General features: G+C 42.6%; 1 protein-coding gene across 1 annotated transcript; it reads right to left on the reverse strand.

The window, feature by feature from the left end:
• Positions 1-4,463: 4,463 nt before the first annotated feature.
• On the reverse strand, positions 4,464-34,251 carry EGLN3 (egl-9 family hypoxia inducible factor 3). The gene is made up of 5 exons (XM_068946429.1): positions 33,841-34,251; positions 12,018-12,137; positions 9,487-9,623; positions 8,699-8,772; positions 4,464-7,210 (listed from the first exon to the last, which is right to left on the reverse strand). The coding sequence occupies exons 1-5, from the start codon at positions 34,195-34,197 to the stop codon at positions 7,173-7,175; spliced, it is 726 nt and encodes a 241-aa protein (XP_068802530.1). The 5' UTR covers positions 34,198-34,251; the 3' UTR covers positions 4,464-7,172.
• Positions 34,252-72,089: the final 37,838 nt, after the last annotated feature.

Consider the following 72,089-nt stretch of genomic DNA (forward strand, 5'->3'; position numbering starts at 1 on the left):
GTTGTCATCTAGCACAACCAGTCCCAGGATTTGCCTGTGCTCATAGCAAACAGAGGCGTTTTGGCACTCTCCCGCCAGGCAGGAGGTGTGCAAATAGCTCCCCATGCTCAGGAGATGCCCTTGCTCCCAGCTCCAAGGCAAGAGATCCCGCTGCAAGGGGCCCCCACATGCACCACCACCTTTTTTTTTTTTTTTTTTTCTGTTTCCGTGTACTGGAGGAATGTGAATCTTTAAATTCTCACAAGGTGCAAGCATTACAGTGCTCAGTGCTGCAGTGCCCAGCAGTTACACCTTCACTTCCCACCACAGGTTTCATCCCTAAACACTGATGCATAAGAGCTGGGCACATCTGCCTGCTGTATCAGCTAGCAGGGTAAGCATGCAGACACCTAGACCGTGCAACAGGAACCATCAAAGACTGCGCCACCTCTAACATCAAAGACTGCGCCACCTCTTTGCACAATTCTTGTTCAGCTTGCAGTCCTAGGCCAGGTGCTTCTCTGAAACAGAGGTTCATGACTTCCCAGAGCAGGGTTTTTATTGCTATGCTGCTGGCTCGTCCCTCACAAGGCTTCATGCCTAGCTGCTTAATGGTCTCTTTTGCAAAAGCAGTGTTGCCCCTTCTGCCACTTATTTGCTAGCTGAGGTAGTGGCTGGATACCTTGGATGGTGGTTTCTCTGTTGAGATTTTTCTGTAGAGCAGACAGCATTAGTGTTTGAAAGATCATGCAGCAACAAGGTTTGATAGATCGCGAGGGGCATAAGGGACCAGGAAAATGCTTTAAGTCCACAGTTCTGGAAGTTATTAAACAGTAGCAGGTATACCAGAGAATATAAGTGGTAAGGCTTGTAAGGGAAGATAGTTTTTTTTATTAATCAAACCAATACAGCTGGGGGAAAAGGACATATTCAGGCACAGAAACCCTTCTGTTTAAATGCATTGGCTCTGCCATTCGGAAATGTTATAAGTTGAGCATGAGCCAGCAATGTACCCTTGAGGCAAAGGTCAATGGCATTCTGGGCTGTACTGAGAAGAGCATTGCCAGCAGGTCGAGGGCGGTGATCCTGCCCCTCTCCTCAGCCCTGGGGAGGCCTCACCTGGAGTACTGTGTCCAATTCCGGGCTCCCCAGTACAAGAGAGATTTGGCGCTACTGGATTGGTCCTGCAAAGGGCTACTAAGATGATGAAGGGGCTGGAGCATCTCTCCTGTGAGGAAAGGCTGAGAGAGCTGGGACTGTTCAGCCTGGAGAAGAGAAGACTTGGGGGGGGGGAGGGGCGCAGATCTGATCAATGTGCATTAGTATCTGAAGGGAGGGTGTCAAGAGGATGGGGCCAGCCTCTTCTCCGTGGTGCCCAGCGACAGGACAAGAGGCAACGGGCACAAACTGGAACACAGGAAGTTCCATCTGAACGTGAGGAAAAACTTCTTCACTGTGAGGGTGACAGAGCACTGGAACAGGTTGCCCAGAGAGGCAGTGGAGTCTCCTTCCCTGGAGATATTCAAAAGCCAGCTGGATGTGATCCTGGGCAACATGCTGTAGGTGCCCCTGCCTGAGCAGGGAGGTTGGACTAGATGATCTCCAGAGGTCCCTTCAAACCTCAATCATTCTGTGATTCTGTGATTTCCCTTAAGTGCTCTAGTTTCAAGACCAGTTCTGATTGATTTTGCTACTCTGTAGGTGTTTTAGCACAAGCATCTCAACAGTTACAAGCTGAGAACCTTTCAAAATTAAAGGATCTAAGAATACCTGCATACAGTCACAAGTGATGCTCAAATGCTCCTTTAGCTTGGACTAATCCCCTCAACAGGGATTTTCCTCTCCATGCACAATCACCCATAGAGCAGACTGCCAAGAGCCAGCCAGATCAACAGTTTGCCAAAGCCACGGGACAAGGCAGTCGCACTCTCATCTTACTCCCCCTCCTGCAAAAACAAGCCGCAGGGTGTTAGCTTGAGCAGGGACAATTAACTGCCTCCGCTCTTGCCCATAGCAGGAAGATTTACCACTGTGGATATCCAGCAGACAAACAGACCTGCGTGCTGGCATTGACTAGGTTTGACAGTATGTGAGAATTGCTTTTGATACTGTGGTTCCACTACCATAGAGTTTATTTGGGGTCTCCAGCCTTGTTTAAAGTAAGTACACATACAGATGAAATTATCCTTTTTCCACAAGACAGATTAAAAACTTTTTTTCTAACTCTGCTTTGTGAAAGAGGGTGGGAGTTTCTCTAGGTCCCAGATGTGGGAATATTCCAGAGAGATGAAATTATAAGGGGAAGGAAATCAATTTTACTAATATCTCTCCCACTGTCATTCTGCTTTTTAATTTTCACTTCAACTTCTGATATTAGATGCATTCTCAAGAGTCATGGGAATTCTCAGTGCGAGTATATTTAGTCATATTCCTTTGGGTAGGTGGGGGAGGGAAGAGACCCCTAAATAGCTGTAAGATAACAATTTACTATAAGCATATTTACTTGGAGAAACTTTAGTCAGAGTTCAGAGGAAAGACAACTATGTTTTTGGCAGCTGGATGGCCAATAGCCAGCTTCATTTGGAAGCTGCCTCTACAAGTTTTTACTCAATAAGGAACAAACTCAGAAGAGTGACCCTTTTGCTATCCAAAGGTCTTCTCTCCATGTGCTGAGGACTTCTCAGTGTAAATTAAATGTTTAAAGACAGTGGCAAATTAGCTAGATTTCTATATATATATGTTTATATATAATTTATATAAACAATATACATGTATATGTGTGTATATATAAAAAAATAAAAAAATTTCAAATACAAATCCTACACAATAGAAAGTCTGTTTTAATGAGAGGGGCAAGGGGAGGAGGCAAGGGAATTCCCACTATTCACAACACTGCAAAGAATAAAAAGAGCTCATAGTACTTTAAACAGATGAGGGAGAATGCTCTGGCTTTCATTCAACTTCAGTGGTAGTGGAAATGGGGAGAAGCCTTCCCCACTGCTGCGAGAGGAGACTGTGGGACTCAGTGTGGAAAAGTAGCAGTGGAGGATGTGAGCTCTGTTAAAAATAAAACTTATCAGATGACAATTGAATCCTGAGAATGTTATCTGGCTCCACAGGAGTGTGAAAACAAATAGGCATTTGAAGAAGAGGGTAGCTAGCAAGGTGAATAACTTCAAAATAGCAGGAAGGGACCAAGGAAGAGTGCCAAGCTGACGGAAACACACAGAGCTCCCCAGGGATGGCTCAGCACAGCGGAAGACGCCAATTACAGCATCACCGCTGCTCCATGCCACCATGTCTCAGGCAACGACGTGGCACCACACGCTCCCTCCGCAACCCCAGCCACAGAAAGACACAGGACTGAAAACATTTGCACAGGACAACGTTTAACATGACCCAGTGTTTATTGACTCCTGCGACATTTTTGCTTTTTTTTTTTTTTTTTTTTTTGAAGTAACAAGAACACAAACGTGATGGTAAAATACTATTACATGTTTCCATAACAATCCAATGCAAAGTGCCAGCATTGTTGACCAGCATACAACCTGACAAGATGTAGTTGTAACTCACTCTCAGATAGCTGCTGGGAGTACATCACAGTCAAAATAAAATTAGTTATTTGCCTGCAAATAGATACTTTTTCTTCTAGATGCAAGTGGTGTTAGAGCCAGCTATTTTGCAACAACAAAAAATGTATAATATATTCCAACATTTTAAAAACTTAACAGGAATGGACTAAAACTGTTTAAAGATATAAGGACAAAAAACAGACGAGATCTTCTCGAACACTACTTTGCAGAAGCCATTCCTCACAGAATCAAAAGGAGGTTACAGAAAATATTTATTAGAGACTACTTTACTCAAAAGGCCAGTAAGTCTGTGGTTATTGGTTTAGGAATACAAATAGTCTCTTGATTTTCAGTACTGCCTCCTGCCTTTATTCCTCCCCACACAACAAACACTCCTATTGGAAATTGGGGCTGGGTGGCTCTGTATATCTTCCAATACTCCCTACTTTGACATGCAACTGCATTTGCAAAGGCAACCTTGTTTCTTAAAGGGCCATGACAAACTTGCATGACTTGCACGTTTGGCATGTAACAGCTTCATAGATATGAATGAAGGCACATATAAGCAGTCTTTCACAACTGGGTGACAAATGCTGTTTAGCCATCGTTTCAAACAGTCGCTATGAAGACACAAAACCCAAAGCTGGAAGGAATTTCCTTGAAATGCCCCTGTACTGAAGCACTTTGCTGCCCACACAGTTCTTGAGATAACTTCAGCTTGCGGAGCAGTTTGCAATATTTCAAAGACAGGTAGGCAAAAATCTATGTAGAAAATATCAAGACTGTTGATTCCTACACGTCCAAACAACCCCCCCCAACTCCTCCCTCCCCCAATCAACCTACCATGTCTCCAAAGAGATCTTCCCATTGATTTGGAAATGAGGTAAAGGGCTAGAATGGAGGCAGAGAAACTGGTTTCAAAATTCTGTGATGTTTAATTATACATGTTAATAAAGAAAAAAATGCTCTCTGCCACAGAGTAATTGCTTTCAGTCCTCTATCTAGATCAGGAAGATATAGGCTAGAAATGGAAATATATACTTTATTTACAATAAATGCATCTATACTGTTCCACCCTCCACATACCAAATGCGTTGCTGACCAATTCTCATGCTAGAAGGCAGCAACAGTGGTAACCAAAGTACCTTTCTTTCCCAAACTTTATCTAAGTCCTTTCCTCTCCCACTCCATCATTTTTTCCATTGTTCGAGGCTCCAGTGAGATTTGTACTAACACGTCTTTCTAGTGCACTATTAAGTTTACAATTTCTAAAGACGAAGCAAGATTCGTTTTGCTTTAACTGTCTTTGCCCCTTTTAAAATCTTGTAGGAGTCTTTATAATGTACAAGTCATTACCAACTTGGCATAGCAATAAAACAGGTTGGGATTCTTTTTTCCCCTTTTAAACAACAATGCCGCAGCTGCCCTTCTCAGAGAATTCACAACCTACTACCTTTCCTGGGTTACTGCTTGCTCTTGGGTAAACACTTTTTTCTCCTTTTTCTCCTCCCACACAAACATTGAAGAATGAGAATTTCAAGTTATCGTTACATTTCCTTCAAGTCTATGTTGTGCTACTTAACTATATCCATAGTGGAACAATGTTTTTTTCTTTCTAACTTAAAAGGAGATTTAGCAGAGTATTGGTCGTCTTCTAGTCTTCAGTCATAAAAATAAATCTGTCACACATATTCCCTCATATTCCCCTGTTAAGGTGCTCAGTGGTGAGGCTAAAGTCTAATCCAAATGACTGCAGCTGGATCTCTGGAGGAAGTCAGAGTACTAGTGTATTTACATTCAGAATTCGAGAAAAAAAAGCAGTTTTGTCCCTCAAAATAAGAGGGACAAAAGAGGGTTTTGTCCCTCCTTTAGTTTAGGAGTCCTCCATTTCTCTTAGTATTTTTTATGTCAGGAAAGTTGCTTCTTTTCTGTCTTATATAGCTGTTACCCATCCGTTGCTGATGTTCAAGTTTGCCATTGCACATTACCTTTTCATCTCCTAGCTCAAATGCAACAGAGGTGGCTCTCAGGCCCATTACTGGCATGACAGCCCCACACAGTGTGATGAGCTGATTCAGGGACTAGCAGGTTAGACAGACCATTCAACTCAGCCACTGTGGGCAGGTGGCAGAGAAAAATACAGGACGCTGGAAAGGGCATATCTGAAATGGCTGGTAGGGTCTGGCATACGCTGACAACACGGGATAAAAACAAGTGCATGGGCATGCGTATACATTGGGAGTATTAGGTTGAGAATAATTAGTGTGAGTGATAAATACATCCACTGCTAGCTCTCAGCCTCATTAAGAGCTATTCTGAACTGCATAGTAAGTGCTGGCTGTAGAAGCTTAGGCAGATTGGCGATAACTCACAAGTTACTCATCGAGTCTAATAAGTTAAAAGAAAAAAAAAAAGGAAAAAACGTGCACTTGCATAACTGCCATTTGTGTCACAAAAACGTATCATATGACTAACTCTCATCCTTGGTATATCTCATTGCTCAAACACAACAGTAGTAGTTACCTGGTGTAACAGACCAATTGAAACGGAATCACTGTTTCATTCAAATTACATACACATGCTAATAAAGTTACAGAGTGTGTGAACTTAGGATAAGCAGCACAGAAATCAAGTCTAAGTCAATCATTGTTTATCATACATTTGTCAGGCTGCCAGAGATATCTCTTTCTCTCAGATTCACATTTGTCATACAAAATATAGTAGATGGAGAAGCTATTAAAATAACATTTTACTCCACATACTGTCAGCCTTCAGGACCAATGCATTTTGTGCCATCAGCTTTCCAAGTTTACCAAACCTTTGGGAGAAACCAAATGCTTTACCAAATAAACTGAAAACAGAAAAGAGACAATCAATCCAGCTCAGAACAGAAAGGAAGTGTTTTTACAAAATTGTGGACAGATGCATACCTACTTCCCCCTCAGTCTTGGGACTGAAAGGGTAGTGCAACTGCACAGTTACGACTTGACTTAAAGTGAATAAAATCCAGGAAATGCAATCACTATGTGGACAAAAGTCTGTTTGGAAAGTTATGCTACAGGAGAGCTAAGCCAATGTTCTGTGCAGCAAAGTGATGAACAGTCCACTGGGCCCACATGGGGCATAACAGAAGATGAGACTCTACAAAAAACCCAGTTTATTTTCACATTTCCAATATCTCTCCTTGCCCATCAGTCTGCCACAGATTTTAAACCTGTAGAGCTCCTTCCTATTTAGCTCCTCCCCCCCCCCATAAAGTGCAAATAAGACTCATGTTTTTCCCACTAGTTCTAATGATCGTTATCTAGGTTACCAGAGTGATCAAAAGCCAGTCGGCTGAGCTACTACCACCACTAGGCTTAGAGATACACTTTTTTTTTTTTTTTTTAAAGTTAAAACCCTGGTTACTTTTTCTAGCAGAAGGCAAACAGAAAATGAGGGTTCCTTCTGCCAGATGCAGACACGACAGGAGGCTGCCTTAAGTACCATCAAGGTAAGATGCACATGCTAGACAGACACAACCAGTGCATTCTTGTGCTTAACAAGAATGTGCCATGGTTCACTGGAAATGGAAGTCATCTTTGGGATCTTATTTCACATAAAGAGTTCAGAAACAGTTGATTAGTCTTCATGAAGAGCTGCTTCTCTCTTCCTTGCATCTATATTGAAAAGATAGGAAGAAAAAAAAACAAAAAAAACAACTTAAGCCAGAGAGTTCTGAAAGCCTAATTTGATGGCATTCATCTGAAAACCCAGAAACAGACTAAAATGAAGTTATTTTGTTTTCCATGGACAGCACTTTTCATCTGAGACTCAGTATTTGAGTTCATTACATGAACTGAAATACTACATGAGTTCACAACTTTTTAACAAGGTAGCCATAACTACTGTCTTCGTTTTCAGTTTCCACAGGGCCAGGATACAGTTCATGCAACATCCAAGTAACCCAATAAACTTTCACAGACTCCAGGTTTGTGATACTTCCCTTTCCTCCCTCACTTTTGGCTCCTTGCTTATGATCCCCTTCAAGGGTGAAGCTATTTTTTTTTCTGCTTTTCAGCTGTAGAAATGACAACAGTCCTTTCTGAAAAGCATTTGACCAATTATGACTTTGCCTGTCTCCAGCTGTGTAACATACATATTTAAAAGAGAATTCTGTCTACCCTGGATTTTAAGGAATTGCCTGAGGCAATCCTCCAGACCAGATCTTTAAGTTATCCAAACAGCAAACCTATGAGCATGGCCCCAGGAAGGGCTTTAGAGCACATCTGGACCCTCAGCCCATTATTAGTTTGTCATTTCTACAGTACCAGGCAATTTGGCTGCAATTAGGAAAGCTGGGGTCAGCTGTTCCTGGACTTCTGCAATGTCTTTGGGCTGACTTCAGGCTGCCTATGAAACCTAGCTCAAAGTAGGTAGCTCTTGAAGAGCACCATGATCCCAGCCACTCTAGCAACTGCCTGCCAACACATGCACTTATATATAGATTTTAAAACTTAGTTTCTTTCTAACTCATGATCTACACATTCCAAAGTCATTATGAACCTCTCCACTCAGAAATTACTTGTAATTAAAAGATAAATCCCTTTTGCATTAGTGTAGGTCATGACTGCCCTTAATTAATGGCAAAGACAGGCCCTATTTGGCCAGAACATTTGAAGAATGTAATTACGAAATTGTTTATGTAAGCCTCATGACTATGTGCTAAGCAAAGTTTGGAGGAGGCAAAAATATGCCTCCCAAGTAACAACAGAAGAGCTTAGAGAGGTAGCAAAATCAGAGGATTTTGCTCTACAGCTGCTACTGTAGCGCACAAACTGCAGTCAGGGACAGAGACTGCCAGTGACAGGAGCAGCTACCTGACATAACAGGGTGGGCAACCTACGCTCTAAGCTGCCGATTTGGGTCTTGAAGCTGAAATCATCTCTCCCATGTTCCCCATCAGGCTTATCAGAGATTGAGTTTTCTTTTGTCAAAATGTTTCGACTTTGTATAAAATAACTGACAAGTGATTAGAGAAAAATAAGTTTCTAAAAAATGAATGTCTTCACCACCTAACTACAGAGTTATTCCCATTCTCTCTCTGGCTTTGGAAATATCAAAACGCATTCACTTCTATTCTGTGAACATTTATAGAAGTGTCATACCAGTCAAGTTCCTGAACTTTTTTTTGGCTTCGGCTCTTTCTTCAGCATCAAAATACCACACAGTCATGGCATATCTGTAAAAGACAGAAATCATGTTATTTTCAACTTTTACTATAAAATAGAGTACTAGAGTTTTATTCTCATGGGGAAAGCAAATAAACAACTAATTGGATCAGCAGACAAAAAATTAGGATGCAAATGGCACATCTCTGTAGGCAAATACAGATACCATTTTAAATGTGCCTCTTATTAAATACGGCAGAAATAGAGGTGAGAATTTCTGCTTGGAAGCACAAAAGAGCGCACAGTCCCTGGTGACAGAAGGCAAGAGTAGCTTACAGTCACTGGAGCTTTCTTCTGTTCTGGAATGTCCTTAGGCAGCCTGGGGGCTGCTCTACATTACACCAGCTTTCCATAGGCTGCTGACAGATGGTAGCCCCTAAAACCCCTGTGATGTTAAAGGGAAAAGGTGCAACCCAGAATCTTCCTACTAAATAGGTCTGCCTGTTTGGGAAGTTTCTCCTGTCACCGGCAAAGGGGCATTTTTTCCATCACACAAGGAATCTTATTGTTCAAACCTGTTCCTCCTCATCTGATGACGGAATTCCCAATGACTCAAAGGTGCCATATAAAATCCATTCACAATCCAAATACCTGGGGTTTTTATGCCTATGTACATATAAGCAAAAACTTGAAAACCGCTATATGTGGTTATCGAATAATATGATAATGGTAGAAGAGACACTGTTTTTCCCTGGCTGAGTGTCAATAGCAAGTACGCCATTTACCTGGTTGCATAAGAAGGCTGGACTTCATGTGGGTTCCTTCGGTCTGACCAAAAAAAAAGTAGTCTGTCAAATATAGGCTCAACATCTGCTACATAGGACTTTCCTTCTGGGAATATCCGAAGAATTCCACCATGCAGCTGAAAGAAAAGGAAAGGTTACTTTTTCCACATATAAACACCCACATATTCATTTGAATAATGACTTGCTTTTCCCTCCTCAGTACCCAACAAACCCAGAGTAAACATTTAATGATAACCAAGGAAACTACAAGACAGTGCCAGAGAACTGTATACTGAATCTCTCGGCCACTGTGATTTTCCCCAATTTGTCATGTTTGAACACGGACATCTAGCTAAAGTAAATGATTTAAGATGAAGAAAACCCTGTCCCTGTCACAAATACTAGGCAACTTCTGAGCTCCCAGTCGCATCTCTAGAACTAGTCAGTATCCACAAGGGAGATAAGGATATTCCAGCTGAGCGTTTTGAGATCAGACTCTCTTCCCAGCACATGCAATAAATAACCTGTGTCTGATCAGACACAGGTTATCTTTTAAATGTTGGAAAGAGTGAATTCTGTTCTATTCTTTTATTTTTAATAAGTTTATGATGTCTCCCAGTCATTTTTTTCTCCTGCTTATGACATAGCCTGGTTTCTCTACTGCACCACCACATAATTTCTCTCCTTCTATTTGCCATTGGTTTCAGGGGAAAAAAAAAAACAAACAACCCAGCTCCCTGTGATGATGATCTGCATGCACTACAGAAACTTCAAGAGATACATGTGAACTTTGCCTCCTCTCCGTTGCTGTTAGAAGGCTCTTTGGAGACTTTTGTGCTGCACCACGCAGTGCAACGTAGAGGCTGTCAACCCAGCACTGATCTGACTTGGCGTCTCCACATGACAGGCAAACCTCAGAAAAAGTATTAGCTTGGGTTTAAAGCAACACAGTTGTTTTGACATGCCAACACAGTTATATTGCATCTCCTCTAGCACGCGTTTGCATAGAATTAGCACCATGCTTGTGTAATGCTCTCCACCAGTGTCCTGGTTTCAAGCTAGCCATCTCAGAGCCCGCTTGGGTAATTCCTCACTCACCTCAGAGTAAAAATCCAGTGAACATATTAAGTTGTATGTTTTCATGTTCTCTCTCATTTTTATGTCCCTTCTTTATTTTATTAGAACAAGATACTTCCCCATCATACTCTCAGTAAAGGAACGTGGTTTTCTCCAATATAGCATTTTTCAGTGGCCTCTAAACCTGAACTCACTTCTTAGGGTTCATAGTATTTCAGTTTGTCTGTAGAACATCAACCTAAGATGGCCAAGATAGGTTAGAGAGACAGGAACATTGGGCAGTTTGCAACCGATAATCTTGTCGTAATGCTTCTCAAAACATTCACAACAGAAGCATAAAGAGACATCCTGCAATTTCATAAACCCTTATTTTGTTTCTAATGTAAAGATATGGTAAATTCAAGGCTGACTTTATTGTCCAATAGTAACACAGACAGAAACGAAAGCCCTGTTCTGCCAGGAGACCTACTGGTAGAGTCAAAGATGGAGAGGTCAAAACAACCACCTGCTCATTCCTCTCATGAGGCACACAGAGAGCCTTTCCTCTCAGGAAAGGAGGTCAGGGATCTGAGGGAAATATATGGGAAGGTCTCCAGACCCTGTGAATCTAGGGCATCTCCAAAGAGCTCCTTGCACATCTGCAGTCACCACTGTCCCTTCAGTGCTGGGGGTCTGTGCAAGCCCAAGGATGGCTTCAGCAAAACCTCTTCCCAAATCCAACCTGTAACCTGTCAGGAAGCAGTTCCGAGAAGGCTGCTTGCATGCTATTAGGCTCCTTGTGAAGTGTCCTTCAGTACTCCTGGGGTTGCTTCAAAGTTATATGGCTTTGCAAAACCCACATCTTACAACAAAAAAACAACAGCACAACCTTCCCAAGAACATTCCACAAAAGGTGAAAGAAAACTCTAATTCTAATGACTCTCTAATTAAAATCATCTCTAATGTAAACTCTAGTGAAAAATGAAGCATGAACAGCTCTTTCCTAGCCTTCTTGCATATTATAAGGAGGAAGAAAACAACAGATAACTGTGTAAAGCTCTTTCACAGGTCAGCCTGAAGGACTAGTATCAAGAATGACAAGGTCTCAAATCTGGGCTGCCATATTATTCTGCTCCCAGAATCCACTTACTCCTTAGGGGATGTTTTTCTTTCCAGTGCTTCATTACTCCTTTATCTAAACAAAACATAAGTGCCAGCAGCCCAGTGCTTAGAAGCTTTACTCTATAACAACAAAATAGTATGTGTGTGGGACAGAAGAGAGAAAGATAAAGAAACAGTTCAGATTCTTACTTCCAAAGGGTTGCTATAGACAGCAAGAAAACAAATGAAAGTGATGAAGAATGGACCAGCTGTTCAAAAGTTCAATGTTTACAGAAGCAACTGACAGCTCCAAAAACTCTGCTTCTGAAGTCATTTTTCCTTTACATTCTGCCTCAACCCCACAGCTCACTCACCTTGGAGTCCCAGTTCTTATTCAGGTAATAAATACAGGTGATGCAGCGCCCGTCGCCATTCGGATTGTCCACATGACGAACATACCCAGTTCCATTTCCAGGATAGCAAGCGACCATAGCCTGAATGGAAGATAAAGATTCTGGAAAATGAATTCTCCAGGATGCCCACCCTCAGTTTTTCTTTTCCAGGTCTGGCTCATCCTCTTTTAGATGATCAATCCAAAAGCTGCAGCAGACACCCCCAGAAGGAATTTTCACACAAATTTCTTTCTCTAGGCGAGTTAGCCAGTGTGAGATTCCAAACAGGAAATAAATATCCTTCATATTTCACAATATATACACTAGAGCAGGGAGCAAAAAAACTGAATGAAACTAAAATACTTGTATGCATGGTGCAAGTTCATTGTTCTCTACAAGCTACGTGACTTTCACCTCATTATTTGAAGCAGTTTCAACTAAAGTTTGCTTGGGTTTCTAAAGCTGAGCAGCCATTGCAAAACTGATGCGTCAGTCATAATGAAAGCAGACAGCAATCCCAATAAGTCATGCTTTACCACTATCATCCTCCATATCTTCTAGTCCCTATCACATATATCCCTGTGGTCCAACAAAAATTGAGGTTCCCCAGGAGGTGTGGGTAAAAGTCCATAGAGCAAAGTCTGCAGAAATCTGCAACTCTTTTGTGCTGTGTTTGCACAGGGCAGTGCATGTTTGCTTTCATGGACTGAGCCACAGAACTAACCAAACAGCTTTCAGAAGTGTACTTCTCTTTGATCATCTCCAGACGTGCCGATACAATCGTTCACGGTGCGTTTAAATTTCACCTCGAATGATGAGACAAGCCTAATATGAATTACTCCAAACCACAAGATTGAACTGAAGACAACAGGTCTTAAAAGAGTTTTTACAGCAAAAACATGTTAAACTTGAGTTTACACCATCAGAGCTCTGAGCGGGATGTGGGGAAGAGCAGATGAGACTGTTGGTGGGGTGCCACATCTTTGTCCCGTGATCACTCCTTCACTACTAGTAGTGCTTGGTAGTGAGGTCAGCCACTTTCCATAGAATTTTGTCCACTGAAGCTATGGCAACAGAAGCCTTGCCCCATCGCTCCAACATTTCCTTTCATTGCTTATCAGAACAACAAGCACGGGAAAATTCAGGTTGAAATAGCAAACACCATACCCCGATGCAATCTCACCAGGATTGAGCAGAGGGGGATAAGCTCTCTCCTCACCCTACTACCTGTGCTCCTGTGAATACGGCCCAGGAGGCTGTTCTGCAGGGGTACACTACAGGCTCGTGTTCAGCTCACTGCCCCCCCCCAGGCCTTTCCAGCTGAGCTGTCCCCTGCCTGACACTCCCCAGCCTGTACTGCTGCAAAGGGCTCTTCCTTCCCAGATGCATTTGTCCTTGCTGAATTTCATAAGGTTCCTGTTGGCTCATTCCTCCATCCCATCCAGGTCCTTCTGGATGGCAGCCCTGCCCTCAAGTATATCAACAGAACATCCCAGTTTGTCAACATCTGCACATCTGACAAAAGTGCACTTTGCGACCTGCTTCAGGTCACTGACAGAGATGTTAAACAGGACAGGTCCCATGACAGACACCTACAGTATCCTATTTGTTACCAGCTTCCTTCCTGGTAGAGCATGACCCATTAATCACTACTCCCTGAGCCCAACCATCCAGTTTTTCACCCATCTAGCCTTCCATCTATCCAGACCACAAACATCCTAACTCGGATACAAGAACACTGTATAGCCTACCCCATAAAATGAGGATGTGATTGTGTAGCACTTGGATGACCTTCCCCTAATAATCTGTCAAGCACAGCTAATAATATGAAGTTGTGACACTACAGGCTTCACCAATGTAGCAATTTAAATTTATTACTACAGAATTTATTACTAGGAAGACCTAGAGGTCTTGTTTTCTGCTTCTTAGCACATGCTAAACTCATGTCATTTTCATGCTACTAGACACATGATCAGTCAGAGTATAGCATATGCCACTTTAATCACAACTTCCTTTTGCTGTGTTGACAAACACTGGGGCGAAATTTATTACCAGCCAGCATAACAGATCCCTTGGACCCTCTGCTACCAAGGACAAAAGTCTATTCACAGGAGGGAGTCAGTTAGGACAGGCACACACATACAGGTGCAAAAATACTGGTCTGTATTTTAAGTCATGTAAAAATTGACTTTCCTTGTTGTTGCCTGTCCTCTCCCATAAACACTGGCACAGGGATACCTGCAGGCAGCAGTAAGTCACCAGAATCCACTCCTCAGCCTGGATACCACAGGCCATGGCTGCTTTGGGGTTGATGTCCAGCGGCAGCAGGAGATTATGTTGCTGAACACAGCAAGTACCTTTAATTCTCAGTAATAAGCCCTCTTTGACCATGCTTGGCACTTGGCTAGATGCCTTGCCTTAGGTCCCATCTGCTCTACTGTCACTCTGCTGTTATAATTGGCCGTGTAGCCTCAAATTCAACAGTATTTCATTGCCAGCCTGAGAACAACAGAAAGATCCAGGCTAAAGTCTGCACTGGAAGCAAGTTTGTTAGGGGGACAAGCCTGGCAGAAACCAAGTCAGAAGGAGCCATATCCTGGCAGAACAACCCTGCTTGTGCATCCCCGAGAGCTCATCGCCGTCTCTAAGGGCCTCCCGCTGTCCTGTCTGCCAGCTCAGCAGCTCCTGCAGCTGGTCCCTTCACCCATCCCAGTCAAAACGGGCTGGATCAATTAAAGAACATAGTAACTCTTGGCTAAATCTGGTCCCTTTATGCTGGGAAACGTGACCTAGGCAGCTGAGAGGGGGCAGAAATTTTGGTTTCCAGTGGAGAGGCAGGAACGAGAGGCCGCAGCCTGGGAGCACTGGGGGAGCGGGTGCTGATCTCCGCTGCTGCCGCGAGAGGATGTGCGCCTATACCGCCAGAACGGCATTTGGCTCAGCAAAGCTCTACTAATCACACCACAGGGAAGATGCATGGCGGGAGCAAGGCTCCATCGTAGGTTGATGCACATTGACTTAAAAAACAAGGTAATAACACAAAATCAGAGGGCAGACACTATTGCAAGAACAGTGAACTGCCCAAATAACAATGCAGTACAATTGCAGCATTAATAATAATAAAATAAGCTGCCGAAGAATAATAGACTTTGGGCCAGATCCTGAAAGGGATTTAGGTGCTTTACTTCCCACCGAAATCTGGGCACAAGGCCAGAGTTTTCCCCTGACCTCCCCCATATAATATGTTCTGTTAGAAGAACACGTGCTTTGACTCTGAGACATTGATGCATTATTTATTTATTTACACTGTGCACCTTTTGCAACTGCAACATGCATAGTCCCTGGGGATGAACAAGTAGAACAATTCCCACAGAATGCCAAAGCACTGGCCACATTCTAGTTTAAGTTTAAAAAAGAAAAAAAAAAATTCTAGCAGCAGCAGCAAAGGGAGAAAAGCAGAAGTGAAATATCCTTTTTCCTGGCATGCAGAATATTTGAATGAAACCTTAAAACAATGAAGGGAAATCATTCTGGTCCTCCTAGAGCCTGTTGAAATGATATCAAGCTTTATCAGAGCACTGGCTGGAGCAGCTCCAGAGCAGATCAAGCTGGCCTCAGCAGGGATTCCAGCTGTTAGCACTGCTTTTGGATTCAGTCAAAGCAAACAAGAAACAGGAGATGAGATGCGTGACCCCGACTTAATTTAAGTAATTGGTGAACATAGGTATTTGCCAGTTTAGTGCATGGGCTAGCCACAAAAGCTGGAGGCTGGATCACATTAATCAAAACAATTAACCCTCTGACAGATGAGCAGAGCATCAATAAGAATCGTTCTCTCCAAATTTTCAGCTGTTGTGTCCAGAAAAGCACACTCCATTTTGGGGAGCACCTCTCTTCACCAACCAACTCCAATGCTAAACTAACTACAGCAGGCAGTAATGAGCAGGAACATGCCTAATGCTTTTTTTTTTTTAAGCGACACAATCCACTGCAATGGATTGTTAGTTGGCTTAATTTTCTACTGTAAGGACTCAGAGCAGGTTTCAGCAACCCTCCCCCCCCCTTTTTTTAAATCAAAATAAAGAGTTTCTCTTTACTAGCCCGTTCTTTCTATTTGTGAAAAAACACACAACAGCTGAACAATGCAATGACACATGCACACAGCACAGTTTATCAACTAGACCACCAGATCATTGGTCGTCAGGCTTTAATTAAAGCCTACAAAGCTTGGAAAATAAAAGGCAAATATCAACATTGCAGTTTCTGCACTATCATTATCAGAGATGTTAGGTTTCCCAAGAGGGTGCAAATCACCACCAGTTAAACAAGCAGTAACTATGAGTATTAGTAAGGAGCCAGGAATCTTCAGTAAGTTCCATGTTGCATAGAAACTTGCAAAAAATAAGTTATTCATCATTCAATTTTTAAGTATTGCACTCAAGTCAGTGGGAGAAATCTGCAAGTCAATGCAAGACAGCAGCAAAGTTTGGAGAGTGATAACTAAAAAATAAGAATAATAATAGTAAAAAAATCCACAACAATAATGTTACCATAAAGAACTTTTTCCCTGCCTTTCAATGTTTCCAGTAAGCAGGAAACCAAATTTCTCTTAGCTGACAGCCAGGACCATGCTGTGAGGCATCATTCTGCTATATTTCATAAAATAAGTGGAGTTGGAGTGTACTGATACTTGGAAAAATGCGGCAGAGAATACCTTTGCTAGAAAATGCTCACCAACGGAAATGAACACTTCTTAACAGGAAACAGTGATGACAGAAGATCAGAAGGAAATGCTTTTCTTGCCTGCTAGTACTAAGCCAAGGCCCCCGTGTATCACTAGTTCAGACTGTATAGGTGATATTGTAACCTCGCACTGATGCCATATCTTCCTCTCAGAACTAGTATGCTCTTTGCAACCAGCAGAGGAAATTCTGATCTGCACAACTCTGTCCTGCCAACACAAACCATCCTTGCAGATGGAACTAAAAAATCCACAATATGCTTTTTCATTTTCTGTTCCTGTACATCACTGAGCAACTGCTACTTTTGATCCTTAAAGTGGATGAAATCTCTGCACACAACTTGTACAGCAAATAGTTAAGTTCAGAAACCACTTGTAAATTGTTAGATGAAAGGTGTTATAGAAGCACAAAGCAATATACATCTACAGTATCACTATGGCAGTTGTGTTACTAAAGCCAAGATATTAATAAGAATTAATGAGGTTACAGCCACTGCAGCTTTCAGGTTCATTTTTATGTGGCTGCCCACTTCCAAGCTTCCCAAATTTCTGTCCGATACGTGGCTTTCAATCCTGAATTAACAGTCAAAAGTCACATAACTAGATTTTGGGAAACAAGGACTACCAGGATTCACTTCACTGGCCTAAGTCTGAGTGCATATTGTACTCAACTAGGCTTTAGCTTGTAGACTCACATATTCTGTGCAGGCAGAAAGAGAAAACGAAAGGCACACAGCATGCTCCACGTTAAAAGAACATGCGCAGTCTGACAGCTCGTGATCAAAGACAAGAGATTCTCAGTTGAGGCTTGTCTGACACACAGGCACAACAGGGTGTTTCTTAAGTACTTTCTTGTTGCATCCAATTGTGCCCAAGTGTTTTCGACTGTGTTACTTGTAATGGTTAGGCATAAAATATTCATGACTTATTAAATATTAGTTTGTTTGAATTTATGGAAGTTGAAACACTCAACTGCTATACTGAAGCATAAACTAGGAAAATTGGTCTAATTTAATAGTCTGTACAGATGTGAGGGAACAGAGGGAAGAAAATTATGTTAAAGCACGAAAATCAGAGACATTAGCTTTGTGCCTGTTAGAAGAAGAATCGCCAGTTCCACTTGGGGAGTGGATTAACACTGCTCCCTTCACTCACTCAAAACATACAACGGCCTTCAGTGGCAGTGCTGCCTAGAAAGTAGTACCTCATATCCTTGAAAGCGAGAGAGAGGGGAAAGGGTCGGTGAAAGCTTTGAGAAAGGAGCCTATTTTTAGAAGCTAAGAAACATTGGGGGAAAGGCTGGAATTTGGCAGAGCAAGCCACCTGCCTCTTTTCTCTTCAACTTCCATCTTTACACTGAGCCCTAAACCAAGCTGGATTGCAGAACTCCAAGAAGAAAAAAAGCTAACAGAAAGAACAATAATAACCCCTAGGGCAGTTACCTTCTTTCATGAACAAAAGTGGATCAGACTCCTCGAATTCACCTATAAGCACAGTTTATTGAAGACATCCTGAGCAAGCCATTAGCTCATGGAAGCACTCTTACAAGACAAAGGTGCCTTGGTTGCAGGTGACAAGTGTCTACTGAAGGGCTAGATGAGGCCCGACAAACAAGACCATGAAAGATGGATAAGACACTGTACTGGTAGGTGGCCCAACTACAGAAGTATGGAGCACTGTATCTTGGTGAGATTGACATCATCACAGCTATCTTTGCTCCATGCTCTTGTATATCAGCCTCCTTGAAAATCTGAGACAAAACAAGACAACATTTCCATGGCCAGGGACCCAGTGACACAAAAATGCACCCATTCTCAGAATTTCTCATCTCATCACCACAATGCTGTTCGCTGCCTCCACTCCCCTCCCTTCCCCTTTTTTAATACTATCTTCCTGTTGGGCAAGAAGAACTTACTTCTGTACTAGAATCTTATTTCCAGAGATGGCATTTTAAGCCAGGTGATCCGATATTTGCTTCTCCCTTGGGTATATATGACCTTCATTATCAGATTCAGATCACCCAAGAACAGGGCCAGGGTGGGGGGGTGGCAGAAATTATACCTCTCCCTTTTTGTTTCATTTTGGTCTTTCATATGCACCACTGCAGCTTTACTGCTGTTTCCAAGCACACAGATGTTTCAGAGAATTTTTTGAGGAACAGCCTAATTGCAGGAGAAGGTATTGCTCTCATCTGCTGGGGCGGGGCAGCACGGGGAGGAAAGCAGAGATAGTGAGCTTCTTTGCTTACCAACCAAAAGGCTATTGTCATCTGATACTATTATAATTTCCATAAGATGGAAGACTGTTCCTGCCGATTAAATATCTTCACTAATCACTAGAACTAAGTGTAGAAACAAAGAATTACCCAGGAGAGCTCTAGTCATAGACCATCATCATGCCACACAGCTGTTGATGACTGGCATGTTACCCAGTAGTAGCTCAAGGAGCCCCTAATAAGCTTTCAAATCTTGAGAAGTCTGTATAGGAAGCCAGATCATAGATTCATGTTGCCTTAAAAATGAGTTCCCTATTAAATGAATCTGTGATGGGGCTTAGGAAGCTCTTCTAATGATTGACAATAAAATTTAGTTCTTCATGGCCTGAAGAGTCCTATTAATGTGAAGGACAGTTTCGTCTTGTGAAGATTTTTTATTTCTTTTCTTAGCAGATCATCCACTTAGAGGTATATCTGGATGCCCTTCAAGTTCAAGCTGGCTGCCAGGACGATGACTTTGTGAAGTCGGAAGGCATGGAACAGTCATGCCTTGCGTTAGCAGTGATTGGCTTTGATTGTCAAGAAAATAGGGAGCATTTGCGAACCCAAATTACTGGATTTTGGAGACAGTGGCGAGATTTGTTGAACTGGCCCTGTTGCTGCTTACTTCCTGGGATCCTGAAGAGAAGTGGCTATTCAGGAAGCTGCAAAAGGACCCAACAGAGGGAAAAGTTCTCCAAGCTTCTGAAGAGAGAAATCTCATCTGTGGTTCCCTGAACAAAAGAGACCCAGGCTATTCATCTTCCTCTGTATATCATCTAGACTATATTTTAAAAGCCAAGTAAAATAACACCTCCTTGCTTTCAGATCACCACTCAAATTCTGTGTTCAGCCTCCTGACATGGCTGGGAGAAAGCAAAATACTGAAATTTAAGAGAAAAAAAGAAAACCTAAGATTGCCATAGGATTACAACTGTACTTGCAGTGAATGCTTTCATCTCTTTTAATCACTAAAAGCGTTGATCTCCTTCCTTGTATATTTAGTTGGTCTACATAGTTCCGCATATTTGCCAGTTAACGCTTTTCCCTAGTTCTTCACTGCTCCTGTCTTGCATTCTGCAAGAGTAAAATCAGGTAAGATTTTTATTTTGCGTTATGCTCTGACCTAAAAGCTACGTATTAGGCTGAAACGTTACTCAGTATTTGTTCTTTGTACGTGCACAGAGACAATACAGTTTTTTAGAAGAGATTCACTTGCTGTGACAAGCAGACTTACCACCGCTTTAGGACCTTTAAAAGGCTATTGCCAGTGAATTAGTTTCAGTCAAGGATATTCAGATTAAGTCTCCAATTAGCAGCTGTAAACATGCGCAATGCATCAATGTATCAATAAAAGCTGCTTCAGTTTAGAAAGACTGCCCGCCCCTTCACTGCTGAGCCCTGGCTCCTGGCCAGCTAGATGATGGCTTAATGACAGTGCTACGTGCAGAGCGTGAGGCTATCGGCAATCAAACACAAACTTTCCTCCAGAGTACACTTCACAGAGAAGCTGTGGAGGGAAGAGGAAAAAACCCACGCTTACAGGACAGAGTCAAGGCACTTCTCTTTTCTGGTTCTTACTGGTCTCTGTCTCCCGCCCCCTCCTGCCTGCACAAACACACACACACTTCTTAACACACACTGTATCATTAAAAACAACAAGACGACCCACTTATTTTAAGTTACATTTTAGGATTATTTTGGACTGAACTTGAAGCTCTTTCATCACCCAAAATTCTTTCATTCTCCTCCCTGCTCCCCACCAAACAAACCTGGCATGAACTGCACTAATGAGAAAGCATCATAAACATTCAATACAGATAAAGGGTCCCCTGTAATGAGTCCCAGGGGACACAGTGACAAGCTCCATCTCTGTAGAAAAGCAAATTCATAAGTGCAAGCTCATTAAGGAAATCTGTAAGGACTCTCCCTGTGGGGATAAAGGCATGGTAACCAGAAAATAAGTCTTCTGTAGACTATTCTTATCTATTAGGCAGAAGGATAATTTCATAGTTCCTTAAATATTCAATCCTTTTATTCTTTGTCAGCGCTTAAGACACTTTCAGTTCTGCTATTAACCACTCAGAAGAGCATTGACAGGGAGCCTGATATATAACAACTTTTTCTTGTAACATTTAAAGAAATTCTACATATTTTGAGGCTCTGTGGGTACATTAACATAGGTCAGGAGAGACGGCCACAGCATAGGCAAGCCTACGTGGGAGCTTTGTTCGCATCAGCGCTGCCTGCGCTGGCCAACATTCCTTTGTCATTATTACCCATTTATTTTTAACCTGTGGACCCACAGAGAGTGAGTAATGCTGCCCACAAGACTTTATCAGTCCACATGTGGTATGGCGTATACATAACATTTTTGTGCACATTTCACTTCTGGAGCACTCGGGGACAGCCCCAGGGCAGCGGAGGCAAAGGCAGTTACAAGTCATGACCCTGACCCAGGCCCAGGCCGGCCATGGGGCCCTGGGACCGGACAGGCTGGTCGCCGCAGGGCACGGTCCCTCGCTGCACACCGCGTGGCCCCAGACACCTCCCTGGAGCCCCGTGTGCTCCCACCGCCCAGCAGCTCCTGTTCAGACCGCAGGGAGGGTTTTCTCCAACTCCCCCGGCACAGCCAAAGCCCCGGCCAGCGTGAGAGCGGGGTTTGGACCAGCACTGTCATGCCTGGCGGGTTCCCAAATACCCCTCACAGCCCTCCCCAAATTCTCTAAGCTGCCTTGGCTGCTGAAGTTACCGAGACATCGTTGCACCACTTAAACAGAGAGATGAACAGCGCTCAAGTGTTTGCTATCACAGCAGTAACACCACATTAAGGCTAACTGTTGAGACCAGTTATCTCCTATGTTAACTTTGGAATTAAGCCCTCTCACTCACCCCCGTCCATCTTTTTCTCTCCCACCACGTTTTTCGAAGATGTTGCCTAGCTAGCAGTACATCTATTCCCACACAGAACTTTGTGTAAATGAGTATTTATGGGTAAAACCCATTAAAATTACCAGTGATAGATTACCATCAGAAATAATTTATGCTATGCTTAGACAACATGGGCAGTTTTTAAGGCTTTGCACGCCCATTAAGCTGTACTACTCTGACAGCACTTGTACAATTACAGCAGTACAATCCATCTAGCGCAGGTGCAATTAAAGGGGATGAATGTGTACATAATGACACAGCATCTTTGCACACAGGGAGGAAAACAAGCTATTCCAAGTCAAGACAATCTTGTAGTGATTTAACTGTACCCGCTCTAAGGTTAGGCAATAAAAGTGTATTAGGAAAAAAAAAAAGTCTAATAAGTATTGTGGTGCCTCTCCTGAGCCCCATGCACACAGTTGGCATTTGCACCAGTAAAACTGTGTGTAGACAGAAACTAGGCAACTCTGAACAACAAAGTATGCATAAATACATGCATACAATGGATCCAGCTACATCCTTTACCATACATTTGCACAGCTCAAAGCTATTCACAAAAGCTCTCAGCTCATACACAAGCAAGCCTGGACCCAGTTATGTGTCTGCCTCAAATCCAGCTGTGAGGCAACACCAGAATCCACATTCGAACTCAGGTTGCTGAATGCCCATGTCCGTTTTTTTCCAGTGATCAGGACTCTCACATGGATTTATGCTGCCACCACCTGACAGAAGAGGTCAGCCCCTGAAGCCCAGCTGTCCAAGCTAACGCAGGTGTTGGCCAGGTGGCTGGAGGTTTGGACCACTTGCTGGGACGCAGTCACGAGCTGCAGGGTGTCTTATGCCATGTCCCCTGCCAGCCCACCGCACGCACCGTATTCAGCTCTGTCGCAGTCCCTTCTGGAGACTTACCAATAATGCACTGAAGCAACTGCCCTTGGGAGGTTCCTCAAGACCAGATTCAGGACTGGGGCTTAGAGTAGTAACCCTCTTTGGCATGTAAGGTGGTATCTGCAGGCAGCCCAGCAGCTGCTGAGTAGGGAGGTGGTCTCTCTGGCATGGGTTCAGGATGTTTTCTGAGGATACAGAAAGCCTGGAGAGGTCTACCTGGCTCCATTCCCTCCTTTTTCCTCTTCCTCTCCAAAAATTCATTCCTCTCCAACAGCTGGCATGTGGAGAGCAACATGCACTTGGAGCCACCCACAAAGGCGGCAGGGAGCGAACAGAACTGGCAGCCCCACTCAGGCTGCTCCCGGCAGGTGCCTGTGGGATGGACATGGAAACAAGAGAAGGTAGCTGCGCAGGCACGACAGCTGGGCGGCGGGAAGCCCTTTGGCAATGGGGGGAGGCTGGCTTTGCAGGAGGCTGGGGTGCAAACCCCTCTCTGCAGTGGGAAAGGGCACTGCAGGGGGCATCCTCATGGACAGGGAGGAGGAAGGCAGGGCAGATGCACAGGACAAGTCAGAGAACAGGGGCACATATATGCACATCGAGGTGTGCAGGTGAAGTAGGCACCATGTCTGCCTATAGCCATGGTCACCCTTAGCGCAACTGGCGCCTGCCCTAACTGCGGCCTGGACATGACACCGTATAACTCGTACTAAGCAGCAACAGCATCTATGGCCAGAAAGCAGCAAAACAGGCTTTTAACCAAGTGCCAGCAAATAACAAAAGTAAACTAAGAAAGAAAAAAGAATATATTGCTCTTTCAGTTGCAGACGTCTTAGATGAGTGGAGGGGGAGAAAAACTAAGAGCAGATCAATTACATTTTCACCCTCCCCAAGCAGTTATCACTGAGTGTTAGAGCAACGCTGTCCCTTTAAGTTACCAGTGAGAAGTCAAGTTGTGCATTCAGGAAATGTAATGGTGAAACGCACAATCTTGACACTTCAGCCTTTGACCACTATCAAATGTTGAATTATAATATATCTGGCAATGAGGACAGGCATTTGCTAACTCTCTCATTGCTTCTCCTGTGAGGAGGAAGTCTGTAAAGTACTTAACCAGGCAGTGACCTTTCCTGTTGGCCTGCTTCAGAGACCATACTCACGTTTTACACACGAAGGAAGACAGAGCACAAATTAATGCAAAGAAACAAGAATATTGGTGAATATTGTAAAGAACAGAGTTATCAATATATCTTGGGGGACCCTGTTCCTAGTCATACACCATGGTTTATATGCCTTAACAGCGGGGCACGCTACAGTATCTACAGCGAAGCTCCTCCCTTTTCTGCCTTCAAACCACTTTTCAAGCCACTTGTACCAGAATCCCTACGGGGAATCAGAGGGGAAAGGTACACTTACACCTTATGTAGTCTGCAGCAGCAAACACAATATCCCAAGCCTGTTAACAATCAGGGAATAGGCAAGGTAAGAGCTAAGTGACACATTTTTTGTATCTCCTCTCCCCTGTGTGTTCTGCAAGTTTTTCCTACCAGCCCCATCCTGCAAGATGCCATGCGCGGGAGACTCCCACGGTCCACGGGGCAGTTGGGAAGCTCCTGGCCAGCACTCACCTGCTCTACTTGGTGCTGCTGCCTGCCAGGGCCCTGTGCCACAGGCTGTTCCCGTTCAAAGTGGCATTCCCCATCTGAGCTGACTAGCACCTAATTCCGTGTGTGCATTACTGGAATAACTACTCCTGTTAACAGTATAAGGCAAGTTTGCTGCAAGACAGTCGATTGCAAAGGTCAGACAAAAATCCTAATCATTATCTATAACGTGAAGAGTGCTGATACTAAAAGTCTCTTGTCAAGAATAAAGGTTCTTTGCTCTCTCCCAAGCCACCATGTAAAGATGGTCTATACTTCAAATCTAAGGCAAAAATGTTGATAAAGCCCTAGGGCAGCACAGGAAATCAATGCACCTTTTCCTTATGTATTCTAAACATATTCTAACATATTCTACATCCAGCACATAAGTATGTGCTTAAGTCCCATTAATTTCAAAGAGCCTTTAAAAAAGTGCTTAAGTGTGTTGCTGAACTGGGGCCAAAACTTTAAAACATTTGCCTTATTGATTAGCATTTTTAAAAGTGCAAGTAGTAAGAGCTAAACAAATATAACAATTATGATTATGACTTACAGACAGAAAAATGCAAGCATATTTCTTGTTTGGATTTTCAGATCTAAAAAGAAAACACAGAAGAGAGTCAATCGTGACCAAAGGATTCATATAAACTAGAGATATACAAGCTTCTAAATAACAGAAGGGAAAAAAAAGATAATGTTTTTTTGCTAAAAAGTAGGATTCCTTGGTGTTTGCCAAAAGATGTAGCTATCTTGCCATTTCCAGCTGACAAGGCTCTGAACAAACCGGATCTTTCCAGGCTGTGCGGATAGTGTGCCATACTGTACTCCTGTAATTTACACTATTCCTTTTAAATCAGATGGCTGGTGGCAAGGAACCATTAAGTGGCCTTCATGGAATCATTAAGTTCACTAAAATCTCTTGCATTTTGTATTTGGTGAGGGCGGAAATGAGTAAGATCTCTTCCATGTTTTTATTTGTGAAAAATCAGAGCAATAAGTGGCTTGTTTAATCAACTGCTTTCTATTAATTGTTTCCATAGTGGCATGAAGTTCCTTTCTCTACTAATCTTATCATAACACAATGACAAGAGAAAAATGACTAGAGAAAAGCTCCTTTCTGTCACTGAGCGATAGTAGATTGCATATGTGTGAGGCGAGTGAGCAACGGTGGGGGAAACGGGGCTTACAGCTCACTCCATATCACTTGCAGGAAGGGTCAGGAGTGGTGTGCCGACAGCAACGTGCCTGCAAGTAGTTCAGACAGGAGGGGATGGACTACTTGTGCTTCCTTCATCCTTTTCCTTCCTCCATCTCATTGCCTGAACAGCCAGAGAGCTTCCTCCTGCTTTTCTGACCAACCCCATCACCCCTTTTCAAAAGCTGCAAAAGATCTAAAACAAGTTGCCATGTAACATTACTTGCAAATGCCTGTGCCGTGTCAGCACACAATGGCACATGTGTGACAAGGCATCAGTTATGGACCTGCAAGCCTACCAATAGGGCCATCAGCCACCCTGGACACAGGTGCCAGAAGCAGCTCCCAACACTCCTCTTGCCTAAAGCTCCTCCACTAATTCAGTAAAACCTTTTCACAGAAGCTAAGAGTCATGTGCTGCTAGCAGCTTTCTGAAAACGTTTCCGTCTTCAGCTTTGTGGCAGAAGGATTACAGTCATAATCAATCTGATCCAGACTCCTTGTAGTTGGTATGCACGCATCTTCCTTCCCAGGAGTCCAAAGCCAGTAGCGTGTCCTTGCAGACTTCCCTGCCTGCTCTTCCATTCTTGCAAGCCACCTACTGCAAGATGAACAAGCGCTATGCCAAAGGACAACCTGCCACTGGCCTATTACACAATGAAAAAAGGCAATCCAACTGAAATAGAAGCAAGGGGGAACTTTTTAAAAAGTGAATACCAAAAAAAGCAAACAAACAAAAAAAAGTACTTTGACTTTGTAAGAGCCATCTTGAAACTTTTGATAAAAGTATTGATCTCTAAGTGTCTAGCCTATTCAGCAAACATCAAGATTTCATCTGATCACAGGTGCATTCACTTTTGGGCTGATGTGATTTTAATCTTCTCCATGTATCCCACCCCTGCCACAAGTGGAAAGGAATTGCTGAAAGAGTCCAGGTAGTGTTGAACCCCACCAGGACCACCATCACAAACACCTGGGGGGGGGGGAGGGGGGGGGGCGCGGCAGAATCCATCTTCAAAGACAAAAAGGGGCACTGGAGGAGAAAAAGGAAGGAGAAGAGGATTCCAAATATTAAATCAAGCAAGTCGCTCAAGAGATGACATGAAGGATAACTTATTATGCCTACTTATTATACAAGATATTACTTCAAGCCACTGTCCAGGTAAGTATGGAAGTCAAAGAAGGAAGAGTTCACTGCACAAACAAAGATGCCAGGGTTAACACAGACACCTTTCACTTGTACTGTGTACACGCTCTCCTGCATCAGAGTAACGAGCATCCATGCATCTTCATTTAAACACATACGGTTACTAGCAGTCAGCTCTAATGAACTGAATTATTCATTATTAATCACTTTGGAAGGCACCTCTGTACAAATACTAACAGTAAGGACCAGCTCCCCTCTCCTCAAAACGCAAGCTCAGCCCACTTTGCTAAGCCAAGGGCGGAAGGGAAGAAGTGGTGTTGTGAACTCTGCACATTTTCCCCAGCGGTTCTCACAGGGATACTTTGCCTTGCAATGCTGTCCACACCCCTGCAAGTCCAAAGGATAAACAGGCCCTGTACCTAGAGGCCTTTATGCCACCTGTATTACAGCGCTTCACCCCACACAGACAAGTAAGGTTTATATTAGCATTCAATGAGCAATCAGCCCTTACACGAAAACAAACTCCAAGCAGCATATATACACTTAGGGCCTACAATAACAGAGATATTAGCAGGCACACGAGTACAGCTACCGCAGCAAGTCTGTGGCTGTAAGAGCTCAAGTAGTGGGGCTAGGAATGGCTTGTACCTCTGCAGTTACGGCAACGGACAAAAAGGTATTAAAAGTGTGCTATTGATAAGCGACAGACTGTTGGAAAAGCTCTCTGCTTTGCCATCATTATATCACTCAGGAGTCTGATAAGGCAATAAGCCTACGCATTGCAGGACTGCAAAACTACAGACAATACATTAAAAACAAACAAAAAAAAACAAACACACACAAAAATCTTGAAAAACCAAATAACTTGCCCTGTTCCCATAAATACCAATACACGTGCACAAACTCAGGATAAACAGACCGCTCTGTTCTTTACCCTGTCCCGGAGCACACACGTATTCCCCTTTTCTTACAGGATTAGCCAGTCTTCCTTTGTGAGACTATGACTGTAGAGCACATGGACAGACTCTTAAAACAACACTGTAGGAAAGGTCACTGGGTGGTCACAGACTTCCCCTGCACAAGAGGAGGAAAAGAGGACCAACAGCAGCTCTCCGCTGGCAAGGGGTCGAGACTAACACACACTGAAGACAACACAATTTTTCCACTGCCAAAAGTGGAGGAAGTCTTCCAGTGCATTTAGTTCAGGCTCTTGAGAGTGACGTTACGTAACAGGTTCCAAATGTTTAAGCTTCTTTTAAGTGACTTTAACACCTAAGTACCAGCTTAAACACCACTCTGTAGAGGTTGTCTACAGGCCAGCTACCTGTAAAATTTCAACCCGTTTTGTCTAATATCCTGTCCCTGTTAAGCAGAGATGTAAGCTGAAAGATTCACCAAGTACCCGTTTCAAAAAAGCATCTTTTGAAAGTTTCAAAAGGTCATTGCTCATGTTTTGAGGAAGAACAAAAACAAGACCTAATATTCCCAGGTTTATACTCATCTAATGCTCTGATTGTCAAGTAAAAATTATACATTCCTGTGTATAATTAACCAGGCTAACTAATCTTGCTTGACAAACACAGATATAAACATAAGTTTTGACACAGAGCCAAAGCAACTGCTCTAGGATCTCAGCCAATGCCAAATTCCTCGGTCTAATATCATAAAACGACTTGTCTGTTGTATTTACAGTTCCAGTGGCTCTGGACTCTGCCAGCAGCCGGCCAGAAGAACAGATTTGAACTTACCCATTATGCTAGAACATGTACATTTGATTAGAAAAAAAGAAAAATTACACATAGTTCTTCCGGATGGCAGTATTCATCAGATTGCCCATTGTAAACTAATTGCAAGGCATGCTGCTATGCAAGTATCACAAAAATCCTTTGTAACATATAATAAACTACTATATTTCTATCGGCAGTATTCCTCTTCAGCTCTGCTGCCAGTTTCCTGTTATCCTGTTCCTTACATCTGCACTTAAAACTAGAAGATGCAGAGTTTCACTTTGCATTTGAATTGCAAAGGATAGAATCGCTGAGTGCTTCATTTTTGTACTTGTGTCTAAAAAGAAAAAATTTCACTTCCTTAGCTGAAGACTTAACTGAGGGACTTGGTAAAAATCACTCAACCTGAGCCTGTGACATTTCATGCATTGGTTAAATCCTCAGAAACAGAGACCTTGGTAACAACCCACCAGACAAAAGGCTATGTTTCAAAAACTACCCAAGAACATCTCATCCTGCAGTAGGTCCAGGGACTCGCTTTGTTTTTCAGCCAACGCACTTGCCAGCCACAAAGTGCCACCACACAAGTTATGCTTCTCCTGCAGCAGGCAGAGGAGGCCCGCAGGGGCTAAAAGTGGAAGATGGAGAAAATATCCCAGAGAAAGAGCCAAAGGCCCTCATGAAGACTGAGGAACATTTTCAAAAGAGCTCATCTCGCATCTTTTATTAACATCAGGCCATAGACTTCATCCCAGATGGGAGCAGTTAGATTCTGAGCTAAAAGCACCAGCCATGGTCTTTCCGACACAGCAGTCGGTTCTTCGAATTATGACTTCTTGTTGTGTTTTCTAACCAGTGGGGCTCACTGGCCTCCAGCGCTCCCATAATGAACGGGAGGTCCCCAAAGGCAGCGCCCACATGGATTTCAAGCCATGACGGCATTCGAGAGGGTACCAGTAACTCATAGCAGGCCACACAGCTGTCAGGCCTGCGGGGCGAAGTCCGCACAGCGCTAAGCCATGCCAGTTCAAAGTACCTTCCACCCCTCACTGGCGACAGCAGCACCTGAAACGCTGACTCAGCTGAGGTCACAGCCCCAAGAGGCCCTATGCCACAGCCGCCGGGCACCGCCACCACTGACGGCATGGCTCTGGGACCCTGCCTGACCGCAGGGGTAGCTACCCTTCTCCAGCAGGAGCAAAACGTGACGGGGGGGGAAACCACATCCTCTCAGCAGCAGCTGAGCTGTCCACATCCCACAGGGAACGCCGCTTTTATGTTTCTGCACGCTGGCCAGCCATCCCCGTTCCTGCCGGCCAGCCTGAGCCCTGCCTGCCCGCAGGGGGGACTTCCCGGGCCAAGGGCCCGCAACAGCCCAGCTCCCCAGCCTCCGCAGCATTTCAGAGGTTGCCAAAGGGACAAATATCCCAAACTCCACAGTGTTTGGCACGTCTGCAACTTTGCACTTTTTTTTTTTTAAATAGCATTTCTCTTGTCTTGGAGCAAAACTTTCTCAAGCTTCTCCTCCAGAATATTTTCCTGCCTTTTTTTAAATATTGTCTCTAATTTATTTATAAAGCAGGGTTTTTTCTACAGAGCAAACATCTCTGTTCCTACAAAACTTTATGCAACTTTCCCCTGGGAAGCTTTACAACCTGTGGCAAGCCTCCATGCCATCTCTGCATCTGAGCTATGTTCATTTGCAAAAAGGCTGTGAGTCCGTTACAAATGGAGCTCTTTTCACCACCACCATTCCCAAAAGCTGCCCCAAACCCCAACTAGCTCCAAGAAGGGACTCCAACACCTGAAAAGGCAGATGCTGCAGTAGATCATCTTCCTGCTCGTGGCCCCTGGAGCATCATTTGATTCAGGGGGCATTCTGGGCCACTGGCCTCAGCGCGAAGCTGTGGCATCACTTCCCTACCCCAGCCACCAAGCAGCTTTTCTGTACAAAGTGTCAGAGCTGCAGCATACGGGAGACAAGTCCTTAAAAAGGAGAGTGAGCTCTGCCTTAGGGTCAGAGCATCCCTCCACACAAGGATGTGAATCTTCTCACACCAAGGAACAAAACTGAACCTAGGTCAACAGTACTTATGGCGAGATCCTTCACCAATAAACTACTATAAAAGGTGAATCATTATATTTTATTACTAGAAAATGGAAACTCTAGTTTAAAAGAAAGCAGAAGCCAACATTGTGCTGGGTCTGTTGGTGAAAGAGTCCTTCAGAAGAAGGTTATCTGGTTACTTTTATCTTAACCATGTCAGCTAGTATTTTAAAATATGACTTATCACAAAGTGATTTGGATCACAGGTCTGCAAAGATGAAATGCTGTTATTTCATGATCAGTCCTCAAATACCAACCAACTGCTCTTAAGTGTATCCAGTACCCTTATAAAATGCAACTTCCATCTATTCTCTTCGATGCAATCTTGACTTTCTTCAAATGCGGTTGAAAGTCATTTCGAAACAGCAAAATCTTAACTGACTCAGTTCTCACAACAGGCAGCTACAAGGAAAGCTGCCTTTATTCTACAAAAGTTTTTCATGCCTTCTTATGTTTGTGTAGCTATGAAAGCATGAAGTACTAGGCAGCCAGTAAGCTCACAGGCATTCATTTACTCTCCCCCTCTTCCAATACTTAGACTGAAAATTAAAGTCTTACTATTGTTTAGAAAGCATAAACCTCTGAACAGTGATAAGCCTGACTTTACCTTGATTCATTTCCATGTCGAGGAGTTACCATGTAGCCAAAGCCTTATATTTTAAACAAATTGCTCTGGACTCTTAGCCCCATTTAACTCCTATATCTTCAAACCACAGATCATAATAGTGTACGTCAAGACACAGAGTTCTGATCCAGTTGTGTGGAAGCAAAACAAAACATCCAAAAACATGGAGCTGTGAAAGTTTTCTAGGCATCCAAGAAATTAAAAGTATTTTTAAATCTGTATATAATCTATTTGATAAAAGTATGCTGAATATAAAATTAGGATTTTTGTGTATGCATTCATAAGATTTCAAATAGGTAAGAAAAATGAGCTGGGTTAATGGTAGACAGGAAATGTCCATAGATAACGTGGGAACCTTCATGGACTGTAGGAGTCATTTGGTTAGTCAGAAGAATAATCTTCCTGTTGAAAGCATCTCACATCTCAGCTACAGCTGACAACTGCTACTTCAGAGCCTCACATATCCATGGTATTCATTATTATAATTAAGGAATTGGTTACTGTTAGTTTCTGATTAAATTCCTCTGTATTTTACAAACCATACTGAGTCCCTTTCAGTCCTGAACTGATGCGTAGTGTTTCTGTGTGCTGTTTGGAGTCTATCAGCTTCCTTGCTAAAGAATAATAGCCAAAAGGCTCTCCACAGTGAAGTAGTTTTGTATCTGTTTATAAAATGTGTCCTGTTCCGTTTGCTATTACTATTCGTATAAAAACAACGCAAAAAACTTAGTTTTAAAATCACCTCTACAACCTCAGGTCACCCTCCAAAAGACTCTTCTCCCTAGCCAATGTCAACTGCTCTCATGCATCCAGTTGCTTCTATTTCTCCGAATATCTTGGTAAAAAATGCAGGACAACCTCCTTTCACACTGGTCTAACTTTAATGCAAGCCCCTATTTCCTCCCCTGTGTGGCCAGTAATGCAGCAATGTATTTTGAACACTAATAAGGCAAATAGAAACCACCCAGAGAAAGTACTAGGCTGCCCTTAAAGACATGCCATACCAGACAGGTCAGGTGTACCTACTAACAGCAAATACAGTCCCATCAGGAATAAGCAAACTCCAGTCTCCCCTCATTTAAACTAAATCTACCCAAGCTTTAACTGGATTGATCAACAATTCACTGGAGCTAAGCATAGGATCAATGTTTCAACATTTTATTATTCCCACTGTTGTGTTTTCTCATGTGTGCGTAATATGCAGATTTTAAGGTCTTCCCAAGCACCTGGTTAAATGCTATCACATTTATTCTTTTTCTTCATTTGCTATGGAGGGGAAAAAAATAAATCTCAGCACCACTCATATCCCCTTAGTTCAAGGCAAGTTAAAACCAAAAGAAATGCAAAACATTTCATTTTTGTCATTTTTACAAATGTTCACCTTTTTAATTTCTAGCACATCCCATCAAGAAGTGAGCAAGCTTTTAAAGGGGGCTATATGTTATAGAATTCAAGTCACAAATAAAGAGCAGGGACATTTTCAGCATTCAGGGCAACAACAACAAAAAAAAAGTTAGTTCCAAGTAGGTCTACTTTGCCACAGCAAAGGAGACCAGGAAAGAAAAGCCAAGTTAGCCCAAAATGAAATGATGGCACTGCAAGTGCAAAAAAATTTCATTGGGAAAGGAACCTAAAACAGCAGAATATTAAGTGTCTTCTCCATTTCTAAAGGAAGAAAAGCCCAGGAGAACCCCTTTCTCCTTCAAAAAGTTTGATGTGCGCAAGCAGAGCATCCCTTATTTTGTATCACATACTCAATACAACAAGGATAACTTCTTCAGCTGTAGGACACTGGTTATGAGGTGGAACATCAAAACTGGCGCGGCTAACACGATCACATGGGTGCAAACAACCAAATAATCAGATCTGAGCCGTGTACGTGCACAAGGCGGGGTAGGGAGCTTTTCTGTCCATCTGAAACAGTCTTCCAAAGAAAGCCCTGGCCAAGGCTGGACTTTTTAGGCGGGGATCCTGTGGGATCACAGCGCTGGCCGCCCTGGCAGTGCCCAGCCGGCCGCGGCCGGGGCGAGCGGCGGCAGCCGCGGGGTGCAGCCGGGGGGGCTCCACCCTGGAGCGGGTGCTGCCCGCTGGGCACGGTCCCGGCAGCACACGGCTGTGCAGGCGGGGGCCTGGCTTCAGTCCGACTTTATAAGCCAGCAAAAAAGCTGCGCAGGACCTCGGCGAAGTCCCAACGCCCGAGCAGCGCAATGACCCTGCCCGCTGCCCTGCTGGGCCCGACGGACCCCGAGCAGCAGCTGACAGCGCTCCCCGCCGGCGGCTCGGCCGCGTTTTGAAGCGACCACCACCACCACCACCACCTCCCTCCCTCTCTCCCAGCCTCGCCAAGCGCTGGAGAGCGGCAGCTCCCGCCCGGGCATCCCCCCGCGGCGCTCCCGGCCCGGCGCTGCTCCGAGGCACGATCCGCGCCTCCGGGCCACCCCACGCCGCTTCCTACACGCGGAGGGGCCACCAGGGCAGCCGGGGGGGGGGGTAAGCTTCCCCTGCGCGCCGGCAGGAGCTCGGGGGGGTGACCCGGCGCCCCCTCACCTTGGACCGCTCCTTCACGTAGTACTTGCCCAGCCGGCTCCCGCAGTACATCACCAGGCGGTCTATCAGCGTGAGCAGGAAGCTGATGGCCTCGCAGCCCTCCTCCGTGCCCCCGATCCACTTGATCTGGTCGCCGCGGAGGTGCCGCTTGGCGACGCCGCGGCTGGGGCCGGCCAGCTGCCCGTCGGCCAGCTCCCCGTCGCGGTGCATCCGCTTCACCCGCTCCAGCACGCGGTCCCCCACCACCTCGCCCAGGAAGTTGTCCAGGTAGCAGAAGCCGATGTCGTGCAAGCAGGGCACCACGTACTCCAGCGCTATCCGCTCCAGGTCCAGCCGCATGATGTGTCCCAGCGGCATGGCGCCGCGGGGCCCGGGCTCGCCGCTGCCCCGCCGGCCCCCACGCCGGCAGGCGATGCCGGCCGGGCCGCCGCCGGCCCCGGGCCGAGCCGGCGCAGCCGCGGCGCGGAGAAACTTTCGCGGCGGCGAGCCGCGCTACTCTCCGCTCCGCTCCGCGGCCGGGCAGCCTGCCGGCTCCACACCGGAGGGCACGGCGCCGGGGCGGCCGCAGCCCGCTCCGCCGGCCGCCGCCTGACCAGCGTGCGCGACGCGACCTGCCCTGCCCTGCCCTGCCCTGCGCTCCCCTCCCCTCCCGCTCGGCAGGCGCCCTCGGACGGATCGACCCGGGCGGCAGATGGCCCCGCGCTGTTTAATACGCCTGCTACGTGCGGGATGTGTTCTCGCTCGCCGCGGCCGCACGTGGGTGGAGCCGCCCGCCCGGCCCGGCGCGGCGCGGCGCGGCTCGGCTCGGCGCGGCGCGGCACCGCACGGCGCGCCCGCCGCCCGCCCCGCCCCGCCCCCTCCCCGCCCCCCGGCGGCGGGCAGAGCCAATCGGCGGCTGGAGGGGCGGGGCTTCGCCACCGCCCCCGGGGCGCTCCGAGGGGAACAAGCGGCCGGGGTTTCCACACGTGCGCCCAAGGGGGCGTGGGCGGCCGGCCGCGAGCCCCGCCCCCTCGGTGAAGTGGGCGTGGCCCCCGCCATTGAGGAATTCTCCCCTCGCATGTCGGCGGCCACTACAGCCCCCGCCCCAGCGCCGCGGGTGGGGCGGGGCGGCAGGACGGCCCCGCCCCCGGCCCCGCCCCCCGGCGGCGGCGGCCCCGCTGCCCCCGGGGTCCCCGCGGCCGCGGGAGGGGCTGCGCGTCCCCGGCCTTCACCTTTGAAGCTTCGCCTCTTCCATTTCTCTCCTGAAACAGCAAGAAGGGCACTTTCAACACCAGGCAGAAATATGTCATAAGGGAGCAGGGAGTTTTTCTGGATGAGGAAATGTAGTGTAATTTTTTAAAAGAAAGCGGTTTATGTAACAGAATAGTTCTTCTCTTAATTATTTACCCGAACGGCCTGCCAGGTTATTTGGCTCTGCTGGCGGAGCGCACCTCCTGAGCTGTCAGCTCGTGTGTCGCTGAGGCAAGTTCATTCAAACTCTTAACAAACTTCATTATTCACTTTCTAACGAGAACAGTCGTTTGCACAGTGTAACTTATCTTCAGATACCCCTCTCACTTCGCTGTCCAGCGAGGAAGTACGATCGCTGTCCGCATGCAGTCAATCCCTGACTGAATAGCGTGCATTCAACTAAAAATGCCTTATGAGGAGCAAAAGGTAAATAACCACTAAACTCGCCCCACAACCTGCACCACCAGCCAGCATTTGCTAAGCAAACAAACAGAAACTCCACTGAAACCAAAACTGCAACGAGGAGGCGTCACGGAGCGCTGCCGCCGGCAGCTGAAACGAGCCAGAAACGCCGCCCGCACCGCGCCGCGCCGCGCCGGCCCCGCCGCCGCCCGCGCAGCGCCCCCGCGGGACCCGCCCCGCGCAGCGGGGGACGCGCCCACGCGCGCCGGAGCCGAGCGCGCTCCGGGGCCGTGCGGGAGGCCCTGCGCTGCGGCACGAAGGCATGTCACACCATAGGAATTACGTGAGTTCCAGCTGCCTCTGAAAAGCTGGAATCCGCACATTTCACCCCCTAAAAAGGCACAGTCCAGGCTGGCTGCTCCCCGCCTCCTCCTCACCGAGGCTCGGAGCCTGCCAGGACTGTAAGCGATCTGCGGTGCTGGTGCTGCCTGAGGAGAAAACTCCAGGCCCTGCCGCCCGCGAGAGCGGGGCAGGAGCGCGTGGCCCATGTTTGCTCTCGTTGCACCCAGCAGTATCCACCTTCTACTGCCTACCCTCAGCACCGCTCTGCTCCCCTGTAGTTACTCCTAGCCATTGCTCACAAGAGCCAACCAATCTTTTCTCATCAGACAAATTCATATGTAGTGAGATACAAATTGTCAAAGGGTTTTGTTTGAATTAGGTACACACTTTGCATTAAAGTGTGGTTATAATTAATAAGATACAATTCGCAGTCCTTTAATGCTTATCTGAAAAGTCAGTCAGGCATGGTAAGCTAAGAGCAGCTATAACAAGCAGCTTGGGATGCAAGAGTAATTCAACTGTGAGATGTCAATGTTAAAAAATTTGACTATATTAGGAAACATTACTTTGGCATTGTTTACACATTTTTGTCATGTAAAAGCTAAGATGTGCCAAAATCCATATCTTTTTCTTGGTTTTTTTTCCTCTCTCTTGCTTACATGTACATGTACGTGCATGCCCGTGTGCCAGAATCAAGTATTTGTAAGGGCTGAACATCTAACCTTGCTACCCTGTCTAATGTCAACGCTCTGAGAAGCTGATGGTTGAGAGGGAGGTCTTCTGGCTCTAGCTGGAGTCAGTCATTACAGCTTTATTTTTCTCCTTTCAAGAGCCTGATGTATCTCCATTTAAGCAGATCCACATCAGAAAAAGCCATCTTAGCAGAGTTAGAGATGTCCTAGCAGGCTCAGTGCACTGTCCCACTTGCAGGATGATGTTCACAGAGTTGTAAATATTTTTATTCCACAAATGTCAAAGAGTCATGTCTTCCCTAGGATGACATCCACTGCCCTTCGCTACCCTTTCTTGTTAAGTTAGGTTTTCTTGTGGAAAGTATGCTTGTTTTCTTGAAGCATGAGGATGTGCTTTTCAAGCTTAGCACTTGCAATAGCACTCAGAACACAATGATGGCTGAAGCGTACAAAGATAAACCACCAGGAGAAACAAACCCTAAGAGTGGTGGTTTTATTTATTTATTTTTACTGGTGCTATTCGACTTCATCTATTTGTCCCTGACTTCTGTGGGAAGGATGAGGATGACAAGAGTGTATGACGAGACTACGATTGATTAGGTTGCAAACTCTTTCCACTATAGCAATAAGGAGGGACCATTCCTGGGTTCAAACTGTATGCCCAGAGAAGGTGGAAATTCATGCCTACCCCTTAGGCACACCGTAAGAGCAATCTCATTCCCCTTTGAGGTGAAAATTGTGCCCGGGTTGAGTGGTTGTGATTGCAGTAACTCCCAAGCTAACCCACTAGCTTCATCAGCCCTCTGGCAATGCGGGAGGCCAGGCGGTCCTCAGTGTGCTCCTCTGCGCAGCAAGGACCACCCAGAGGAACGGCAGAGCCACACCAGTACGACGCCAGACCTCCCTGAGCACTGCTTGCGACCACTCACTAGTCTTCCAAAGCTACAGCAGCATAGCTCAGCATGCCCTGTGACAGTGTTGCACAGGTCGCGAATCAAGGTGTGGAACAGGTGTGAAATAAGGCAATTCACAGTGTCATCTGCACCTTCGGACGTGCACACGGTTTGTTTAGAGTGCTATGTATCACAGACATGAAAGGCATCACCACATTTTAATTAAAAATATATCTTTCAATTATATATGAGCTATCCCTTTGCCATGTAAAGTTCTGTTTATCCTTACATTGTAGAAACCTTCCCGTCTAAGAATTACTTTTAGGGTTTTTTTTTTAAGTTTCCGTTCTAAAAACTCATTTTCAAAAATTTTGGGTATTGTATAGCTGCCGCTTACTTCTGCCTTTGTGACGCATTCTAAGAGAGTTCAGGAGACAGACTAAAACAGGACGTTGCAGCGTTGGCAGAATGATCTTAAGGAGACTTGCTTTAGAGGACCAGTACAATTGCAAAGAGTCAATAAAGCCTTGAACTTGGCACACTTTTGTGTATTTTGTTGACAGCATAGTTTACAGATAAACTGCTTTACATTATTTAGGGCAGAGAGTTTTACACACATTAGGGGTATTGTTTTAAGAGTCTTCCTCTCAAACAGCCAGACTACTTTAATGCCAAGAGCTGAACTGCAAAGTTTCCAGAGACAGAAAGAGAAAGAAAATCTTTACAGGAGAAGAGAAAATTCTTTACATTAGTTAGAAACTGAAAAATAGTATTTATTTTTAATACTTCATTATGTAGTTTGATGAGCTGATATCTCGTGATCTAGCTAGACAACAATTGAAGCCCCACGTACAAAAGGAAGTTTTCTGACCATTTCAGCATAGTTATAGCATGCCAGCAAGCCCCCTCGCTGGGAGGCTGGCTTTGTTTGTAAGGCAAGGACACGCAAGTCCTAGCAGATGCTGCCATGAGCGCTGGAGCTCTCACTAACCCTATCTGCCCTTCCCACCCCTCTGCTAGAGTTACCACCTCCCCTTCCACGGGGCTGGCAGAAGTGAGTGTGTTTTTGCCTCAATCCCTTCAAAAGTGTGAAGTCCAGACCCTTAAAGCCACCTTGACCAGTGGTGTAACTGAGCCACCAACTTAAGGGGAAGCAGCTGTGGCATTGGCACCAGGGCTGCCCCCACCCGCTGCGCACGCAGCAGCTTGGGGCACAGGGCAAAGCAGCGTGCAGGATTACCTGCGATTGCCACCACGAGATTTGCTGGAGCTCTTTTGTCAGCACCCTTAGTATTATATCGTCCTGAAAGCACGTGCCAGGGCAAAGGTACCTGTTATGGCTTGAGCTGATCTAGCAACTTGTGCAGCGCCTTTTCCCTCTCACCCCCTTTGCACTCGCTTTGGCAGTCTTTGGACTCTTCCAGAGCCAGACCCGGTTGCTCGGGTGGCACAAAACCAAGAACAAAACAATGGAAAAGGAGAGCTTTCTTCCAGGGCAGTGAGCTGCACTGGCTCTGGTCAGGTCTGGGAGGACACGGCCTGCACAGAGGACAGGGCAGAGCGCGCTGCCAGGGGGCTGGCGGGACTGGGCCCCTCAGGCAGGCACAAAAGGTTTCATAGCTCAGCCCTAACTAGAGCCTTTCCCTCATTGCCGCAATTGTCTGGCCTGTGCTAGGGTGCAGGAGGAGTTTATGAGCATGTGACAGAACACCAGCCTAGGCTTTGACTTCATGAGTTTAACACCTGCTGAAGGGAGGTTGCCTTGTCCGGGCTAACGTATGTTAACTGATGCACCAGTGAGTATCTTCCAAATCCTAGTCTTGGAGAAAAACAATGTTAACAATATCTTAAGCCCCTAACGTTGTCAGCACCAAGGGAGGACAACTAGCACCAGCAAAAACTGGGCATTTTCTAAAAGTCTTTTTAAAAGTTTTCTATTGTAAACATGGCCTTTTGGGACATGCCTGGCTTCCTGAAGGGATTAAGCATCCCATCTTGTTCCAGCAACCCCTGAGATGTTGAACCTCAAGCTTGCTGCCTGTCCAGGCCTGTCATGCATCTCTTTTGGAGGCATGGATTTTTGTGGCACGTTTTTAGGGTCTGAAGCTTGGGGTGTTCAAAATTATCCTGCAGTAAATAGGCAAGTGAGCAGAACATAAGTGAAGCAGTCAAAGGTGCATAGTAAATGCAATTAATGCACAGTCTAACAACATAGCACTTGGCAGTTTATTGCATATGGCTGTCACCTATCATAATATCAACAACTTGGAAGTGAATGTGGTTATAAAGGAAAAAAAGGGCAATAAGTACGCAGCACGAAAAGGGGAAATTGTATCTAGGCAGTAAACTCTGCTGATATAGTATTTCTGTAAAACAAAGACATTCAGTGATTATAATATGTGATTTTTAAACTGATAACATCTTTTTAGGAATCTGACTGTAAAAACATCTGTATATACATCTCCATGCTTTAGAGAGGTTTGTCTTACCTTTCTGATTTGGAGTGATAAGTTAAGAACTGCATCTAGGACAAGTGCTTACATTTGAAAGGAGATAGAAAATCATCATAAGTAACTTTTTGACTGCATTAAAACTGTGTTTTGTTTTTTTTTTTAATATAGATAGTCCTTTCCAGAAACCATATCCTTGATAGCAAAGGATATCTCAGTGTTTCTGGGATTAAACAGTAAATCCTGACAACAGAGAAATAAGTCTGCCCAAAATGGTGCATTGTAATAAAATAGAGAATCTGTCCCGGATAAATAATCCACCAATCAGAAGGTAGAAGCTGTAGATGATTTAGAGGTATTGCTAAGGATTTCAAGTCGACTAGCCCTCAGAAAAGTACAGGCCAAAAAGCAGAGGTCTCAACATCACTTTAAAGAGATTTCTACTGTAAGAAATCTTCAAAATCTTTGCACTGTCTTTTCTTTCTCAAATAAATTCACTGGTCTTTTAACATCTACGTAGGTGACGGTGAAGAACAAAACCAAAAATGAACTGTTTAAGAAAAAAAATACCTTCCCCTGCTCCTTCTTCCCTGTCCATTTGCAGGTGTTGATATGTCACGTTTCCAGTTCTCACACAGCTTCCAAGGAAAATGAGAAATGAATGCATGATATAAAAAAGAATCCCCTTTCTCACAAGAAAGAGGATCTTTGGCGCTGATGCTGAAGTGAAATAAATGCCTATGGCAAGTCTCTCCTCCAACACACAGGCACTTCAGCAGGGTAGGGAAGGGACTTCCACTTTTCCAGCTATATTAGCTGATGAATGAGAAATAGGTTATTATCTGAATTTTGTAATTAAAGCCTCCACTGTGCAATTCTCAATACAGACAAACTTCGTTTCGCTCTGGAAAATCTCTCTCTGGAAATGAAAATGAAGCTGGCTTTCAGCTATCCCACTGAAATTCGAGTAAGATAGTAGAGCTGCTGTGGGGGGTTAAGCTGCTGGAACAGTGTCCTGCAAAAGATTTTATCGGGGCGAGGGGGATCATACTTATAGTCCTTTTTACATCTTTGTGATTGATATGGCTACAAAGACACTGTATTCAGCACGAGCGAGTGGGGATGTTGTTTCATGTCACCTGCTTGCTTTTCCATCTAGAAAGTTCCTACCTACTACAGCAACATTTTGAGGGGCTCGGTGAACATGCATTTAACTCCCGTGCTTTAGCTAAAGAATTAGGGTGCTGTGTTTTGTTTTTAGAATACTTTATCTGTGATTCAGTTCAATCAGTGCTAACAAATGAGCAGAAAACAAGATTTTTTTTAACTACCGGGATAAAAAGTCTTCCTCTAGATTACTTAAGCTTTGCCTACACACAAAAATTGGACTGCTTTAACTATAATGGTATAATTAAAGCAGTATATTTCTGCCTTTTCTCCCCTACAAGAATTAATGCATTTATATACCTATAAAGTTGCTTTATACTAGTATATAGATAGTTTTGCATAGGAAGGGAAATAAATCATATCAATATAAGGCACATTTATATTGCTGTACTTATATCCACACTAGTAGTGATATTGAAATACCAAAAAAGTAATCTAACAAATACTTATTGCAAACATTGTGTATAGCCAGACCACAAATAATGTGATACCTGTAGCTACTAAAATACTTGTCTGTATCATGAACATTTTTTTCAGTTACGCTAATGAAAATAGAGCATATACTTTGCTCTATTCTTTTCAAATTTTATAAAAGGTAGAGTTGTCATTTATACATAAAGAGCATAATAGAAAGTTGTGGATGTGGGTTTTTGTGATACAAAATGATACAAATCTAAGCTTTTTCTAAATTCTGAGTTTGCTGATTAGGAGCAGATTTTCATCAGCACGGACATCTTATCATCTATGTAATGCGATACATATTGAACTGTCCCCCTAATCACAGCATGCAGAACTGATCACTTACTATATCTAATTAAAGCAATTTCCCAACCTAATGCAGAGCTATGAAAATATTTGTCCTTAAATTCTCTTCTGTATACTAAGAATGGCCTGCTAATAAAACTTATATGAAAGATTTGTTTTCCTCTCTTAAATTAATGTTTTTGATAAAATTATTCAGGCACAAAATTAAAGCAGTATTTACTATCAGTTTTGTAGAACATTTGCCAGATGTTCTTCTGAGCAAGTCCTAGATATTACTTTGGCTACTTTAAATGTAAAATACAGTTTTACATCAAGTTATAAAATTAATACATATGAACAGCTGCAATATCAGCTGTAAGATCAAACTGTAGACAATTTGTCCTGTATAAAGTCCCAAACACCATCATGGCAGGACATATGCCTTGTTAAATTTAAAATCCGAATTCCTTTTCTGTAACTAAAGTTTAATTAAGAACTTGACACTCATGCACTTCTGAGGCTCTTGTCAGCGCTGCCCTCCTGTTCATTCATTTGATCTTCTGATAGGCAATTTTTTTCTCCTTTTAATCTTTTCCTGTCTCAAGAGCTGTTAGCAAGCAATCCAGCCATCTATTAGCAACAAAAATCAATAAGTTATTAGGTGATTATCATAAGTTAAAAGTTAACGGTCAGAATTCACAGTAGCTGTCACACTTTCACAGCTTTCAGCTCACGTTGAGCAAACATTATGCTATTCCTCTTAAATCTCAAAGTCCTTATCCCGGTGTTTAACTAGGATAGAGAGAGCTTTACGAACTGTGACACCGGGCTCCCACTCTCTTGGCTTCCCAAATGAAGTCACCTTTCAGCAGTGCACAAGGCACATGCAGCTCAGCAAAAAAATACCATCATAGTTTAAATTGTTGTGCCTTTTTCAAACACACTTCTCCATTTCCACCTAGCCAGTAGTATCTTTCCCCAGAGAGCCTTTTAAAAGGCAGCGCAGAAAAGAAAATCCAGGACTTCATGTAGTGTATAGAAAAAGCAGACCCTGAAGAGGATTTTAAAGTATTGTGCTAAAAAGACATCATCAATTTCTTTTCGCATAAGTGATGGAATTATTTTTCATTGTTTACAATGTCCAGTGGGAAGACTGACAGAAGAATCTGAAAAGAATGTGAAAAGAAAGAAGACTGAAAAGGACTCTAGGTGGTACAGGCAAAATTTGATGACTTAACTGCTAGATAAAGGGCTTTAATGGACAAAGACCTTATGGAACAACTATCTTGCCTTATAAGTTTCAGTACCAAAGAGAACGCAAAATATTATAAACAAAGGAAGTCACTGTTTACTTAAAATGCTGCTTTTATTTGTATTTTCACTCATCTTCAAGTCACTTTTAAAGCGTTAATTTGGTAGTCAAGCCAATGCTCCTGCAACTCATCTTGTGGCCAAGGCAGGTTTCCTGTAACTCCTTGTTCATTCTCATGATGGATTAACTGGCCTTAATTGATATTTTCCATCATCGGCCCATGGAGGTTGATGTTAAATTGTTAGGCACTCTGTCTTTCACTGTTTTACAATTACCGTTTAACTGTGAAATATTAGCGTGCCAGGATGCTGTGTTGTGTCCAAACGAAACTCTTAGACACGGTGACCGTAATCTGCTTTTGAAGAAGGATATTTTTGTCCCACAACATACACTTTTTTTCCACAGGATTTTCTGAGGGGTTTTCCTTTCTGCAGAGGACTTGCAGTAATTCGGTTCAGTTCAAAATGTCATTATTACTTTTTGTCAATAAACAGATCAATCCCGTTTTGATGTTCTTTTATTACCTTTTTGGACATTCACGTGTTGCAGTTACATATCCCCAAAAGCCTGGTAGAGGTGCAATAGCAACCTCAAGCAAGCTCAAGCCTGGACAGCGCACACCACCACCACTGAAGCTTCAGTGAAGACTTAGCTTGAATTAAGATGATGTGAGAAGACACCAGGCAATGCCATATCCAGAGGCTGGAGTAGCTGGGCACATGGTCAAGACTCTTAGGGCTATGGTAAGTGAGCCTCCTTGTGATTCATCTTTCATAATTTTGAGAGAAAATAGCTATTTTTCGGTATGTATGGAAGGAACAGGAAAAGAGTGGGAGAACTCTCATGACTAAGCTTGTTTCTCCATTGTGTGGTGGTGAGTGAAAGCTTCATCTGAGCTCTAATTTGTACTCCTGTGCTCTGAATGGTCTGACATTAGGACCTGAATAAGAAAAAAAAACAGTCTTAAAATTGTTCCTTTTCTCTCCTCCCTAAGAAAGAAAAACTTGTTTACGTTTTGCAAACAAAGATTTTAACAAATGACCGCACCCTCAATTAACCAGGAATTATTACATGCCTTCTGGCTTAGGGGTGAGGAATCACCTGAAGAGATCTGTGCCACATCGTGTTGTAATTTGAGAGGTTGATTACATTGATTTTTTAGGCCTGCTCTGCATAGGAGTCTATCCTGGGGGCCCAGGAATCTATCCTTAAGGCCATGGTAAATTCCAGGAACTACTCTGCCTTTTAAATGTAGAAACAAACAATCTGATGAAAAGCCCATTGAAGTCTTTCATGTGACCTCAATAAAGTCTGGATGAGAAAAAACATACATATCCCTTCTGGTGAAGCTATTGCTTTTCCTAGTGTCTAGGATCTCAATAGACTATATTGTATTGATCACAGAATGGATGAATCCATGTTCATTTTCTGCTCTGTTTTTCTGTTAAAAATTCCCGTACCTTTTCCCATGAAAGGCAGAAAAGAGTAACAGACCTTTTAAAGATCATCTTACAGAGTAAGTTGCTATTTCAGCAACAAGCTGTCTGAGTACCTGTGTATTAAATATGTGACCAGTAGTAGCTGCAGCTTTAATGATAAGTATAGGTCAATTTTACAGAGAAAAATGCATCATCCCATTGACCTGTATCATCTGAACAACACATTTTGGTACATCAAAAAAGCAAGCTTGTGCGTTAAGAAGCAAAGAACCTAGGTAGAATCAAGGGTTTATGTATTCATGTATATATATGTGAAATGTATATACAACTATGTATAATAGTCAAAGTATATATTGTTTTGTGCTTTAGGATCTACATACTGCAGTGATTTTGAAAAGCTCTTAGAGGTCAGGGAACATGAGTTTTCTCTGCAGGGTCACAGCTGAGAATTCTTGGTCTTAACAGGAGAAATAAACTGGGAGAATTTACTTTGCTCTAGTAGAAAGCACAGTACACCATGCTCTTTGGCATGCTCCTTTCTAGGAGTAGTGCAAATCCTTACCAACGAGGCACATCAGAGCAGTGGAAATAGTGACTCACACTGATAGTCATATAGCTAGCTGAATACAGGTCTTTCTACATTCAATGGTCACTTGTCTGGTACATTTTTGGAACTCTAGTATCCATAATTCTAAGTGCCTGGAAGTCAAAATAGTATTAAACAGTTTTTTATATTATGAACTACCACACCTCCACGTCTATTCCCTGCCACTAAACATGAACTGCATGTTCATGCAGTAAGGTGCACAGAGGAAGCCATAAATTGTCTTGGACTGAGAGGCAAAGAATGAGTACAATGAATTGTCTGAAAGCCCAGCATTGGTCCAGATCCAACCCTAACATACAGACATCTTCCAAAATCCTGCTCAGATGCCTGAACTTTTACTACTCCACAAGAAAGGAAACTCAACAAAGTATTTGAATACACACAGTAATTTTCTGTCAAATTTCTGAATGTAAACCTTGAACTCCAATTAATATTTACTGTACTTTAATTGTGATTGAGCATCTCCCAGCACTACCTCCCTAGTCAGTGAAGGCAGGCATGAGTAAAAATGTGGGGATCCTTTCTCTCCTCCAGCTCATTAGGATACTTCCAGTTCATCTTCCATTTCCCATTTCCTCTCTGGCAAGATTTTTTCTGATTCTCCACTACCGAAAAAAAAAATAGTTTCCTCAAACTGGACCATAAGTTGCCTCAAACCCACTAAATTCCTCTTTTAAACAGTTTAGTAATTTCCAGTCAGTTGCCTCCTCCATCCTCAGACTACCCAAAAAGGCATCTTTATTATTGCTAAAGGCACAGGTTGAATCAAGAGCAAAAGTCAGCGCTAGAGGACGGCAGCATTTTCACTTCAGTGATATAGTGTATGATAGTTTATTGTTTTTTTTAAAGTATGCAATCCAATCCATTAATGAACCATAATAAAAATAAACCCACATGAATTGAATTATGCAGTGTTTATAATACAGTGGGTATGACAAAACTAATTTACTGTAAATGCCATTGTATAGAAAAGTAGAGAAATAAATTAGATGATAGATGCACATGAGTCAGCTTTGTTTCAGATGTGTGGTGTGAATGAACATGTGGTATGGAACACGATACAAACAGTAGCAAACAGGAAAAGGCATCTCAGATAGCTTACGGAAGTTAAATTACATTATTTTTCAGCTGTTATAGGTGGGCACAACAACCATATACCAAATCATCCGTCTGTCCTGCAAACACAGCAGTTACAAGCAGTTAAACTTACTTCCTGTAACACATGTTCTCCTCCCTCAGGTATATGCACTTCCAGCATCCTTCCCATTGCCACATATCCTCACTTAACTATGAGAAAGGACTTCATCACTCAGTCCTTGTCCATGCAGGCAATGGTGCCCGGACATACCACAGTTACACTGCAGATATTTTTAACGAGGCACAGGTGCAGCAAGTAAGATCAATGACACTGGTTATCTACTCACTTTCAGGCATAATATGCTGCCCTGCAGACAGAAGAGTTGGCACACAGCGAGAGATGAGGGCTCAGAGTCAGCCACTCCACCAGCACTGTTTTTTAGATTGAGCAAAATCAATCATCCTCTGCCTCAGCACTTTAGCCGATTTCTGGGTGGATTCAGAAAGTTACAAGCATGAGTACCTAGTTTGCACTAACACAGGTATTTTTGATGCCACCATACACAACAATATTCCAGACCATGACTGAAACAGTACATAGTACATACTATGGTGTCCACAGGTTCAAAACAAAACGTAAAAAAATGGAAAGAGTTCTAAAGAGAGCTATAGGCATGGTAGAAAATCTGCTTTACAGGGAGTCTGAGAAGACCGTATTACTTCATAGTGAGAAAAGTCTTTAATTTGTACACAAACATAAAACAATCCAATAGGTAGAAGCCAAAGCTTCAGTTTCAGACTAGCAATGAGGGGCACAACAAGGGGAACAACCTGCCACATGCAGAAACAAATTTTCTGTCATTTGAAGGAGGCAAATGAGAGTTAGAAATTTTCCAGACAATGTCTTCGTCTTGATCCAAGCTAGACAAACATACACCACTGTGACAGTTCAATGGCTTCTACTACACTCACGGGCAGTCAATATACTCACAATGGGCAGGCTCAGCTGTGAATTTACAGTTCGTAAATCATTTTTTCCAAGGGTTCGACAAGAACTGTTTTTTTTTTTAACAAGAGTAAACAGGCTTAACCAAATTGAGGTAAAGATGTTGGCGCTTAATCCTACCACCTTCTCAAGGCAGATTTGATGCAGTTTGGGAAAGAGAAGAGACAAGCAGCAGAGAATGGACCAGACCAAGTGGGTCATGAAGTTGTGAAATAAACTTATGGTAGCCACAGGCATTACTTGCATATATTTTAGAAAATAATATCATATGACAATTTTTTACTTGTACTGCAGATGATTTTTAGCTCTGCTCTGTGGAGCTAGACCTTGCTCTGAGCTCTATCAGCAGAATCTTAAGCCAGCTCACTCAAAAGAATCTGTGACCTGGTGTCCTTCAGTGAGTCAAAGATTCACCTTCTAATACGGTGGCATTTGGGCATGGGGAGAAACTGAAATGGAGCCTATGTGGAATGTCCCACTGGTCTCTGCAAAGCCTCTTTTAGAAGGAAAAGTAGAAACACTTTGAGGTGGGTGTAAACATTTGAAGTCAAACGTCAGACCCAGTTCTTACATTAAAAGGGTTAAGCATTCTAACCGGTTAAATTAACAAAAGTGCTGTTATATTTCCTCCTTGCTTGCTAGGGTGGTTTCCTCTGCAGCAACATCCGTGATACCACAGCATTTTTCAAGACCTAACTAGTGATATTAGAAGAGAATGATAGCTCACCAGGCAGTTTGGGGAAAAAAGTAATTGTTTTTCATATATATATGTATGTATGTATGTGTTAAGCATCTTGAATCTTCTTGATGTCCCCAAGAATCATGTGTGGTGGTAGCCCTGGAATGCTAAAATCATTTATAGGGAATTCCTCATTGCTAAGTTGAGCACTAAAGAGCTAATGACTTTAGTATGTTGTATTGTTTAGATGTGAGGTTAAATTTACAGATCAGATCCAGTTTCTCTTCTGGATAATCAGTCTAAGGACAGTTAGTGTGTTCAAATTCCATTGTTGACCCTACACTGGACCCTGAAGGCAGGACCTTGGAAACTCCAGAGCAATTTGTTTAGCAGAGGAGTAGCTTGAATAAGAAAGAAAAAGGCATTAACTCAGTTTCTCAGTTTTAATTTTCCAATCATTACAATGTTATCTGTCACCGGAAGAAGAAGCAGTGTTAAAAAAGACCATTGGCTTTAAAGAAAAGTACCTGCATTGAATTCTTCAGAAAATTAGACCCTATGTGTAAATTCAATTCCCACATTTTCAAAGGAGCCAGCACATATACACTGACTTTTACAAATCAAAAGGTGCAGAGGATCTAGATCACTGTAGTTCCCTAAAACCAAATATGGCCCAATTTAATTTAACTTGCTAAATTACTATCTCTAGAATTTATTTTACAACCCATGTTAATGTCTTTTTGCCTTTGTTCAGTCCTTTTTAATCTCCTGACTTATTTTCAATGAATTACAGTTTGCCTTTTGGTCATATTCTGCCATCACTGAGGTGACTGATGCGTTTGGCCAGAATTCTCTGCCTTTAGAATGCAACAGCCCTAAATCTGCTGTTAATGGCTGCAGCTATGCCTAGAAAGAGCGTGAAGTAAAACCAGGAGTGCAGTCCACTCAGTAATTACTGTCACTGGAAATAGCTGGGCATCCCTGGGCACGAGAATATAAAAATACTTATTTTAGGCTGAAGTTATGCAATAAGGGCAAGAGAGAGTTAAATCAATAAGAAGAAAAAGATTACTCCAATACAATCTTTTATTACTTGTGCCAGATACCAATACTGAAAATGCCTGCATTTCAGAATCATTGTTTATCAGCAAATATCGTAAAATCAACAAAAGATATAAGCCCATATCTGCATCTGCTTTCTTTGACCCAACCTTGGTAAACTCAGCAGGAGTGTCAAACATCATGATGTGAAGAAAATCTGGGAGCTACAACCTAAATTTGTCTGATTTTAGAAATGGTTCCCATAATAACAGCAGCACCTTACATCCAGTTACCACACATCTGCTATACAGACTGCTACTTCAGATGTTTTCCTCTCCTCATGGGCAATCTCAGAAGACTCATAAACCTAGAGTACAGAACATCATTGTTTTCTGATCTCTCTTGCAAGACGGACATTATTAGCTGCACTCAGCATACCCTTTGACTATGCTAATGACCACTGGGGCAAGGGGGTAGCTTTTACAAAAACAGCATTGTGCCCTCTGAATTCCAGACAAATTCCTATCCCTAACCTGCAGGTTGCTACATGGCAGCGTCTCCTACAAACACAAACCTGTTAACAAACCGGTCAGTAACGTCAGCCAAACCACTTGGATATTGAAGTTACTCAGGCCAATGCAAACCTCTCCTTTAACGTACCAGATGTAGCCCTGCTGCATACAGGAGGCGGGGGGAAAGGCTGCAACTTCTGCTTCAAGATAGCTGCAGCACGTTGCTCCAGTGCCCACACGACCGGCCTCCTGCCGCTGCTCACAGTTGGCTGCCATCTCCTCAGTGATCTGTTCACAGGCATTTCCAGGGTGCGCAATCTAAATATTTTGTAATCGGAAAATTTAGGTAGGCTTCATGATTCCCACAGGTTATTCCTGATTTTGCTTCTGTGAGTTGCTCTCATATCCCAAGTCTTAAACTGAGCAGAGTTCAACCAGGGCTGAGACCTGGGCTAAGAGATGCCATTAAGAACTCAGGGTAGATTTTGAAATATTTGAAGCAATATATCAACTGATTAAAAAAATCTTACGTAACATTTCTCCATGCTAAACACCACTTGGGAGAGAGAATTTTCATGAGGCTTTGATAATATTTTACAAGCTTTCCATAAGCTATTTTTAAAGCACTATGTTATTTAAAGCTGGTGGAATGTTTGTAAAGGTTGCATAGCATGGATTTAATATTAGTATCATATATAGAACTGAAAAATAAGCATATGTAGGAAAGACAAGTTTTCCTACCTGTGCTCTTTAATTTAGGCTGAAAATGGCTACGAATAAGTAAGGAAGACAATAAGAAAATAATACAGGCTTTCCAGTGTAAGTATAGCTGCCTTATAGTTTCTTTCTAAGTAGATGTAGACAGACATGATGCAATGTGTGGCTTTCTACTAATAGATTAGCAGAAGGATCATATGACAGTGTAACTGGTAATTTAAGAATTTCTGAAGAGATTACCTATTATTTGATCCAGAATACTTTAAACAATAGAAAAATCTATGCAAAAATCTATTTTGCTAAAGACACAGTCATTTTCTACTAGCAAGATATACTGTGTTTTGCTGTTATATGGCCACTGGTGCTACTCTGTCATTTTGTGGAAGGAAATCACCAATTGTTCTTTCTGTGGTAAGGACAAAATAGGTTTTCCACGCTAAATTAAGCTAGATTAAGACTGTATGTTTAAAAGAAAAATGCCTTCTGATGCCATTTGAAACCAGCAGCAGGCTGTACCAACCATTACCATTTTTTTACATTTAAAATACCGTACATATAACAAAGGTAGCTGACAATAGTCATTTAAATCAGTTATGTTACATAACGAAATGGGAAGTCAGAATTACCTGAAGGAACAGAAAACCAAACAAGAAGAATATAAATATTAGAAACATGGTTAGTAAATTTTCAGTTTGAATACTGAGATATGGGCAAAACACAAAAGCTGCTATGTTATGACTTAAAACTTCTTTCATCCCAAGGTGAATTTGATGCTGAAATACATTTCTATGAAGAATACTGTGGTTCGTGTAAAAACAGAGAAAACTGTAATGACTTTAATTATTAGCTGGGGCTTGTGACAAAATACAGCTGCACCCACTGTTGCTAATGGCACCAGGTTGATGTAGGTCTTTGTTCCTTCCACACAGCTCAAGTCACTCGAGGATAACTTTGACCTTATTTCAAGGCAGAATTATTCATGTCACTTCTTCTTTTACTTATAGAGGTTGTTCACCCAGTCATGCCTGACTGAAATAGAAAGGATGGATTTACAAATTCAGCGCTAGATACACTGAGTCGACAAAGTACTTTATTTAATCTGTAAATTAGTTCCAGAGCTACCAAAGGCATAGGGAGAGACAGCTCCAGCACACCCGCTGGAGGAACTCTAATATCATTTAGGACCTCGAGCAGGCACCTGTCAACTTCTATAGTCTTTTCTCTTCTGCAGACATTTTCTCTCCCTTCCTGATGTAGTCCATACACTTGTCTAGCCGTGCTACTCCATTAGTCTTTTTTGTTTTCCACTTCCACTGTCATCCCTGCACCATGTCTCACACAGCCCAGCCTCTCAGCTCTCTTGAGTCCTCATTTTTGTCTACCAACAGGAATTCTGAACACCTGACAATCTTTCAGATGTCTATCTTCACAAAACTGCTCTCTGGAAAATATTATTATTCCCCCGCCCGTCACCAGTCCTCCTCTTTTCTTTAAACTACTGGAGGGGACTGAAGGAAGGTAGGCAGAAACAGTGACTTGCCAAAGTGATGAGGAAAAACTATATTTAAGCAAAGAATTGAAATCAGGTTATTCAACGTCTTCACCAGAGGACACCTTCATGTCTTCCAAGACTCCTTCCCCCATTCCTTAAATCCATTCTTACTGTTACTGGGAAAGCAGCCAGGGCAAGTGCTAACACTTCTAGAACAAACGGCTCAAATTTTAAGGAGTCCAAATCTTTTCAGTCCTAAACATCCAGGGAAGGTATCCTTGTCTAGCAGGTAATGCTTCTTACACTTGGGACACAGATCTGGAAATAACTCAGGCTATAATGTCCTGAATCCCTGTCTGAATGTAGCCTTAAGGGAACAAATGATATTAAATTCACTTTTGTTCTGAATAAGAGTATCCATACAGGAGCATAAATATTGTTCAGCCACTGCACTTTCATTCAGATTAGTCAAAAATTCTGACATACACAAGCTTTTATGGATCTTCCATAAAGGTACCAGTCCAGTCATACCCTCCCCAGTATTAAAGGGGAACTTCACACCATATGACACCTATTTTGCAGAAAAACTTTCTGTGTTGTCCACCTTCTGTAAGATATGGTACACTGAATTAGGAGAGAGTTGGGGCATATTCCTGGGTGCCAGTCATCCTGGTGTTTATGAAGTGACTCATAAAGGCTAGCAAATGACTAGAATTACTTGTTATGTCATACAACATTACTTTGTATGGACATTACAATAGCCAGTGCTTATAGTCACATTTTACTGCAACGTGACTGCCGTTTTCCACAACAAGACATAAGCAGTAATAGGTAATAACTAAGCTGTGGTATGCTTATTTTGTAGAGCTTGAGTACTTGAGCACTGAAGGAATTAGCAGTGCCGCTTTTATAGTCCACATTCATGTTGGTATGGTAAGTTACTGAACTGACAGAATGGCAGTATTTCACTTCAGTGCCTTTTTATTTTCTCTCTTTATGTAAGTGCATCCATTTCCATGTTTATTCCATTATCACTCACTAATACAGGAAATAATTGTGAGACTGAGATTTTTGTTCAAATATAGCTCTGCACCATTGACTTTATTTTAGCTTTGTTGTAGTTATGCTAACAAAAAAACAAGTATCTGAGCTACAAACGGTTTTGTCACAGACATTACCTTTCACCTAATGGTTTATGCCACATGCTATTTAGCCATAGCTTTTGGAATTACAGAAATAAAGGCAGAAAAGGACCTCAAGAGGTCTCTCCCCGCATCAAGGCAGTATCAGACATCTAAACCACAGCCAACAGATCTGAGTTCTCCCCAGCTGCTAACACCTGACCCACCTCCACACAACAGTTACTGGTGGCTGTTTACCTCAACTTCAGTATCTGACTAATATAGTGCTATGACTTTCAATAGGAGATGTGATCCATAACATGCATTGCATATATAGCTCTTTTTGTTCCATGCTTCTACCATTGGAGTAGGAAGAAGGGCAGGTCCACCATCCCTTTACCCAACACCATGATCTACAAATAGTTTTACATCGGCCTCTGTGCTCCCTGATAAATCCTCTGCTTTCACAACCCCTACTAGTTATAAATAGCAACACATGATACTGCATTTTGAAAAACCCACAAAACTTCCCAAGAAACTGATTGCCCAACTGAATATGCAGGAGAGAGGGCAAAACTAACCACAGCGTGCCAGGTAAGCAAAACAGCTGAGACTCTATCCTGCTTTCTTTCATTTGCAAAGTGTTCAGATATAAGTGTCATTTCTAAAATGATGAAGTTTGCTGAGGCTGCACAGAGTTTTCCTGGAAAATTCTTTTGCACAGTTGGAACTCCACTGGGAGAATGTGGCTGAGATAATGAAATGGTCTCAAAGCTGGTGGTCTGTGTTCTACCAATAGATTGCTTAGCCATATATATATATTTTTTTTTTTTTTCCTCTGTGGCATTCATCATCTCCATACTGCCATGTATCTTTAAAACTGCTAATGAAAGGCATATATCTTCTGCAGGAACTTATGTGTAACTATATGGAATTTATCTACAGCAAAATGTGCAGCACTGGGGAGCCAGGGAACAAAACTCTATTCACTGAACAGGAATTTTGTCAGTGAGTCTAGGATCTCATCCTCAAAATTGCCATTCCTTTTAGAATTATGAATGAATCAGAGAAGTATTATTAGCCTTTTTTCAGAAGGGGAACATCAGACAATGAGAAAATCACTCTGTCATTGTTGCAGAGTCTCAATAATAACCCCAACTCATTGTCCCAGAAACTTTGTCTTTGTGCCTTTTCTAGTAGAATAGCATTAGCAAAATTCTAAATTTTAAAATGTTGTTGTTGTTTTTTTTCCCCCCTCTGCATGAGATTTATCTGGTACCACTTGCTTATACCTTACAATCAGCCCAGCTAGGGTAATCCCAGGAAGAGGAGCCTGCTGGTGTGGAATAGATTGAGAATAACCAGAATAGGCACAGATCTGAAATATAATGACATACTTCAAATGCTCCCAATACGCAGGGTCTTTTAATTCATTAGAAATGATGACCTTCAGTTTACTGTGTAATAAGAAAAAAGCAAACCATACTAAGACTAATGTCTGCTTATAAAGAATAGCCTCAAGCTACCTTGCCAGAATATGTGCCTTCAAACTTGTACAACTTTCCTCTGTATGGAATATGCCCCGTAACGAATGTCGGAGGTTAAAAAGGAGAAGCAGTGTTTAATTTAAGTTACACAAATAGAAACATTGCCAGCTGTAAGTCTCAGGCAAGAATTCCAGGACTGTATTCCATATTCCCTCAGGATGGTGCCCTAGGATATGCTGTACTATAATATGTCCCAGGATAGGGTACCCATGCCGGGTTCAGTGAAGAAAAACAGTTTCATTCCTTTCTAGGCTTGAAAAATCGAGGGCCTGATCTTGGGAACAGTCACTCAAATAACTGAAACAGGCCTCTATGAACAAAGCTACTCTTGTATGTGTCTATAGCATCAAGTCTAAAACTTGACATGGCAAAGAAGAAAATGCACTGGATGATGTACTTGAAACAGTTGTTCTCAGCATCCTAACTCTAAGCTGTTCAGTCATTCTAAAAATATTTCCAGGGATATCCACAGATGGCAGACATATATCTAACTGCCTGTTAGTATAAAGGCATGTAGAGGAGTGTTTCAAGGTCTTCATCATCAGAAAGTGATTTAGCGACACCTTAAACTTCAGTGATAAAACTGGAATGGATGTAAATTTAGGACCCAACTAATGAGTCACTCCACTAGCCAAATCCCAATTCTTTGCTTAGTTTGTTCAGTTCCTGTTCAGGCAAAGTTCCCATTTACATCAATGTGACTACTTTCACAATGGAAGGTCATAAGTGTAAGAGTCATTGCTCTGGTCCTAAAGATAGATCATGACCCTTAAGTACACATTTATCAGTGAGCTGATAGGTAACAGATGACGTAACACAGCTGACTGAGGAAAATATTTTGGCAAAAGAAATTAAATGGAGTAAATTAAGTTTATGGATTGAAACTCAGTAAAACTCAGGGAGCCTACTGAAGATGGATATTTGCATTATTGAATGCTTCTGCTAACAAGAACCTACAAACAGCCCGCACAAGAACAGGCTAAATCCTTCATTACTCAGAGAATATCAAATATCTTCAGTGGGATTGCTTCTGAAAATGGTGGCTTTAGACAATTTAGAAACCTTTAGCTGAAAAAAAAAAACCTTTCCTTAGATTTTAAGGAGCCAGAGGAGTTATGTATAATAATCCTAGAAAGAGTATCTAAAACCTCTAGAAAAAAAACGTCTGTAACAAACATGTGCTATCAAAGTAAAAGCAGCTAGGAAATCTGGTCACATCATGAATTTCCAACATGCAGCATGAGAAGATGGAGACATCAAGGAGCCATTTCCCCAGAGAGAGACGAACCTTTTAACAGTTAGGTTGGGAACGGACTGTGATTTTAACTACTGCCAGTGGAAGTCAATGCCACCCCTTCTTAGTCCACAGTTATTTACTTATGTACAGATATGTATATATTTGTCATAGCAGTCCTGCTCTTAGGAAGGGAGCCTAAAGCAGTGATTCCAGTATGTTATAAAGTCTGGTAAAACATAAGATTTGTGGTTTTCAGCAAGAAAGGAGATGACAGGACCATACGTTTCCAGAGACTGCTCAGCCTTGAAATGATATGGGGGGACTACGGGCCTGCAATTTGGCTGAAGGTAGGTATACAGCATTTGTTTTAAAGCACTTTCTGATACCTGCCTTTATACTAATGACTTAAATATCTGTAGTTGTTTTTGCTGATCCACAGTTTAGTTTTTGGATGGAGCAAGATTACTCCTCTTCCCTTGGCTGCACCTATCTCCCAGGTTACAGACATCCCCAACACCAGGGCTTCTAGCCTTGCTCAGAGCAGGTCTCATCAATACAGATTTGAAACTGCCCGTGGCATCCAGTGACTCAGCTTATACAACAACTCTCAGTGTTGCAAACAGATGGAGCTCAGCCAGCCTTAGCAACAGTGCAAAGCTTTCAACTTTCTTTTTAAGTATCAACAAGATTTTTGAAGCTATTATCTATACTGCCACTTACAAATCCCTGTTCAGACCCCACTGACCATTTCACATATTGCACCGCAGGGTGCTTGAGTTTTGAAAACTGTTTGGTTTCTGCAGCAATTCTATTCCTAGCATGTGAATAACATCCCAAAGCACTGTTTCTGGAGGACAGCCTTCAGAGCATGTGATGTTTATTAAGCAAAGATAGGGATCAGAGAACCACAACCAAATCATCAGAGGTAAACTGACAGGATTATCATTAGGAGGAAGTATAATGCAAGAAAGTAATTTGCTGATTTTAGGACCATAATGTTTATGATATTTGTGTTGCAAGACAAAATTCGACATCATCAGACATTGAGTAATGGAGGTTCAGTAGAAGTTGTGCTACCCATGTCTAACCATTTACCACCCTATTACACTGCAGTAATCCTGTTTCCCAGGGACAGGCCTCCTAGAAATACAAGCAAGCTTTGTGTGGTAGGCTGCTGATATTCATGGAGAAAAGCAAGACCACCAAACCTTTGCACTTGTCAATATTTGTACTCCAGCAGTTGGTGACTAATGGCCTAACATAGTGATTCTTGTTGCCACCCTCCCCCTGTCTTCCAGGAAAAGTAAGATTCAGTTTCCCAACTGAGTAGATTATAAAAAAAAAAAAACACAGCCCAACTCCAGCCTCCAAAATAAATATTCTTCATTCTCAGAAAATCCTTTACATTCAAAGACTCCAAGCCTTTTGCAATCCATCCACCGCCAAATAAAAACAGCAAGGGTTTTTAGAGGCACAGATTTAGTGCTTTGCCTCTGTTCTCACAGCAGATCTCCACATGAGCTGGAACCAGAGCCCCAGACAACCAGACTGACACCTCAGTATCCTGTCAGCTAGGTCAGCACAACCTGTTTGGCATCTCCTTACCCAGCTCCTCCCTGCAGGTGCTTGCATCCAACTTGCAGCCATTTCCTGGCAGCAGTGCACAGCACACTTAGTGGCAAAATACCACCTCCTGTATCTCATCTCTGAATAGCTTTATACCAGCTTAGCAGCCACTCCTCACTTCCACTTAAGTAAAGGCTGAAAGAAATACAAACCAAATCCATCTTGCATATGAGCACGGCCAGCACAGGCTTACTTCTGCAATACAGAGCCTGCCAGGGGTCACAGACCTGGAGTTCAACCCCTTGAGCTGCCAAGGTCAGGCCAGTCGGCCTTCTCACCAGTTCAGCTTAGCATATATCATTACAGATCATTTCATCCTTTGTGATAATGAATGTCTCCTTCCCTTAATGAAGATGCCTGTTTTTATCAGGTAAGAGCTCTTTTTCCTGGGAAAACCAAAAGGACCTTTAACGTATTGAGTAGACAAAGTCACACTTCATGCTATGCTGAGGTGGAACTCAACAGTAGTTAAACTTTGATTTCTCTAATGAACCTCTGAAAGCACGTAGTTTCAGTTTCAGGCTTTATAGCTCTCCACTTAACAAAACAGAGAAAAAATAGATGTGGGAAGGGAAAAAAAGGGCTCAAAGAATCATTAAATGTTATGGCATGAGTTTTCCTGTAGAAACAGAAGCAAAGGAAGGACATTTACAGCCAAGTAGTTCCTCTACAGAATCTTCCTCTAAAAAAATTGGCTCTGCCAAGAAGTCTTAGCACACTTATTGCTTATGGCAAGATGATGGCAAGAATAGTCACGTTCCTTCAGCTGCGGGGTGCCAGGCCTCAGGCTTGGTACTGCTGAGGGGTCATGTGGGAAACCTCTCTCTCAGGCTGCCACACCATCCCAGGGACAGCTGATACATTTCATATAACAAGCATTCAGGCAGAAAACACAAAATGTATTAGAAGACATAACTGGAACTCAGAACAACCCTCCTCAAGAACATCTTTAGCCCTGGGCCACAGCAGGACAGGTTTTCAGCCTACATCTATTTGTTAATACATAATCGCTCACTTACCTGTCATGATTACCTGTACAAATGACCTTACACAAGTACTCTTTTAGTCCAGCATAAACCAAGAAGACTGGTCAATTTATCCAAGAAGGCTGGTCAATTTTTTTTATAAAAACTTTCTTCTCCTTTTGTTTTTTTTTTTTTCCTTTCTTGGTGGAAAATGTCTGCTTCTTTTGAGTTAAAGGATTTGCCAATTTTTGCTGACAATTTTTCCAAGAATAGGTAAAATAAATTTAAAAATCGGTGGTTGGGGCTCAAAACTTACCCAAATCTGAGTTTTGTTTGGGGATTTTTTTACATAAGACTATCAGAAAATTTTCCAAAACACACAGGCTTGCGGGTCCCTTCCTTTTCTTATTATTTTTAAAGGGGTTTTCTATAGAAATTACTTACAGATTTGCCACAGAGACAACACTGGTGAGCAGATCAGCCACCTGTGGACCACAAAGTCATTACTCTTTCTAGAGCTAGGCTTATGTCTTTTAAGATAGACATCTTAAAGTAGAAACAGCAACATTTAGCTAAAAGTCTTGTGCATGAAGTGCAAAGGTCTGGTCAGGCTGCTGAATGAAACAACTAAGTTATCTGAAGTGGCAGAAAGTGGTTGGTAAGGATCCAAGATGACAGGGTGTTTCAGTTAAAAAATAAAATACCTGACCACTTGAGCTGTTATAAGATACTGCCAAAATAAACCACAATTATTTATTCAGATGATGTTCCTTGGCTTTCCTTTCAGAGATAACTGCCAGAAAATAAATGAAGTATTCACTGAATCAACAATCCAGAACAGACACTTAAAGAAAGGTCTGAAGTAGGAATATGCAATACACTTCATTCATTTAACTAAGTAATACAGTCAGAGAAAGATTTGTTTTTCTTTAGCTTGCTAAGATTGCTTTTTAACATTTGAAATTTAACGTGTTTATTTAAAATGAAAACAATTAAATGGTGTTGAATTATTTTTGTTATTTCCGTTTATGAGAAATATTTCCCTCCTCCTATCAGTGCTCCTTGGCCATTTTAATGATTTTGCCACATGATTTGTCATACGCAAGGGGCAATGAAGTTGGTCATTACCTTTTAACTTCTTTTTTTCGTCTCATGAAACATATGCCTATGAGTCTGTGTTCTGGGCGTGATGAATATGAATATGGGGCACTAGCTTGGGGTTTATGAGCTGTCACCAATGTGGAACTAGGCAATGTCACAACCTGGGCTGCTTGAGTACGAACTGGGGGTGCTACCAAGGCTGCCTCGCACGGGACACGTAGGGGAATGCTCTGTGAGTGACTTGCTTGTGAGTGACTCCCTTGTTCCGATGGGAACAAGGTTCCCTGCCCTTCACTGTCACATCCATGGCCTGTGTCTGAATACAGGCAAGTAGGGCAAGGTGGAGCGGGAAGGGTGGCTGGTAGCGGTGACGGTGCCAACCACTGCTGAGCACGAGCTAAAGATATACACACAGTATCTGCACCAAAGGGCAAGAGTCTAGATTTGGTACCGAAAGGTCCTGCAGCTCCCCACAGCACAAGTAGGATGGAGTGGGAGAAAGCAGTGGATCGGTCAGGTGAGAGAGAGAGAGCGAAGAACAAATGTGAAAGAGCTCCAGAACTTTGCTTTCATGCTGCATAAAAAAATAGCAGTTTTACTGCAGTTTAAGTATTTTGTCTTGAAAAACGTTATCAGTGTGGCCCAGTCGCAGGAAAATATTCATGAGGTTTCACAACTAATTAAGTTCAACCAGGGTCATATACTACCCTCTGGTACCAGGCACAGCTTTCACTGAGACTGAGGGGAAATGCACAGAGGCTAAGGCAGGATAAAACCCTAGAGCAGATGACATACCTGGCTTTAATTGTTGTCTTGTGTGTGTTGTCTTCTGCTTGAAGTAAAACAGTCACTGAGACAGAAAGGTAATATGCCCAGTTACTGTGCATTAAGTATTTTTTCAGGAGACATAGGAGCCCACTGTCACTTCTCAGGTACATTTGCTCACCTCCTCTGGAGCACAGCCGTGGCAGAATTTAGCTCCATAGGACTATCTTAGCTTGGTGGGATTTTAAAAGTACCTAATACAACTGTGTAAGTTGAAAGACATGTCCAAGTTGACTTTCTTACTTCACTGATGATTAACTGCAACTAAGGAGTTTGCCCATAAGATAACTAACTAACTACTGTATTTTTAAAATCCTTTTTAGCTAAAATTATTTAAATGATACATCAACTGATACATAATGACATAAGTCTTTCTCTCCTCCTGCCTTTTTCCTGAAGAGATATATACATATACCTTTGGCACAACTGATATAACTAGCACATGATTTTCAGTAACTGTTTGGGGTCAAATTAAACTCACAAAATTGTCTCATTAAACCTGACTAAAATCTAGGTTTAAAGCACTCCAAATGAAGTGTGAGCCAACTCCTCTGTAAAAGGGCTATTAACAATGAGAGAAAACTTGAATAGAGAAGTTTTGAAGAACCCTAACTTGCCTTCTGTTGCTAGGGGATACGCTTCCTTGGTCCACCCCCATGTTCTCAGTCCGTCTGACTCACAACAGCTCTAGCTTTCAATAAATAATGAAAGCCCTATAGTGCTGAAAACAAAGCAAGAAGGATTAAAAATCAAATCAAACAACATGCAAATGAAATATTATTTTATACAGGTTCTAGGCACTAGGTAGAGTGCCTTAATTCTGCAGTTTTCTCTACCGGCTGTATAATGTGCCTGGAAAGTGGGTGTTAAGACAGACTGGATATTGCTGCTGTTCCATTTGAGAACTGGTGTTTACACCATTACACTCTCCCTTCTTGCTGAGCTCAAGCAGACCCTCAGGACTTTGAGTCTTTTTTTATTTTCTTTTTCTCTGCAGGAAATGCCACTGCCAAATATCTTTCTCCCACGATATCTCCTTGTCCTTCTCACTTTTCATAACCTCTACGTGTTATATGGGATGGTTACAGAGACACAGAGAGGTTAAGGCCAGAACTTCTCTAAGAGACTTCCACTTTCCACTTGACATCTTGGGGATGGGGTTTTTAGTTCCCAAGAATTTCAGAGAAAGCTGTTGGTGTTCAGGACTTCTAAAATTGGGGAATGCTTCTTGAAAATTTTCACGAATCTGCTTTACCCTAAAGGTCAGTGTGAGAAGCGAATCCAAAGTCCTAACGCTGCTTTTCACAATTGTGGGACAGAACATATAGGAAAACTGTGACCTTTACTGAAACTACTTACATGAGTTAAGATATTACTGAGTTCAAGGACTGGAGAGAGCAGGACCTTAACCAATAATTATTCAAAATAACTTTAATTCTAGAGGCTATGTCCTCCAAAATGCACAAAATCTCCTCATCTTGAAACCTACACAGAACATACAACTATATAATACTTGTTACATTTCCTATATCATTGAGCTATCTCTACAGACTATAAACTAGTAAGCAAAAAGACACAAGTTTAAAAATTGAGCCAGTTACACAAGAGAAGCAATCCATTGCTGTAAATGAGGAAAAAGTACTGAGTAGGTTTTTCAACATTTGTTCACCTGAAAGGCAGGTTAAGGGAAAATTTTCCACTATTTTCAAAAGGCCATATGCAGAGCTATTAATCCTCTGACTCACAAGTCAGAAAAAGGTCAGTGGTCTTTTCATATACACACACTAACAATTATATTATAACAAAGTTAAAAGAAAATCCCCATTGGGGCAGGATAATAAAAACCGGAAAAGAAATGTGAGTAACAGGGGAAGAAAAAAAAAAACATTTTTAATGAGCTAACTTTAAAATGCAGCATTGTTTGTGATTATTACAACACAGGTGTTACAAGAGGAAAAAGAGTTAAAAAATAACTAGGATAATTTTTTGTGCAAACACAGGAACTTTCTTATAAATCCCCCATCCCAACTTATTTCCCTTTTGTTTGTCATTACACTGACTATTAAACTTCCCACTAAAATAAGTAATTACTATGAATTCCTATGTACTAAATCCTGTACTTCTTGATCAAGCAAAAATTCCCACTGACTTAAATGGAAATTGTGCTTGAGTATGGCTTTGATCAAACTTATTTTATATTCCAGACTGCTGTAAGTGGAGCAGCATGAAACTGCATCAGGCAGATGGAAATTTGAGTTTAAAAGTGGTCCCTCTATTATCTGTTCTTCCTAATGTGCTGCACATTTGGAGAAATATCCATGCTAAATAACATTTTATTCATTCAAGTTAAAACACTTCTGAAGTTAGGAGCCTTTACATGTCTTGTCCTCTTCGCTGTTGCTGTATGTAGTCTAGTAGGAATGGATAGGGTTTACATCGCAGATAGTTAAATTACCCATGTTTGTTACCAAGTTTACAAAAGCTAAACACTCAGTTTTTAATGTAAAGGGATTGCCAGTGGCTTAAAGAAATTTGTATGTGAGCTGCCTCTCTTTACTTTCCGTAAATTCTGACTAAAACTACAGGACTGTATCTTTATAGTTTGGCTGGGTCCCACTTCAGCTTTCAGGACAGATTGAAGTCGTTTTTTTTCTTTTTTAAAGCCCCTGTTTCTAGAGTTTTGTTACATTTCCTACCTAGACCAAGTACCTAGGCCGATACCTTCCATGCTACAATAAGAAAAGTAGTATTTTAAGAAACAGCAATTGCTCTTAAGAACTTCTCATGAAGAGTTGGTCCCATTGGATGAAAAGCTGCTGATTAAGATAGAGATTTTGCTCGTGGCCTAGAGGGTGTTGCCAGTTCACCTAGCAGCATTTGCTCCAGTTTCAAGAGCTGCATCTAATGGGTGTTTTCCTTATCTGTACCTGGAGCTTTCCAGTGCCACTGCGTCAGCTGGTAGCCTAGTCATTAACAATGGCAATAACTCATTGCCTGTATTGTGGTAAATGACTTCCACATTCAAAAGATGCGATTACAGTAGCAAATAAAAGCAGAGAGAGTTTAAGAAAGTTTATATTTTCTCAGGAAGCTGTGCTATTAAATTTAAAAGCTACACTTTGTTTGTGCCAAAGAGATTTGCTGAACTATATTACTAAGGAAAAGGCTGAGACATATGTAAAGTATGTGACACTTTGTCCTTCCTGAGTATCATCCATGTCTGTGAAGTTCTACCTTTAGATCTCAGATATTTCACAGACTAGAGGGAGGATGATTAATCAGTGGCAGTGTCTCTTTCAGAAGGGACCACAAGCAGCTCCTTCCATCCTGCAACAGAGAATCTGACTAGCTAATCACTGTCCCTCCCAACTCTGCCGTCATGGGGGGTTCTGCTGCTGAAAGCGACCTTAAGGCCACATGGTTGTGAAAACTCGCATGTAGCCATCTCCCAGCCAGTATGCTTTTGTTAGCTCTTGCAGTCTGAGCAATTTCCTCTTTGGCTAATTGCACTTTGTATACCCGCACTCCAACATGTGCTGTTCCTTACTACCCGACTAAATGTTTCTATCATCTATTGTGAAATTACAGCAGTCCTGTCCTTCACAGATCCTTAAGCCTACTGTCCTACACACACCGAACCTCAGTGGTGGACATGACAGCTTGAAGATTCCCTTGGCAACTCTGTGGGATGAAAGGCCCTATATAGTTGCACAATATCATCCCATTACCACGACTTTCAATGGGAAAAAGATGCATACAGACAAAAAGTTCATCTGGACATTTAATAAAACTGGCAAAGAACCCAAGGTATCTGATTTCTGAAGACTTAAAATCAGGAGATTTCACTCCTACCCAGAACCCCTGTTTCATCACTATCCAGAGAGCTCTGCAGCTCTGTTGTCACAGTAACAAGCAGCAGCAATACCATTGCTGAATCAAATCACATTTGCAGTCTCCCAACATTGTATTCAAAGGAATATATCTGAACGCTTTCCATTTGCTAGCAGATGAAAGAAGGACATTAACTTAAATGAGAAATAGGGATTCAAGATTACATTCTCATCTCTTATTTAATATGGAAGAAGCATAGCAGAAAAACCACGGATGTACTTTTTGAAAAAATTCTCTAATGTTCTGCTAGGATTCAAGGAAATTCACCCTTAATCAAACTTCAGAACTCTGGTCATTCACTTGCAAATGTTAAGTTAAAAAAAAAAATCTGTGACTATTGATGTAATTAAGAACTATTCAACAGGTTGCTATGGGAAACTCTTTCTTGCAGCTAACCCAATATCTTTACAAAGATTTCAGTTGCTTAATGGTCCATTGGAAATAGAAGATAAGTTTTAAATATAAGAACCTACATAAGTGGCCTTTTTTGGGTAGACAAAATGTTTATCCTCATACAAAAACTTCTTAACAGTACCTTCTATTCTGGGTTTAAAATAAAAAATAGGGTTAACTTCCTCCTACATTTACCAGGTGCTTGCAAGGAAACAAAATGTAGTAAGACCACCAAAGGAGGAAGAATTTCAATCTATAGGGGACAACAGGCTGTTTCATCTCTTTTTTCTGCTTGTGTTACTTCATTTTGATTGTTCTAAACACTCACCTCAAAGAAGGCATGTTTGCTGCCACTGACTGGTTTTCATGCTGAGTCATTGCACCATCTAATTTGGAAATCTAAAAACAAGTGTGTTCACTTCACAGCTTGGTCTATAGGAGGAAATAGAACTGATTTTGAAAATGTGTTTTCTCAAACAGGTATTGAAAGTGGTTCAAGTGTGCATACATTCCCTCCCAAAATGTTTTTCAATGCTGCTTCAGAAAGCACTTGTGGAACTCACTTTACTTTAGAGAAATTTCTCATTTTAACAATCATTCCTTCTAGCGTGCTCATAAAACACTTTGCACCAACATACAAGAGTGCTCTGAACTATGCATATGTTTGCAAAATACTGTTTAGATTAGACTTGCTCCAGCAGACTGCACTGTTTTAATAGCAATGTGGATGAATGCTACTGATTGATAGAGCATTCAGTCTGCCTTCTGCCGTTCCTAGCCATCAAAATCTCCCTGAATCCTGTCCATCCAAGATGCTATCTTGACAACTATGTCCCAAGGCAACAGAAGTCTCTAGAAGAGCCCCAGGTAGACGTGGATCCAGCAAGGCAAAAGAGAAAGCAACAGGACTAGCACGGACACAGCTACTGGGCCAGACCGTTGCAGCCTAAATCACAATTTAGTCCCTGTCCTTAAAGTTTCCTGTTGGCTAGAGCTGGGTTTAGAGGCACTTTTTAGGTTATTTACACCTAGATCAATTCTTCTTAGGGGTCAAATATGAAAGGAGAAAATATGACTTTGATTACTCCCTGTGTGAACTTGCCTGAATATTTTTACTAACTGTATTTCAATCTGTTCATTTCAATGTAAATTAATCACCTTAAAAAACATTTAAGAGGAATTGTTACATTGGGCCTCTGTGGATCTAATGATTGTTATTATTAGCCTGGCCAAACACTCATCCTTCTAGGGTATTTCTCTCCTTTAGTGCCTCCACACTCTAGCACAGGACTTCAGCAAGATATAGTTTCCTCTCTATCCCCTTCCCCGCCCAAGCCAGCTGCCTGCTGCTGAAAACATCCCGCATCAGTTGGCAGGAAAGGATATGCACCATTGTACAACCATCACTGCAATACTGAAGCTGCATCCAGCGCTGCTGTAATATTAGCAGCTTCAATTGTAAACAAGTTTGGTCTGATTTTAGAAAGGAGCAGTCAATCAATTTGCCATTTTCACAGGTATAAAAGAGAGAAAAGTTTTGCACGGTGTGGTTTCATATCACATAGAATTAGCATGAGATTTCAGTGTTGCCTATAATCTCAAGGTCAGTTTTAGCTGATACTTTCAAACAGGATTCTTGAAGATTTCAGATAGGATCCTTGACTTGTAAAGAACAGCAGCAAATATCAAATGCAGTGCTTACTAAACAGTTCAAACCAACTATGTAAGAGTTAAAAACAAAGTCCTAATCATACAGAAAAAAAAAGAATCCAAAGTCCATTGTTAGCAGGGAGAGGCAAGCACAAACAGCAGTTAGCAAATGCTAAATAGGACATGCAAAAAGACTTCCATCAGGTAAACAGGGATAATTACAGAGTTACTGAAAATTCCCACGGAGTTGCAGACAAATTTGAAAAGTCACATTGCTAACATGGCACCTGCTGAGAGAAGACCTCTCTTTGGTGCTGGAACAGAAAGGTGGACAAGAGCAGAAATGACATGTCAACTGACTTTTACAAAGAGCACAACAAACATACAGTGGTATTGCAAGGATGATGAGACAGAGCTGAACAAATTCTAGCCTGCCTTTAAAATTATGCTATCATCAGAACTGGTAAATGGAATATGTCTGACTCTGCTTTCCAAGGCTCCATGAGAGTGACCATGAGGACTGACTTTTGGGTTGACCAGTGATAACCCTCAAACATCTGCCAGGCTCATCATGTGCTCTTTCCTCTTGTCTCTGTCCACCCCTTTCTTCTGCTTCTTTTCTATTAGAAGAGACTTAGTAAATCTCAGCCACCAATTGTTTGACTAGCAACAAGGGAGAGAGAGGAGTTCAAAGTCAAGTGCCAGAATGCAGACAGAGGGCAAAGGCATCACTGAAAGGACAGAAGATGCTGTATAGACGATTAAAAAAACAGGGGGGAAAAGAGAAGTAGGAAGATATGCTGGAGCTCCAAAGCAACAATAAGTGAGTAAGGAAATGCTGTATATTGGTATGTATTTTGATAGGCTTATTCTCTGTACAGCTCCGTAATGTTGTAACTCTTAATACAGCAACACAGAAAAGGGAAGTATGGGATGTAATTGCTTGGGCAGAGTTACGAGGTATGCAGGCATACGTGAGCTCCTGCACGCAGACCAGAACAAACACGAACACTTATTATTGATTTGATAAAGAAATACAGCATATTTTGTGGCGTGCGCCAGCCAGCTGCCAACTCACTGCTAAATTGGATGTGCCTACAGTCTCTACTAGGTGGTCTTGCTGCCCGCACAGCATCTGAACTGCTCATTATTTGCGTTCCCAGGGAATAAAGGAGAGCACCATGACTAGTGAACAGTACATGATCTTACTAATCTGCTTAAGCATTCCTACTTCACCCCTAATGAGAACATGTAGGTGCCCGAGATATCATGAGGGGTCACATACCAATAACCCATTAAAGCCTCTGTCTTCTGTCTTGCTTGACTTTAGGAACCCTAGCTTGATTATTAGTGGTACTTTTTAATTCTCATGAGGAACTCTCAATTTTGGAAGAAGGAGAGCAGTACTGATCATGACATTGGACGAGCAATTTCATAGATCTCTTGTTGCAACTCCATTCCTTCACTGTGGAATCTTATTTGGAAAAAGGCATTACAAAAATAGGATTACTAGCACAGCTGGTATGAAGTGGTGGAGTTTATTTCCAGCAGAGCAACACAAACTTATACCAACTGTTTAATGACAATATTATGCAGAGGATATTACTACCTGTCTTTTCTTCTTGGAAAATATGGGCATATCCATATATAAGCAAGTAAAGGCAATGCCTCAGAAGCGGCCAACCTTGCACCTACAGGCCTGTGTTGTTGAGGAGGCTCCTAGGCCAAGTCTGGGGTGGTCTGATAGCTCCAACTGTGTTTGTACTCTGAAGATTGTGGTTTGTTCTCACAGGCAGTATTTGGACTAAAACTCAGAACCGGGTGTCTGCCTTTGCTGAGAGAAAGTAGGAGTGAGAATCCCGAAGGGAGCGTTTGCAAGCAAAGCCCCTGCATTTCCCAGTGCTGTGGGAGCATGCACCCTCCCCAGCTGCTAACATCACGGTGTTTCCATTTCCTGCTGTGCTCAGGCGGGAATGCTTCTGCTGGTCACTTTTCAACAAGCGGTCACACTAGCATTAGTGTTTAAGGCCTTTGAAACTGTAAAGTAGAAAAGGCACCTGGGTCAATATGGAAGTCATTATGCAAGTTAAAAGTATTTCCTAAATAAATCAGAAGTCACCATGATATTCATAAAAGTAAAAGCTATAAAGTAATCAGAAACATCAGGATGACACCACTCCTTTACAGTATTCAGACGCTTCATTCTGTGCACATAACTCACAGCTTCAGAAATTAGAGGAATGCCTGCATATTTGTTTCCTTCATATGCTAAATGCCCCCTTAATATTTTTGAGGGGGAGAGCACGACTGGCCCTTCAGGTATCAGACCTCACAGATCTCAGCAAGTGACTAGCTTCTAGCTAATTTAATCTTGGAGCTAATGTCAAAGTTGACCTGCTTTAAGCAGGGGTTTGGAAAAGATGTCTTCCAGAGAGCTCTTCCAACCCAAGTGATTCTGTGAGTTTTATTTTCTAACGAGTTTCTCTCAAGTTTACTCTCAACCATTCCGCTTCATCAGAGTAAGAAGGAAGGAAATAGCACTGCACAGCAGCACATTTCTTAGTACAGTAAGAGAACATTTTAATCATTAGCTAAGTGCCCCTTTTTTAGCCTCATCAGAATAAAGGATTTATGACAAATTAAAAGCATTTCACCGTGGGCCAGGATATAGTTAGTACCTTACTTTCCAAAAGTAATCTGAAAAAATGTGTGTTTTTTAATTCTGTCTCTCAAAAATCGTGCCAACCCTCTTCATGGCCAGAATAAAAAAGACTGTGTGAGGTCTCTGGTGACTAAGAATGAAATATAAGATGTACATTAAACACGTTTCACATACATGTGAAAACACAAGAGAGGAAGAAATGAAAACTCCTATTGTGCGACAAATTCAATTAATGAAAAACAGCCGAATCCCCCCAGAAGATTCATGTTATTTGGCCAGCGGATCAAAATGTCTCTCCTTCTGCAGCCAGCCCCTCCAGGACAAGTAGCTGCTGTTGTCCTTTGCAGATCCCGTTTAAGCTTTTTTCAGGTACTCATAATCATTTTAAACAAACTGTATCATGTGAGGTTTTTTTTTCTTTAGATAGTTTATGGACAGAGTCCAGAAACTTGTCTCTCTGCCTGTGAAGTTTGAGTCTCATCACGCAGCACAGTAAAAATAAATCATGATTTGCATTTCTTTATAATAGCCTTCAAATAAGCACATGGAATAAAGCCAAACCCAGCCTCCTCCCTGAAACAAACAGCTTGCTTTTTCACATACCAAGATTGCTTCCAGTTCATGCAAAGAATAATTTCTGCCCCCCTGATTTCCACGCAGCCCACTGTGCGACTGCCTGCCAGCCACATTTGCTCCCCAGTAGCTCACGTACTAAGGGCTTTGAGTCAGCACGTTCAACCGCAGCAGCAAACTTTGATAGGATTTCCTTCAAAGACTGAAACGTTTAGGCACGTATTCAGCTCATGACTCAGGGTGCTTATCTGTCAAACGAAACTCCCTCTGGGATGTGAAGCACCATCATCTCAATCACTTCTCCTTTTCTTCTGAAAAAACAAACAAACGTTCAACACACTTCTGAGTCTAGGTCCTTCCCCCTTCCCCATCCCTTCCCCATCCCTGGCCAGGGGCAAGCTCTGGAAAACGGAGAACAGAGGCACGATTGTTCTCGGCTTCTCCCCTGTGCTCGTTTGTATTGGCAAGGTTTGAAACCATTTGCTTCTGTCATTGTATTTTTAAACACTGTCGTTCCAGAATATCAGCTAATCGCAGCACAATTCTTGGTGATAGGCTCCTGCCTCCCATTTTGGCATGCTCTCATTCAGCAAACTCATCACTATGTTCTCATGCTTATCTGGCAGAGTAGTAGACATGCAGTCCTTCTAAATGAAAGATGTCTTCAAAAGGGAAAATACATTTTTTCCAGCTTTCTTTTTTTTGGCTGTATACTCTTTTTTTAAAAAAAAAAAAAACTAGAGGAGTCCCTCCAGAATATTGTGAAGTAGTCTGAAAGGAGACAGTTGCTAGAAATACTTTAAAAGAGCTGCTCATGGTTAAGCTACAAATTTAACAGGGAAAAGAAACAATGAAGGGATGGATTTGTGTTTGAAGAATGATATATGCTCCATTACTTTAATTTTTCTTTTCTGAAAAACAACCCACATAAGGAGCATCCGTACTTGTTCACAAGATAAGTAAACATAAGACGGAGAGGTCATCTGCGCAAAGATTGGGATGGTTAAAGCAACATTTCAGCGTAGCTATTCCCATGCAGGCAGCAGAACAATACAGGAGTAACACAGAGCATCTGAACTCACAGTGCATTTTACTGACTTAGATGTTTTGATGAAAACCTTGATACTTCAGCTAAAATAGCTACTCTAGTATCAACATGTGCTGACCACAGCTTCGGTACGAGATTTTTGAAGGAGCAGGATTCCTGATGCATTCTAGTTCTGTCAGTATTTTATCTTTGACAACCTCTCCCACCTCTGTTCTTCCATTTGTAAAAAGTTACCCATCAAACATAATTTCAGATTTTGCAATGATGGCTGTAGACAAAGGCTTTCTTGTAAGAAGTTAGCTTTGCTAGTCAACAGAGTAGCTTAGCTCACCATCTTTTCTAAGACTGCTGGCCAAGAGAAAGAAAGAAAGAAAGAAAGAAGTGAAAGAAGCCATCAGGAAGAAAGCTTGGGTAGATAGCAGGGACAGGCAGGTGTAGAGATAGAGATGAAGAAAGAGGTACAGTGGATAAGGAAATAGAGAAGTTTGAACTTCTGAGGAAGCTGAGGAAAAACCCGAGGAGAGTAGTAAGAAAGGAAGTTTCTATACGTGCCTAGAATTGCACCTGCTAATCTACACAATGCAAACCCACAGGAAGTGACTCAGTGGTCAGAGCCTCACACACAAAAGAAAGCATCCTATGTTCCAGGAAAAGGTATTTGGCTTATGCGTGGACATAATGTTTTTATTAAGGTCTCGAACCACAACAGCCTTTGGTTGCGTTTGTCATATGCAGCAGTTGCCCAGTTCTACCTTACTATTTTTAACTCAAGCCTATCACAGTTGGAAGAGGAATCTTTGAGGAGGGTTGAAGGATTTTATCTGCATTTATCTGATGGAAGGACTGGATCCACAGTGATATGAACACCTAATCTAGCCCAGTTCCACTCTATGTCTTCATCCTTAATGTGGTAGCAAGTAAAAATGAATAAAAATTCACCTTTTTGATGATCCAGGCCAGGCAAGAAGTGAGAAGACTCTATACTGCCCACAATGGGCTTAGCAGGTGTCATGTACCTCTTTATCACAAACAGCAGCAGCATCACAATATATTGCTGACAAATCTGCAAAAGCGAATTTTTCAAAAGAATGAAAGACAGCTAGATATACAAATCCCAAGGGCGGGGAAGCATTTGGACATCATCGCTACTGAAGCCCACTAAAATCATTCACAGCAAACCAATAGGATTTTGGTGTCTAATTCTCTTTCGTTCCTTGGAAAGACCTCTCTGCAATGGCTTGAATGGAGAAATGACAAGAGAAATTAGCTAAAATAGCCCCCAGTTTTCAAAGTTACTTCGAAGTCTTATAGGCTGCCACCCTCATTTGCAGCCAGAACAGAGCATAGCTGGAATTTTCCTCTAGCTGTCAGCTCACCCATTACCTTAGAGTCTATGAATGCACCACCTGGAAGTCCTTGTCCTAGGGACTGACCGGACCAGTGTCCTATGATCCCAAGGCATGGGAAAAGCAGGGATTAGCAGAAGGAAACCTTTATCCCACCTTGCAGACTTGCTCCAAGCATTTGGCAGAGCCATAGCACGTCGCCCTCAGGCTTTTGCAGTAAAAGCTAGAAAGCATTCAGCTCCATTTTGACTGATACAGCAAAAGCTTAAGGTCAAAACATACCAATCATATCTTATTCAATTGCATTTTCTTTCTGGAAAGAGTAAATACAGCTTCTGTGAAGCTTTGCACACTGTACGTAGTCAATTAAACATTCCTGTTAAGGCTCACTGAACTGTATTTTGAGTTGGTGTTAGCCCCGAGGATGAAAACTAGTCACCGTTCTTATGAGACGTGCAAAAC

The sequence above is a fragment of the Struthio camelus genome, chromosome 5, assembly GCF_040807025.1.
Source record: "Struthio camelus isolate bStrCam1 chromosome 5, bStrCam1.hap1, whole genome shotgun sequence".
In the NCBI taxonomy this organism is placed as follows: Eukaryota; Metazoa; Chordata; class Aves; order Struthioniformes; family Struthionidae; genus Struthio; species Struthio camelus.

Bases quoted from the DNA above. Each gene is read 5' to 3' on its own strand.
- EGLN3 (XM_068946429.1), bottom strand. From the start codon at position 34,197: ATGCCGCTGGGACACATCATGCGGCTGGACCTGGAGCGGATAGCGCTG. The intron at 9,624-12,017 runs GTGAGTGAGCTG...CTTTTCTTTCAG, and splicing joins ATAAGAACTGGGACTCCAAG to CTGCATGGTGGAATTCTTCG. The intron at 8,773-9,486 runs GTAAATGGCGTA...TGTCTTTTACAG, and splicing joins CAGCCTTCTTATGCAACCAG to ATATGCCATGACTGTGTGGT.